The sequence below is a fragment of the Otolemur garnettii genome, unplaced genomic scaffold, assembly GCF_000181295.1.
Source record: "Otolemur garnettii isolate 467f Iridium unplaced genomic scaffold, OtoGar3 scaffold00221, whole genome shotgun sequence".
Taxonomy (NCBI): Eukaryota; Metazoa; Chordata; class Mammalia; order Primates; family Galagidae; genus Otolemur; species Otolemur garnettii.
This window is the reverse complement of record NW_003852616.1, coordinates 2,126,956-2,199,044: the sequence shown is the minus strand read 5'-3', so window position 1 is coordinate 2,199,044 and position 72,089 is coordinate 2,126,956. Positions and strand designations below refer to the sequence as shown.

At 43.2% G+C, this 72,089-nt stretch overlaps 1 protein-coding gene across 1 annotated transcript; it reads left to right on the top strand.

The window, feature by feature from the left end:
* Positions 1-33,563: 33,563 nt before the first annotated feature.
* CYSLTR2 (cysteinyl leukotriene receptor 2) lies at positions 33,564-63,199 on the top strand. Its single transcript, XM_012812746.2, has 2 exons — positions 33,564-33,668; positions 62,139-63,199. The coding sequence occupies exon 2, from the start codon at positions 62,154-62,156 to the stop codon at positions 63,195-63,197; it is 1,044 nt and encodes a 347-aa protein (XP_012668200.1). The 5' UTR covers positions 33,564-33,668; positions 62,139-62,153; the 3' UTR covers positions 63,198-63,199.
* Positions 63,200-72,089: the final 8,890 nt, after the last annotated feature.

Below are 72,089 nucleotides of genomic sequence, written 5' to 3'. Positions count from 1 at the left end.
CTCAAGGAGCACCTGTGGATGAATTGCCCGAGGGTCCACCCCCCAGCTGCAAATCATCTTGCTCAGAGGTCCTCTGGCTCTTGGTGTCCTCTACAAGGGATGATCAGCATTTTTTCATATGTTTGTTAGCCATTCATCTGTCTTCTTTAGAAAAGGTTCTATTCATGTCTCTTGCCCGGTGATATGTGGGCTTGCTGGGTGCTTTTCAGTTGATAATTTTGAGTTCTCTATAGATCCTAGTTATCAAGCTTTTGTCCAATTCATAATATGCAAATATCTTTTCCCATTCTGAAGATTGTTTGCTTTGGTTGTTCTCTCCTTAGCTGTACAGAAGCTTTTCAGTTGAATTAAGTCCCACTTGTTTATTCTTGTTGTTTGTGGGTTGTCACCCACAACCATGTCACCTCTTGCGGAGTGCTTGTAGGAACAGACAAAATTGGGCCATTCACGTATGCCTCCCCTAACTATTCCATTATACTCACCAGGTGCCAGACATCAAGTCCAAGAGAAGAACACAGCAGCTGCCTCCCGACAGGAGCCCCAGTCTGCAGATAAGGGGATGTAGTAGAGAGCTCTCTTGTAGAACAGAGTGGAATTCTAGTCCTGAACCTGCTACTAATTTCAGGGGGAGGCCTCTGCCTCCCGGGCCATCATGACTTCTTCATCTGCAATTAAGAAACTGGTATAGCTGATCTCCTAGCTTCCTGGTTTAATTATTTCTGTATCAGGAAAGTATGTGGTGGACCTCTTGGCAGAGTGACAAGGAAGAGAAGCAATCTGGCAGAGAAGGGAGAACAGGAAGGGAGTGTGGGGTTCACCATAGAGTGCCATCCCCCTTTGCCAAGCATGGACCTGGGGAATGATAGATACACCTAAGATAAACCGAGACAGACTTCCAAACCTTGGCAGCTCTTTCCCAAGGAACACTGTGAGCTCAGCCAAGGACCCTGGGCAGAGACAAAAACAACTCCCTGTACAAGTGCTGTCCTTCCTGAGGCTGGAATTGCAACTTTAGCATCCAGGTCAAGAAGAACAGCCTCTTCACAAATAACACTTTTAGGCCTCTCGTTTGCTGCTCCTCCTAAGTTCCATTTTCTTAAAAGGTGGGAGGGGGTCCTTTTTCTTGAAAGGAAACCTCCCAAGAATTAGACCTATGCCTGTACTCTGGCTTCCTCCTTGTATTGTAGCAAAATGAAGTGTTTTGTTTATTCATTTGTTATTTATTTTTTATTCAATAATTTTTTTTCAATGATTATTTTTTAAGACCCTATGAAGAGCAGGCCCCATTCTAGATCCTGGGGATTCTGTGGTGAAGAAAAGAAAACAAGCCCTGCCTTCATGGAGGTTTTTGGTTTTGTTTTTGGTAGGGAGAAAGGCCAAAAACAAATACACACAATTATAATACCCACTTACTATACCTGCTGTGAAACAAAAGCAAGCAGGCAGGAGGCCAGGCAACAGACACTTGGGGGGCTACCTTCCGCTCCCAGAGGATGTGTCTATGAATGAATTTTTTCTGATTTCCAAACCTTATCTCTTCAAATGCCAAAGCAATTGTATTCTAATTTTGAATAAAATTACTTCAAATTCCTTGTACACAGGAATGGAGAATAAGATAATCTTTGTTTTCTTGAAGAGTCAGGGTCATTACTGGAAAAACCTGCCAGTGCCTGGCTGTGACACACCAGGGATTCTCTATGTGCTGTCCTCTAGACCAGCAGCCTCAGCATCCCTTGGGAACTTGTTAGAAATGCAAATTCTCAGGCCTCTCCAGAGATCTACAAATCTGAAACTCAAGGGGTAGAGCGAAGTGGGCTATGCTTTAATAAGCCTTCCTGGTGATTCTCACGAGACTGCAAGCCGACCCAGGCCACCCTGGGCTGTGGAGGTGGGTGACATCTTTGCCCTGCCCAGCAGGCTGCTTTGCTTCCAGAGTTCCTGTGTCCCATCTGTAGGTTCTGTCTCACTGTGGCTGTCAGTGTCAATACCTCTTGGCTGTCATCAGTATGTCTGTGTCTAATTTGTATTTCCTGTTAATTTGCTGCTTCTAATCTGCTCTGAGAAACCAGATCACCAGCCGTAACTTCATTATGGAGAAAGTACGAATAAATTCCAGGGCTGCTAGGACCCATTGTTGGTACTTTGGTCTTTTGCCCTTCAGACGTTGAGCACAGTGTAAAAAGCACAGGCTCTGGAGTCAGACGGACTTGCTTCACTCCAGAATCCCACATGTGGGGATTCTGCCAGCAGCTGAGTATGTCTATTCTGATTACACATTCTAGAAATGGGGTGTGCTCGGGGGCCCACTGTGAGGTGGTCCTCAGCTAAATTTCTATTTATCAACTGTATCAGTCAGGGACTTGCAGAGAAGCAAACCAATAGGATACACACACACACACAAATAAAGTGGGGGTGAGGAGTCAGCTCACACAGTTATGGAGGCTGAGGAGCCTCACGACCCGCTGCCTATAAGTTGACACCAGGAGAGCTGTTGAAATTGAGTCCGAGTCTGAAGTTCTGAGTCAGGGGTGTCAATAACGAAATCCCAGTTCAGGGGTAGGAGACGAGATAAAATGTCCTAGCTCAAGCAGTGATGCAGAAAAAAGAGGGAGGGCAAATTTCTCTTTTCTGTGCCTTTGATCTGTTTAGGCCCTCAGCAGATTGAATGGTGCCCACCCACGTTGGGGAGGGTGATATGCCCCATTGAGTCTACCCATCTGAATGCCAATCTCATCCTCTCATCTGAGAACAATTTCACAGAAACACCAAGACATAATATTTATTCTGCTCACCCTGTATCCTGGTCAAGTTGGCACATAAAAACAGCCAGCACGCCACCTGACTGCCATGATTCCCTACGCTAACTGGTGGACCTCAGGGATATTTTTCATGTCCTAGAATTAGGGTCAGTTCAAAGCTAGTGCTTAGTAATCCCTGAAAAGTCCAATTATTTCCTTTCCTCTAGTGCACAGTTGCTCTGGTAAAAGGCTATGGGTCTTTTTAGGGAAGGCTGGCAGAAAGGTTAACAGTAAATTTTCAGTGGTGCAGCAGGGTCCTTCCTCAAAGACTCCTGACTTCCCCTTAACGCTGGCTGGGTGACGTTGGCAGAGGCAGAACCAGGATTGCCTGATGTTCTGAGAGCCTCAACAAGTGTGGGTTCCTTTCTTTTGGTGTAATGGGAGATAAAGGAATTAATCTATAGGATTGTGTTTGGGTTGGCACATGATTGCCTTTTAGAAAAATCTGCTAATCTTTATTCTTTTTTTAAAAAGAGAGAGATGAAAAAGATATTCAGATGTAATCACATACCATAATATTTCTCCATTTAAAGTGTACAATTGAATGACCACACGATGATTAATTTTAGAACATTTTTATTACCCTAAAAAAGAAACCTCATACTTATCCATTACCCCCCACTAATCTTTACAATTCCCCCAGTCCTAATCAACTGCTGATCTATGTTCTCTCTGTACAGATTTGTCCATAACCTCATATAGGACATTTCATATAAATGGAGTCATGTGTAGTATAATATGTGATCCCCTATGATTCATTTTTTTCACCTAGCATAATGTCTTTGAGGGTTGTATAGCATTAGTACTTTATTTCTTTTTATTGCCAAAATAATTTCATTTTGTGCATATTTATATATCACGTTTTATTTATCCCAGCATCAGCTGATGGACATTTGAGTTGCTTCCACTATAAGGGCCAAGGCAAAACTTCCCCTTTGCCCCCAAAAGTTTTGCTGAAAATCCCTGGGAAAAAGACAAATAGGAGAATAAAGTTTTAAATGACATGAGAGCCTTCAGAATGATGACCCAAAGACACAGGGGAAGCTATTTATTTTTATACCTAGGTTCAAAGACCTATTTTTACACTTAGGTTAGGGACAGCTATGTAGAAATATGACTGGACAAAAGGGGTGTGATCTAATACTAACAGGCTACATGGGGAAACCCAGCAAGACCGGTCTTTCTGGATTCTTCCTGGCCTCAGAATTCCTTGTACTCTCTGAGCATGCATTCCTTTCTTCTGGATATGAGCAGGACCCTCTCTGGAAAGGGGGCCTTGTGACTTACAGTACAGAGGTAGGTCAGAATATCTCTTGAAGGCCAGTTTTTACACAGAGAGGTAGGGACTGTGGGAAGATAGGGTAAAATTTTTATCTTTTATGGCTGGCTTTTGGCTTCTTATGGGGAAAAGAGTTCTGATTTCTATGGCCTGCCTTGGGGAAGAGGGATTCTAATTCCTAAGACTAGCTTCCAGGGAGAATGAAGGGCCAGAGACAGGAGGGTAGAGAGCTGTTTCTGAGGCCTTGATTTTGGGGTATCATTTTCTAGATAGAAATTATATCCACATCTTGGCCATTATGCATAAGGCTGTTATGAACGTTTGCGTACAAGGCTTTGTATGAACAGATGTTTTCATTTCTCTTTGGCTTATAACTGGAAATGGAGTTACTTGGTTGTGCAGTGATTTTATGTTTAACCGTCTGAGGAAATGCCAGCCTTTTCCCCAAAGTGGCTGTGCTGTTCATTTATATTCTCTTCTGGGGGAGATGAAGGAAGGTTTCAATTGCTCCACATGCCCACCAGCCCTTACTCATTTATTTCACTTTTTGATTCTAGCCATCCTAGTGGTTGTGAAGTACTGTCTCACTGTGATTTTGATTTGCATTTCCCTGATGGCTGATGATGGTGAACATCTTTTTAAATATTTGCTGGCCCTTTGTGTATCTTGGGAGAAATGTCTATTTCAAAGGTCCTTTGCTCATATTAAAATAGGTTTGTCTTTTTATTACTGAGTTATAAGATAGAAGTCCCTTATCGGATGTGTGACTTGCAAATATTTTTCCCCATCCCATGAGTTCCCATTCACTTTTTTGAGTGGTATTCTTTGATATGCAGAAGTTTTAAATTTCCTTATTTTTTAATCTACTCTTTCTTCTGTTGCTTTTCCCTTTGGTGTCAAATTTATCAACTATTACCTAATCCAAGGTCATGAAGATAAGCACTTATTTTTCTTCTAAGAGTTCTATAGCTTTAAATCTTACTTCTAGGTCTTTAGTCTTTTGAGTGATTTTTTGCTACTTGTGGTGGGAAGTAGGGGTACAACTTCTTTTGCCTATAGATAGCCAGTTGTCCCAGAAGCATTTGTTGAAAAGACCATTCTTTTCCTCCATTTGCTTGTCTCAGTATTCTTGCTGAAAATCAACTGACCTACCCATTTTGTTTTGTTTTTTACCCAAACAAGTTTCCTGGTAAAGATATTCAAATGGAAAACATAAACAATCAAACTGACATATTGAACAAAAAAGCAGTGTAAAATATTCAGCTATTTCTGGATGGCAATAGGGTATAGCCTCCACGCTATGTTCAGTGCTTACATTGTCTATTTTAGTGTACACTGGTCAATTTGTTAGATTATCGCTTGGCATCGTGCACTGAAAAGATTTAATTCTATCTCAAAGCAAACAAAATAGAGCCCCCTGAGCAGTGTACTAGCTCTGGACAACTGGACAGACCCTAATATTTGCCACAACTTAACCACTCACCAGCTTTGTTTCTTCTAAGACTAAGACTTTGGCAAACCTGGAGGAGTCCATAAAAATTCTAGTTGTAACACAATAATCTGTTGAGGACACCACTGCTTTTTTGCAGGGTCCTGGCATCTGTTTTGAGGCTGCAACTTAAGGAGCTACTCGGTTCTTAAACTTCTCAGTTCATGGAGAATGTCCATTCCCAGGTGTCTTCTCCCAGTGAGGCCAGATGGCCAATGCTTAATTCTCCCAGCAGCAATGTGTGATAATATACACACACAAAGTATTGGCTATAAGGAGAGGTCTCCTCACCTTGGTGTCTGGCGTCTATCTGGGGGTGACTTGGTGGGGTTGTCATTTAGGCATCAAGCACCACCTATGTGGGGCTGACCTTACTGTAGTCCCTCCAGAGACCAAGTTGATACCATCTGGCCCAAGGCCCCCATCACAACAACATTATTAGCATATAGAATCTGGTGTGGCCAACGCTCCCAGGTGGCAATCATCAGGCAGATATTCCAAGGGCTAAGTGTAGTGTTTTTAATCTCATGGCACACTTGAACCTATAGTTAAACTTCCAATACACTTAAATTATGTTTATCAAAAAAGAGAGTTAAAAAAGAATACATTTACTGTGCTTTGAACATAAATTATTTCTAAAATAATTTAATTAATGATCTTAAACCTTTCTTTGCATAGGGTTTGGACAACCCAGACTTACTAATAAAATATTTACTATATATAGTACCCCAAAGTGTTCTTATTTTTAAAATCTTTCAGACATTATTGATAGGTCTAAAGCATCACCGCGCATGTCAGCAGTATCTTTATAAAGGGAATGCTCACCTGAGTGCGATTGCTGGAAGTGCTTTGCAGAGTGCAAGTGGCTCTCTTAGAACAGCTTCAACTTAGCCTCCCCCACATGGCCCAGGGAATTCTCAGAGTTTACACAGGTCAGTCCCATTTCATTGGAATCCAGCTACATTATGGAAAAAGTTAAAAATAAAATTTTCTCAGGAAAACAGGCAACTGAAGAAGCATTTGTTCTCAATTACATATCCTGAATTGCTTGGGCTAGTTCTCCTGGGGTGACCAGAGAAAGCTGCATGGATTTAGAATGCCAAAATCAGAATTGGGTTGGAGTCCTGGATTTGCCACTTCTTAGGAATTATAGTGGGTGAAACGAAATATGTCCAACTCCTAATTCAAGTACCTGTGAGTGTGACATTATTGGGAAATAGGGTCTAAGTTAAGGACCTAGAGATGAGGTCATCCTGGTCTTAGGATGGGCCCTAACGCCAATGACTGGTGTCTTTAAAAGGGAGAGGAAGATGTGACACAGAGCTATGAGAAGGGGAAGACCATGGGAAGATGGTGGCTGAGATTGGAGTAATGTGTCTACACACATTGTTTGATGTGCCAAGCAATACCAGGGTGGCCTAGAAGCTAGAAGGGATGCAAGGAAGGACTCCTCCCAATGGACTCCATAAGCTGCCGACCCTGCTGACAGCTTGATTTCAGGCTTATAATTTCCAAAACCTGTTGTTTTAAGCTGCCAAATGTGTGGTGATTTGTAATGTTAGAAAGTAATACAGTGACCCTGTGGCATTTCCTGAGCTTGTGTCATTCAGTTTTCTCATCTAGAAAATGGTCAGTGATGTCCGACTCCTGAGAGAATTAGATGAGGTTATGTGAACTTAAATGCAAGAAGCCTTTCTCATGTGAAATTTCTGTTTCCTTAGAAATTCCAAATGCTAGGTCAAGATGTTTTTTTTCAGGGATTCCAGGGCATGGCTTATATTATATTGACATTATGACCTCGAAGTCAATGGAGGATGAACTTTGCAGAAAGATTTTATGAAATCTTATCTGATTTCAATATAAGAGAGTAAGAAAAGAGAAATATGAACTGGGTCAAGTGCCAGCTACCTGGACTTTCTTTTAGGTGATATGAGGTCTGACAATGAAGTTCATGAACTCATCTTAGAAAAAGTGCTATATCCCTCTTTGCTGTATATCATTATAGTCACCTCCAAATTACTCCCTTGAGAAGTTGTGCACTGACACCAGTGCCTAGTCCACCCTTCAAAGCTGTTGTCACAGGAGATATGACAATGAAGTTGGCGAACTCATCCTAGAAAAATGCTACAGAGCTCTTTGCTGCATATCAATAGATGGCCAGTCACCAGATTGGAGTGCTTCAAAAGTGACCACCGCGATTTCAGCACTGAAGTATGTCGCACTTTTTCTAGAATGAGTTCATGAACTTAGTTGTCCAATCTCATGTGTGCCTCCTTACACTGAAGAGAGCCATCACCAAGTGACTTCTCTGAGGAAGGTAGATCTCAAAGGCTGGAGTTCCCAGAATGGGACTGTCAACCTGCATCTCACTGTGCCAACACAGGGTGGTGAACATGACAACTTCTGGTCCCTCTGATGTTGGTACTGTGTTTTGACCCAAAATTCCAGAGATCACTGAGAACAAAGACAAGGTCTTCAAGAACAATGTCTGGCACATTAGCTGGCTCCTCACACAGACTCATGGGCCAGGTATTATTAGACCTATTTTCAGATGAGAAAACTAAACCACTAAGAGTTTAGGAAACTTGCCTAAGGAAATGTTGGAAACTCAAAAAGTGGCCTAGAGCCCACTACGCAAAACTTGAAAATAAATATCAAAATGTTATAAAGATTGCCCTCCCAAACCAGGAAACAGACTAGAGACGGTCCCTGGTGTGCCCTCGTCACAGTGGCCCTGACTGAAGCCTTTCTGGACCTGTTGCTGCCACTGGCCGGGACTTAAGGCAGGAGGTCCCTTGGAGTCTTGTAGGGACTCAGTCCTTTTTCTGCAGCAGGATTCAGGCAGAGCCCCAGAGGTAGTGGAACCCACACCCTTTCATCTGGGGGAAGCAAATCTTGCTACATAAGGTGGTGCATGCAGCAGAGCGCCTCCACCCAGGAAAGGTGAGAGAATCACTTGGGGTACAGCTGGGTGGGGATAGAGCTTGACAACCTGAAATTCTAATGGACCCCTGGTGACCCTGCCACCAGCCTACTGGAGTGAGAAACAAGGACCTAGAAAACCTGCTTTCTTGATTGTACTTGTTGGCTTCCGTGTTTCAGGTGCAAGAAACTTTTTACTAGAGTTAAGCATTCTGTATTTGAGCACATATTCTACCTTGTTCCTCTTATGGTCTGTTTTAATTACTGAGTTAGGCATTTTCCATTCAGGAGGGTGTTATGGGTTAAAGCCCTGACCCTCAGTAACTCAGAATGTGACTGCATTTGGAGATAGGACCTTGAGAGAAACAATTAAGTTAAAATGAGGTTAAATGGCTGGGCCCTAGTTCAATCCGACTGGAGTCCTTATAAGAGAAAATTTGGACATACAGAGACACCATAAGTGTGCACGCACAGAGGGACAACTTTGTGAAGACACAAGGAGAAGGTTGGCACCAACAAGTGTGGGATAAACCAGCCCTGTAGACAACTTAGTCTTGTATTTCCAGCCTCCAAAAGTGTGAGGAATGAATTTCTATTATTCAAGCCAACCAGCCTGTGTACTTTAGTGATGGCAGTCAGCACAGACAAAGGCAGAGGGCACCATCATCTGAATCCCATCTGTGTCTACTGAGCCTGCCCCTTGTAAGCATTGCCTGGCGGCAGGGCCCCACTTCCACTGGGAAAGCTGATGGGTGGCTGTTTTCCTGCCTGTCAGCAGCTACAGAGGGAGAAGGTGGCTGAAGCTTGGCCCACATGGGCCCCTCCCAGTACTCAGAGTTGGAGAGAGGTGCATAAACAAGACAGTGCATCTCAAATCTGTCTGGTGGCAACAGTGGCTCCCTGGGTCTAGGGGTGGCAGTGGAGAAGGCCAGTGTCAGATGTCCCAGGGCAGCAGCAGCAGCATCAGTGCCCCAGCTGGGCTGTCTTGAGGCACGACCCCATGGCCTGGCTCCCTGAGTCCCTTCCTTGTCTCTCAGGCCTGCCCCTCTAGCCTTCCTGATGAGTCTCCCTGCTCCTTGATGGCTTGCCAGTAGATTCCCCACCTGCTTAAGCTGGCTCGAACTGATTTCTATTTTTTGCAAGGAAAACCTTTGACTTGTGTGGTCACAAATATTTTGGATACTTGACCTTGCTTTCTATCAGAAGCATTCTTCATCTGTTTAATTGCTATCCCATCTGAAACAGAGCAATGAGGTTTTCTCTGTTTTCCTTCTTTATTATATTCAAAAAGAATCTGGAACTGCAGACTGCCTTGGCTCTCACAGGCTGCCTGAGATTAATCGTGTCCACCATCCTCTCCAGATGTGGTGAGGTTTGCTTAGATAGGAAGTCTACATCATAGTCTTCAGCCTTGAATTAAATGTCTCTCTGTTGTCCCTTACAGAAGTGTGTTCAGAGTGAAAATGAAGAGAAAAGGGGACCAGATTGCTTCAGCAGAGTTATGCAGAGCTTTATATCTCTGGGCATGATGGAGGGCTATACCCAGGGAGCCCAAGAAGTATGCCTGAGTGAAAACGGGAATGTGGAATTAAAGCAGATCTTCCCAATTATTTCAGCACCCAGACCTTCTTTGCTAATTCTCACTTCTTACTCCAATGCCTGAGTCACCAGTTTTGAAATCTTTTATTACAAACTGTGTTCATTAATTAACAAATTTATCTTGAAAACTCATCAAGGCATTGCTATGGAGTTTTGAGCAAATCTCTTAATCTCCCTAAGCCCCAGTTTCATAATTTATAAGAAGAAAGTAATAGGACCTTCCATACAGGGTGATTTAGATTTAGCAGAATCCCAAGTCCTGTCCATGCCTGGGGGCCAGAAAATGCTGAGTAGGTTTGGAGGCCCCACAGGACAGGCCCACTGCCAGTGTGGCTGGTCTGCATGGAGCTTGACACACCTCCTTGGCTAGAAACATCCCCTACCCCAGCCCCAAACCTCACAACTAGGTAAGGCAGGACCTACTGACTTGGTCCCTGGGAAAGAGGCGTGATTCCCAGGGCAGTGAGTGTCAGTGACTTTTCTTTCCATGGCCAGGTCTGATGGAGTGATGAGAACTGGACTCTTGGCACTAACAGAAAGAACAGTTTACTGAAAACTCTCAGGTACTAGGCCATGAACAGCACTGTCGGGTATCCCTGCTGTTGAGCGCAGAGACAGATGCATTTTCCACATCTTTGCCAAAGCCTACCAACCTGCTGAGCGCTTCCCAGCCTCAGCGCCAAGTGCTGTTCCTGACGGGAGGTGGAAAGTAGCAGCTGTACCCTGGAGCCATTGGCCCTGAGCACAGGGCAGCAGAGGAAGCCAGAGCACATGGAGAGACTAGAAATGGCAGAGCTAATGAAACCTCCAACTCCCCACACACCATGGGACTCCCAGAAGCATTGGGGGAACCTTTACTCAGCAGTGTGTCCTGCATTAGTAGGTGGGAGTCAAGGGAAATTTAGGTCAATGATTAGGATTAGGAGCAATATAGGAAAAACTCCCAGCACCATGCAGGCCACAGTGTTGGTGCTCAATTTATGGAAGCTGCCAGCTCAAGAGAATATCCACAGAAGTAGTGACTAACTATTAACTTTACTTGTTTAATGAGATGACCTTAAAAGATCCAGTGGAATGTTGAGTTTCCATTAGTTTTTTGGAAATATCAAATATCATTCCAGGACCCTTATTCTACTCCCAGTGGCTTCCTGAGGGGAGTCCAGGGGCCCAGACTGGGTCCAGGTAGGGTGTGAGAGGCAATGTGCTGTCCTCCATGTCCTATGCTGCAGGCCAGCCAGTGGTTCCTGGGATAGGCCAAACCCAGCATGAAAGCCACAGGAATTCTGAAGTGGTTTATTTGCTTTGTGGTAGAGCTAGAGACCCTGTGAGGCCTAAGAGATCTTGGAAGAAATAAAAATGACTAAGAACTACTAGACTGGGAAGATAAAATTGAGAAAAGAAAATAATATTGAATGTTGAAAACATATCTTGAGGCTGTAGGTGCTATTCTCAGGTTCCTGAAAAAAGACTGAAATGCCACAATTTGAAGTATTTACTACTAGATTGATCAACAAATGCGAGGGTGTATTAAAGGAAATAATCTTGCCAAGAAGGTGAGACAGCCTGTAATTTTCTTTCTATCAACTTTCTATAATCATGATAATTTGTGTTGCCTTAGTGTTCAGAAAAATCTCTCTGAAGGTTTTGGTCCTCAAACCCAATCTGTGGTTTGATATGCTGTTAAGAATCCTCTAAGAGACCTCTATATACATTACCCACCACTGAGGAATTCACCTAGGGTAAAGCAATAGTGGAAGTAAGGAGGGTTGAGAAGAGCAGGAGACAGGAAAGGCTAGAGCTGGAAAAGGCAGGTTCAATCTCTGTTGGCAGGATACAGTGTAGTAGAACTTCTATAAAGTCACCACCCAAGGAACTGGTCAACATAAAGAACTAGGCCTCTTGTACCAATACACACATGTGATGTATTTCTAGTCTATGAAAATTAGGTCAACCTAAAGAGGTGGTCAGCTGTGGTAGTTCTACTATATATCAGTGAATTTCAGGGCTTGATGAAAGTGGTGGAGATCATTTTTTTATTTTTAACCCTGTACCATACTCTTTCTTGTCTTGTTCCTCAACATATAACTTAATTTTTTTAAAGAGAAATTAACCCTTTACATTTTAATCAGAGATTATTGGACATTTCGCCTCTTAATGGTTTCATGCAATTTTATAATTTGGGAAAGTAGGTGTCCCATTGTCAGATTGTCAAGTTTATTTAAGTCCACAATTGATTCATTAATTTTGCCAAAGTACCAAAGTAATAAGAGTAACAGTAACATCTGACTTGAGTTTGTTACGTGGCATAGATTGTGCTAAGAACTTTATCAATATTATTTAACCTAATATTTGGAACAATTTCATAAATAGATAGTAATATGCCCATTTTATGGATGAGGCAACAAACCTATCTTTCAGATAGAATGCTTTCGTTTCAACTAGCAGAAAACCCAGCTTAAAGTGGCTTGAACAAATTGCTAGGTCATGGAAGAAGCCCAAGTGCCCATCTATCCACAAATGGATCAATAAATTGTGGCATATGTACACCATGGAATATCATGCAGCCCTAAAGAAAGATGAAGACTTTACCTCCTTCGTGTTTACATGGATGGAGCTGGAGAATGTTCTTCTTAGCAAAGTATCTCAAGAATGGAGGAAAAAGTATCCAATGTACACGGCCCTATTTTGAAACTAATTTATAGCTTTCATAAGAATGTTATAACCTAATTATAGCCTTAGAATATGGGGAGGGGGAGGGGAGGAAGGTGGATGGGTGGATGGGTGGAGGGAGGGTGATTGGTGGGGTCACTTCTATGGTTTATCTTACAAGGGTACAAGTGAATCTTTCTAAAAGCAGAGTATGAATGTCTTAACCCAATAACTAAGAAAATGACATGAAGGCTATGTTAACCAGTTTGATGAGAGTATTTCAAAATGTATATGAAAATCACCACACTGTACCCCATAATTGCATTAATGTACACATTTATGATTTAATTAAAAAAATAATAAGAAAGTGGCTTGAACAATATAGAGACTTAGTAACTCATGCTATTAAAGAAAAGTCCAGAGGTTACTAAGGAGCAGGCACGATTCAGTCAGAACTCATTTCATCTCTGATATTTCTGGCTTTGCCCTCTTCCCTATCTCAGATTCGTTCTCAAGGTGAATGGCAGCTGTGAAGACAGCTACAAGAACTATGTCCCTCACAGCCACATAGGATGATATCCAATATCTTTCCCTGCTGCTCTCTGTGAAGAATGAGGAAATGATCCTGATCCCTTAACACACTTCCTCTCACACCTCCTTGGCCGGAGATGTTGTCCCTGCCCATGTGGGAGCCGGCAGCTAGAGGAATTCAATGCCTTGTGCTGACTGCCAAGGGCCCTAGTTTCTGAACCAATCTCTAGAAAGGAGCATGGAATTATTTTTAGACCAATTAGAGCCTTGGTTGTGTAAAATTGCATTCGGTGATTTCAAAGGCTCTTCCTCGAAGGGCAGTGTGAGTGAGATGCAGGCTCAGGCTCTTGGTTCTGCCCCCTTGCATGGGCTCCTGAGCCAACCTAAGTGACATTTTTCTCAGCTGTCAAATGATTACATTTCTCCACCAGAGGACCTCCAGGCCCCTTCTAGCTCTAAGCACCTGAGGGCTGATTACACCTGCAGTGCCCTCCCTCTCCTCATCCCCCACGACCCTCACAGTCAGTACAGGAGCACTGCCTCTCTATTCTGCAGCACCACCCATTTCACAAAGTGGGAGCAGCAGAATGGCCCTCATGGTTGCATCAGACAGAGCAAATCTCCTCGGCACAATCTAACACTGAGTAATACATTTTCTCCCACTGGGGTAGTACTTATCTCAGTGCTGTAGATTATTTTATTTTTATTTTTTTTTCAAACTTGAAACTGCTTATTTAATTCATTGTCAAAATAAATTGCTGTAGATTATTACATTGTAACTTACTCATTTCTTTTATTAACTCAACAAGTATTTATTGAGCACTTACAATGAACCAATGTATTAGGTGCAGAGTGATGACACAAAGGTTTGCCCTCGTAGAGCTTTTATATCTAACTCAGTGCCTTGCACAAAAGCCAATGCACAGGTACATGTAAAAACTCAGCAGACTGGTCATACAGACTGGAAAGTGGTGTGAAGAACAATCAATGTAGGTCAGGGTAGGTGGGAAGGCTGGGGGCTCCAGGGAGCCTTTCCAGGGTAGTAGCAGGTGAATGAAGATGGACAATGTGGGAGAAGAGCCTCCAGCTAGTGTGAAAGGCAGTAGCAAAGGTCTAGGGATAGGAAAAGACTTGGTAAATTCACAGACCACCAAGGAGACTGGAACGGCAGGGGTGCCAAGGGGGAGACGTGTTCAAGGAGCTAGTCTGAAGCCGGGTCACGACGGGCCTTGTGAGCCTTGGTGAGGACTCCGGATTCTATCCTGAGTGTGTTGGGTAGTCAGGTTATTGTTGTTGTTGCTGTAGTGCACACTTATAAGCTTTTATTATGTACTGAACAATTATGCTAAATGCTTTCCATGTGCCATCTTCTCAGCTGCTCCAGGCTGCTCCATTGCCCTTTGGAATCAGGTGGATCAGGGCTTAAAACTCATCCCTTCCACTTTCCAGCTGTGTGACTTTGGCCAAGATGCTGAACATCTGTGTGTCTCAGTTTCTTAATTGTAAAATGGGAACCAAAATACCCTTCTCACAGTGCTATTGGCAAGGATTGAGAGAGTGTTTGTTAAGCAGCCATCCAGACTCCTGCAAGGATTGAGAGAGTGTTTGTTAAGCAGCCATCAAGACTCCTGCACTTAGTAGGCACTGTCGGTAGTTTTTGCTCCTTCCTCTTTCCTCTTTGATGTCCTTTCCTTAAGGTCAGTGGCCAGGTCTCAACTCATTGTCATAGCTGTTTATTATCTAGCTCAGTGCCTTGTATACGGCCATGACCGGTGAGGTTCATTTGCATGAATAAATGAATAAATAAATCTCCTTACTGCACACACATAACTGGGGCCAGTCATTCCACGGAGGTGAGGTATTGCACCAAGGCTGTGGGCTGGGGTAGGGAAAGAAGGGAGCTGGGAGGTAGGAGACACTGGTGCAGGGAAGAGCAAGGCGCATTATAGGAGCAAGGGGGCCAGTTTGGCTGGGTTGTGAGGGAGGGCTATGCCGATGGCCTTGAATACCAAAGACTTTATGTTCTTCAGCAGGAAAAATAGGTGCCCACATAAGTTTTATTTGTAGGGGGCACAGAGTGCAACTCTAGCTGAGTGATTTTCAACTTGTGTGCTGGGAAAATTTTTGAAGATCATTAATTAAATTATTTTCAAAAGACATTCAAATCATAGAAGTATATTATTTTTTTAATCAACATAATTTAAGTGTGCCACGGAAGTTTGACTATAGGTTCAAGTGTTCCCTGAGATAAAAGTGGTTGAAAAACACTGCTGTAAGCTGGATTGCTATTGCTGCTACCTAGCATAGCAAATGTTCTTTAGTCATTTCATGTCTGCTGCCTCTACTACATGGCAAAGTTTCTTATCAAGAACAGGGGTTTAATGACCGAGAGTAAGATCCTGCCTCTACAAAAACTAGAGAAATTAGCCAGGTTTGGTCGCATGTGCCTGTAGGCCCTGCTCCTTGGAATTTGGTTGAGACTGGAGGATGTCTTGAGCCCAGGAGTCTGAGGTTGCTGTTAGCTAGGCTGATGCCACTGCACTTAAGCCTGGGCAACAGAGCATGACTCTGTCTCCAGCAAAAAAGAGCAATTCAATTAACTTATTCAACAAATACTTATTAAACCCCATTTTTCCCCCAGGCACTCTCTAGGGATACAGTAGTGTGAATAAGATAAAGAAAATCTCTACCCTGTTGAAGTTTACATAACTGTGGAGGAAGACAGACTCATATGAACAAATAAACATCATTTAAGATTAAGGCCAAAACAGGGTAGTAAAAGATGTGAGAGTATCTGCAGATTGTTACTAAAGTTAGAGTGGTCCAGGAAGGCTTCTCTGTGGAGGTAACACCTGAGTGCTGAGAGAGAGAGACAAGCACACGAAAATCCAGGGAAACGATTCCAGGCAGGGAGGCCTTGAAGTATTCAAGGGCCAGAAATAATCCAGTGGGACTGGAGGTTAGGGTGACAAGTGGAGGGTTGAAAGGGGCAGACATGGAGAGGCAAACACAGGTTGGATTGTGTAGGGCCTTAAAAGACTTTGGATTTCATTCCAATCATAATGTAAGATAATCATAACATAGTTCTAATTATAATGTTTGGAAGGTTTATGTGAGAAAGTAGGCCAGATTTAGGCAATATAAAGGTGACTCTGGCTGCCAGGTAGAGAATGGATTGTGGGGAGCAGGGGGGAGGCTGGAACCAGACACAGTTGCAATTGCCCAGCTGCTATGGTTTAAGTGTACGTGTCTCTCCCAAGTTCAGGGTGAAACTGAGTCCCAGTACAACAGCATCCAGAGGAGCAGCCTTTAGGAGGGGATTAGGCCATGAGAGCACCTTACACAAGGGCCTGAGTGAGCATGTTGGGCCCTCTCCTGCCCTTCTGCCTCACATCCTTCTGTGAGGATGTAATGTTATTTCTTCTACCACATGAGGACACAGCAACAAGGCACCATCTTACAGTCCCTCCCCAGACACTGAATCTGTTGGCATCTTGATCTTAGACTTTCCAACCTCCAGAGCTATAAGAAATAAATTTCTTACAAATTACCCAGTCTAAGGAATTCTATTAGAGCAAGAGGAATAGACTAAGACACTGCTGCAGTTCATTTTGTGGTACTAGAAAGGAACACCCAAGGCTGACACTTTATGAAAAAAGAGGTTTACTTAGCTCGGAGTTCTGCAGGCTAAGAAACCTGGTGCAAACATCTGTGCTGCTTCTGGTGAAGGCTTTTCTGCTGAGTCAAAACAAGATGAAGAAAGTCAAAGGGGAAGCAGATACATAGGAAGAGGGACCAAACCCAGGGCATCTTGGATTTATATTCTAATAACTCACTCTTGTGGGAACTAATCCATTCCCCTGAGAACCAATGCAGTCTCATGAGAGTAAGAACTCACTGCATGGGAGAATGGAAGAGCAGGAGAAAGGCACCAAGCCAGTCTTGATGGATCTGCCCCCATGAACCAAACACCTCCCGCCAAGCCCCACCTCCCAACACCACCACACTGGGGATCAGATTTCAGCGTGAGAGTTGGTGGAGTCAAATGAGCCATATCCAAACCACAGCAGGCACCAACTGAGAGATGGTGGGATCTCAGACCAGAGTTACAGCAGTGATGATGGCAAGAAGGGGTCATTATGTGGGTTACAGTTCAGAGGTAGAACCACAAAATTTGCTGGTCAATGGTATGTGTAGTTTGGTTTAGTTAGAATTATATCTGGCTGTACCCAAATTAATAAGGTAGAAGTTTATTTTTCTCTTAGATCAAAGGTCCCGGGCTGATGAGGAGTGCTATACTAGCCACCAATTTTGTCTTTCTTCTCTACAATTTCTCTCTTTTACAATAGGAATGTATCCTATTCTACCATTGCATTTTGGAAGCACAGAACTTGTCTGGTTTCACAGGTTCCAAGCTAGAGAGGAATTTTGCCTCAAGATAAACCATACCTTGCGTGTCACCTGATTTAGAACATATTTAGATGAGACGTGAGACTTAGAGCAGACCTCTGGAATGGGTTAAGATTTGGGGACTGTTGAGATGGAGTAAGTTTATTTTGCATATAAAAAAGATATGAATTTTGGGGCGGTGCCTGTGGCTCAGTGAGGAGGGTGCTGGCCCTATATACTGAGGGTGGAGGGTTTAAACCCCGCTCCGGCCAAACTGCAAAAAAATAGCCTGGCGTTTTTATATACAGGCAATTCTCTTGCCTCAGCCTCCCAAGTAGCTGGGACTACAGGACATCCGCCACAAGACCTAAGGCCAAGAGCTGGAGGTTACTGTGAGCTGTGACACCACAGCACTCTACCAAGGACAACAAAATGAGACTCTATCTCTAAAACAAAAAACAAAAATAAAGACATGAATTTTGAAAGTCTAGAGGTTAAAATGTTATGAACTAAGTTGTGTTCCCCCAAATTCTTATGTTGAAGCCTCAACCCCCTACTGTAATTGTATTTGGAGACAGGAACTTTAAAGAGGTAATTGACGTTATATGAGGTCAGATGTGTGGGCTCTAAGCCAAAATCACTGGTGTCCTTATAAGGAGAGGGAGGGGCACTATGGGAGACACATGGGTGGAGAGGAAAGGCTGAGCGAGGACACAGCAAAAAGGTGACCATCTGCAAACCAAGGAGAGAAGCCTTGGGAGCAGCTAAACCTGGTGACACCCATCTTGATCTTAAATTTCCAACCTCTAGAACTATGAGAGAATAAATTTCTTACATTTCTGGTGTTTGAGCCTTCCTGTCTGTGGCATCTTGTTAAGGCAGCCCAAGGAGACTAACATGCATTTCGCCTGTCGCCTCCAAATCTACCCTTTATTGCTGGTTGTGCCGCTGGAACTGGACCCTATTAGCATTTTCCCTTTGCAGGTCAGCATGGGTGTTAGTCTTGTCAGCAGATGGCACGGGGTTGGGGGTGCTGTGGGAGTGAGGAGTTTCTCTTCTTGCTCATGATGCTCTTTCTTTCCTCCTGCTCCTGCAAGGTGACTGCCACTGGCATGGGTGTGGGCTACCTGTTGAGCCACCTGCCTTGCTCCACCAGCTGTAGATCAGCTCAAAGGGAAGGACAGACTGAGGTGACCCAATGATCTTTTCTGCCTCAGTGGGCTGCAACCAGCCCCTCTCCAGTGAGTTCTGGAACTTCTCCCTTCAAATTTCTTCCTTTTCTTGGGAATCCTAGCTCAGCCATAAGATATTCTTTAGAGTTCTCTTTTATCCTCTCTTAGTGCCTAATGCCCTATAAATAATGAATAATACTTTATATTAAACTTTGTCTGTTCAAATTCTATCTCCTGACCGGAGCCTGAGTGATATGCATGCTGATAGATCACTACTGTGCCAGCCATCAGAGCATGTGACTCTCTTCATGTGGTCCAAGACAGTATCTGCATTCCAGACATCAAGATAGAGAAAGGAATGAAGAAGTGACCAACCATAGTCCCTTAACACTTATGTTTACATCCAGTTGACTAGGACCAAGTCACAGGGAAGCTGAGAAAGGTAGTCTTCATTCTGAGTGTACATATACCCTGCAAACTTATTTTATTATGGAAGGAGGGGGCAATGAGCACTGGAGATAAATCGCTGCCTCTACCATGTGAGTCAGAAGCAATGAAGGAATCAAGGACAACTGCCAGATTTTTGCATAAGCAAAAAGTATAGATGGTGGTGCCATTTACTATGATGGGCAGGACTGGGATTGGAGCAGGTTTGGGGGTAGGGGTGGGTGGGGAAAAGACCACGGGTTTTATTTTGCCAAGTCAAAATTGATATTCTTTCATTAGAAATTTGAGCTAAGCCATTGATGACAGAACACTGGAGCTCAGTGGAGTCATCAGCATATAGATGGCATTTAGAGCTCTATAATCAGATGAGACCACCTAGGGCAAGAGTATAAGAAGAGAGCAGAATACACAGCCTGTGGCTGCAACATCTGGAGGCCAGATGGAGGTGGGGACCCAGCAAAGAGGGCTAAGAGGTATCTGATGATATTAAGAATTGTTAGTATTTTTTCAATTGTGATATGATGGCCTAGTTATCTTTCTTATAATAGAGTCCAAATATAGAGATACTACCTACTACATACTAAAATATTATAGATGAAATAATGTGTCTGAACATACAAAAAATTTGGGAGGGGAAGTAGGTGGGGGTAGAAAAACAAAACTGGTCATGAGTTGAATTGGTCATGGGAACAAGGAAGTTCCCTTGTGTGCTTTTGTATGTATTTATAACTTTCCATAATGAAACAGTAAAAAAATGAGTAGCTACTCAAGTAGGATGACCAGCAGGGTACTGTAATGTCATGAAGCCTAGGGAAAGATACATTTCATGAAGGAAGCAGTGGTCACTGTCCACTGCTGCTGCGGGAAAGGAGGACGGGGACCGAGAGCGGACTGTTGGATCAGACAACATAGCTGTCATTGATGATCTTGTAGACTCATCAATGGGCTGGTGCAGGCAAAGCCTGGTGGGAGAGGGTTGTGCAGAGAATGGAGGGGAGTGGAAAGAGAAAGACCAACAACATGACTCTAGAGAAGAACAGAGAAATGGGGGAACAGCAAGAGAGGGGAGTGGGGTCAAGGAACTTATTTAAATAGGGCACATTAGAACTTATGAATATGTTGATTGGAAGTCCATCAAGGACAAAATTGATGGTGTGGGAGAGGTGGCTGGATGGAGAACATGAGGACAAGGGCTGGCCTTGCATGGGGGGCAGGGGTTCTTCTTCCTCTGTCCCAGCTGATAAGATAAAGTATGTGGGTCTAGACACAGGTTTCCGGGTTGGTGGTGGGAAGATAAGGAAGTTCTCATGTAATCATAAGTATCATCTCACTGAAATACAAAATGAAGTCACAAGCTGAGAAAGCAAGGTTTGAGGTGGGAAGAGAAGGGGCCAAAAAATCTTCTGGAAGAGGTAATGTGGAGTCTGTTAGAAACTGTCATGAATTTAAAGTAAAAATATAAGCAGTAGGATGGTGTGAAGGGCTCCACTCAGTCTCAGCTGCTGCAGGGATGAAGGAGGCAGGTAGCTGGGTGTGGCCAGGGGAGGATCTTTACCAAGGGAATCCAGTAGTGGGAGAAAAGTACAGAGGCCCGCCTCAGCGCCTGTGGCTCAAGTGGCTAAGGCACCAGCCACATACACCCAAGGTGGCAGGTTCGAATCCAGCCCAGGCCCACCAAACAATAATGGCTGCAACCAAAAAATAGCCGAGTGTTGTGGCGGGTGCCTGTGGTCCCAGCTACTTGGGAGGCAGAGGCAGGAGACTCGCTTGAGCCTAGGAGTTGGAGGTTGCTGTGAGCAGTGAAGCCACAGCACTCTACCCAGGGGACAGCTTGAGGCTCTGTCTCAAAAAAAAAAAAAGTACAGAGGCCTGTGGGGAAGAGGCTGAATTAATGGACCAGAGGCTGTAGGCCTGGGAAGGAGGGAATTGAGTGAGCAGCTCGGTATATGGGCTGGTGTATGTGTACATGCATGTACTGGGGATGAGAGGGCCTTATTAGTTTGCAGTGTAGACGGGAGGGGAACTGAGTGAGAGAGTCAGGAAGTGAGGAGGAGTGGCCAGGAATGAATCGGTGTTTGAAGTACACAATGAAGGTGGGGTGGGTTACTGGTGAAGACAGATTCTAGCTGTGCCTGTGTGGACAGATGACTGAGGTGGGCAGAGAAAGTGACCACTAGGGTCAGAGAATAAGAAGCTAAGAGACTGGGTTCTGCTCCCTTCCTTCCCATCCAGGGTCAAGCATGGGGCTTGTTGACTAAATGTTAGGCAGGAGGCTGAGTACAGCGAGGACAGGGAGCAGGCTTGGGATTTAGAAATGGGGGTAGGAGAGTAAAAGAGGCAAGAGCTGTCTCTAATGGTGTCCCAGACCTTTGGTTCTGCCTAGAATGCTGCCATTTGTGAGAAATCTCCACACTCTAATGGAGCAATCTGAGAAAGGCACATCCGACCAATTCCATTTGACTGTGTATGAGAACTCGCCATGTGTACAGCAGGCTGGGTGTGAAGAGTCCCTGAGGAAGCTAGTAGTCTAGTTGGACAAAGAGCTTAACGTGTGCGTAAAACTGTCAGGCAGCCCATGCTAAGTACCAAACAGTGAATAATTAGCTTTGGTGAAGTGAATTCTGGGAGAGGTTTGGGGGGAACTAGGGTCTCAGGAAGGCCTACTTTAATTTGGTGTGTAACTCAGACTGAGGAAGCCACAAATCAGAAACTTGCCAACTGAGAGACCTGGATTGTTTATTTGGTAATTATCCTCCACACCCTCCTCCCATCCCTTTCCTGAAATATTCCCCGAACCATGAAGTATTAGGGTTTTCTAGGGAAATCAAATCAGGATACACACACACACACACACCCCATGGATATGGGGCTGATTGCTGTATTTTAAGGCCTTACTCATTGGATGTGCAGACTGGCAAATTTAAAAGCCACAGGGTAGGCCAGCAGACTGTTAATTTCAGTATGAGTTGCTGTTGTCTTGAGTCCAAATTCTGCAGCCAGCAGATGGGAAGCTCGGGTAGACTTTCTGTGCTGAAGATTTGAGAATTTCTTCTACTTTGAGGAGCCTCAGTCATTGCTTTTAAGGCTTTCACCTGACTGAGTGGGGCCCACACCCCTTATGGAGAATCATCTGCCTTACTCAAAGTCTACATATTAAATCTCAGTTTCATCTTAAAAATACTTTCATTGGAACATCTCTACTGGTATCTGACCAAACAACTAGGCATGATGGACACACAAAATTAACCCAGTGGACTAGCCAAGTGGACACATAAAATTAATCTATAAGGTAATCAACATTAAAGGAGTCTAAACCCATTTTACTCCATGTAGAATTTAATTCATTTCTTATGGAACTCCTAGCCTGTAGGTCCTGGCTGGTAGGCCTGGGAGTGAGAAGTAGACAGAACAGAAGTAGCAGGACTACCCCAGAAGCAGGGATTCCTTAAGTCAAAGTCATTTTAAGCTGTTAGTTGAGTGTTCCAGCCCTGTTTCCTCAAATATAAAATAAATGTAAAATGAGAACAATTGTGCTGTTTTTTATTTTCTTTGAGGATCTTAGGTTTGTTGGGAGGGGAGGCTCTATTTTGACTCTTTTTTTACCTACCCCAAACTTACCAGAAATTGCTGTATCATCAGGACCTTTGCTACACACTTCATGTGCATTACTGTTATTATCTTTTTGGAAGCAAAGGGGATTGGGAGTCTCCTAGTGTGCAGGGTTGCTTTAACAAAATCCCATAGACTGGGTAGAACATAAACAAGAGGCATTTGTTTCTTCCTGTTGTGGTAGTGGAAGTTTGAAACCCCAGGGGAGCTCTCTGGAGTCTCTATAACTGGCACTGATCTCACGACAAGTCCTCCACTCTCATGACCTAATTACCTGCCAAAACCCTACTTCTTAAGACTATATCTTGGGGGTGAGATTTTCAACATATGAATTCTGGGGAAACACAAACCCTCAGTCTACAGCAGAGAAGGTAAGTCACTCACACATGGACCCAGCTGGAAAGGGTGATGTGGGATTTGAGCCCTGGTTGGCCTGCTGCTCAGGCCCACATGTATGTCCTCCCTTCAGAATGTTCTGGCATTTCTTTTGTGATTCTCTCTGCCATAAAGGCTCTCCCTCTACCTGGAATTCCTGCTTCTTTCCCAGAGCCAGCTCCTGCCCCAGTGCTTCTAAAAATCTGATGCGCTCTCCCCCAGGGAGGGCTGTCCTAGGCTGGCCAGGACAGTGGTGAAGGCTGTGTTCTGGATCCAGAAAAGGGTGGGATGGAAATTTAGCCACTATTTCCTAGAATTTGGTGAGCCCTAGCTTATGGAAGGGACACCTTATTGTGATCTCAACACCCAGAGGGGCTTATTCTTCACACAGAGGTACCTAGAGTGGCCATTTCTTCCTCCAAACCTCACCAGCACAAGTGCTCAGGAATGTCCACCTCTGTCTACCAGTAGTGGCCCTCTGGAGGTCATGATCCATTTCTTTGGTTGCCTTGTGTAAACTCTGTCCAGCACAGGGACTGGCACATCCTGTTTAAAGTTTGTTGAGCACAGGGACAGAAGGAAGAGTAAAGGAAGGGAGGAGCCCAGTTGTATTTCTTAGAGTTGGCAAGATTATTTCACCCTTTTCTTCATCCCTACAACAAATATTTATTAAGTACCTATGACACAGCAGTCATAGTGTATGCAGTGGAGATACATAGACACTTAAGATGTCCTGGTTCTGGTCAACAAGGAGAAAATCATTTATTATTTTCTACCACTTTGTATCAGAGAGGGAAAACAGCAGTACCCCTAAGGTACTTTGTATCTGAGGGGAAAACAACATACCCTCCTAAGTTTCCTGGAGTTTCATGCTTGCAGGCTCCTGATTACTTAACATGGTCTGAACAGAAGCCTTGTTGTTTTTTTAATTAAATCATAGCTGTGTACATTAATACAGTCATGGGGTACAGTGTACTATTTTTATATACAATTTGAAAGATTTTCATCAAACTGGTTAACATGGCCTTCATGTCATTTTCTTAGTTATTGTGTAAGACATTTATATTCTACATTTAGAAAGATTCCCACGTACCCTTATTAGATGAACCATAGGCGTGATCCCACTAATCACCCTCTCTCCACCCATCCTTCCTCCTCCCCTCCCCTCCCTCTCCCCTTTCCCGTATTCTTGGGCTATAATTGTGTTATAGCTTTCCTATGAAAGCTATAAGTTAGTTTCATAGTAGGGCTAAGTACATTGGATACTTTTTCTTCCATTCTTGAGATACTTTGCTAAGAATATTTTCTAAGCTCCATCTATGTAAACATGAAGGAGATAAAGTCTTCATCCTTCTTAGGGCTGCATGGTATTCCATGGTGTACATATACCACAATTTATTGATCCATTTGTGGGTCGATGGGCACTTGGCCATGACCAACAATTGTGAATTGGGCTACAGTAAACATTATGGTACAAATATCTTCATTGTAGTGTGATTTTTGGTCTTCTGGATATATACCTAGTAGAGGAATTATAGGATCAAATGGCAGGTTCATTTTTAGTTCTCTAAGTGTTCTCCGGACATCTTTCCAAAAGGAATGTATTAGTTTGCAATCCCACCAGCAGGGTAGAAGTGTTCCCTTTTCTCCACATCCACGCCAGCATCTGTGATTTTGGGATTTTGTGATATGGGCTAATCAAAGTGGTTTTGATTTGCATTTCTCTGATGATTAAGGATAATGAACATTTTTTTCATATATCTATAGGCCATGCACCTATCTTTTTCAGAGAAGTTTCTCTTCAAGTCCCTTGCCCACCCTAAGATGGGATCACAAGAATAAACAGAAGAGTCTTTTTATGTGCACCAGGAGAAGAAATTAAAAAATACTGACATCTCTGGGACACAGGAAGTCCAGATTTCAGATGCCTTCCCCTCTGTGTGCTTCCCCCTGCTTGTTTCTTCACAGTACCCACCACCCCCCACCAGGACACAGTCCAGAGCTCTCCTCTCCCCAGAGCATCTGTCGGCCACCCCCAGAGCTGAGAGCAGCACTAATTTCATTCCCGAGTGTCAAGAGGAGCTTTGTGGCTCATCTGTGAGAAGCAAAGTGAATTGGCTGGCCTGGGCAGCTCCTAAATGGATTGGTGCTGGGGACCTTCTCATTGATTTGGATAAAATAATGCAATTGCCTCGGCTTTGTGGAATACTTAAGTCTCCAGCTATTAAAACCACTGCAAAATTCTCTTTAGAAGCTAAATACATGATACCTCTCCTAATGCTGTTTTCTCAGGCCGGCAGCTTGCTGCATTCCACTGCACACACCCACTTTAGGAGGCACCCACTGCCCCCATCTTCAGAGCTGGTAAGGGAAGAGAAGCCAGTCGAACTAAGGAAACAGTGGCACCAACTTAAGGTGGGAGTCAAGTAAGTGCTCACCAATGCCAGGGGAGCCCATAGTTTCTGCTCGTAAGTAGAAATTGAAATTTCCTAATACAGCTGAGGTTGGCTTGTAATGTCAAAGGGATGAATGGTTTGCATCCCCGGCATTCGCTAGCGGTGAGGGGGTGCAAAACTACTCAGCATTCCAGAAATGCGGGTTCCTCGTCATTTCAATACTGTCAAATGGAATGAGAGCTCCAGCCAAGGGGTCACCTCCAGCCATGAGGTGTGTGTGAAGTGCCCAGCATGGGTCTAGCACTTGAATTTCAACTGAGTATCTGAATATTGGCAACGTGTGTCCCTCCCAGAGCAAGAGCTCATCAGAGTAATCCATCCCTCAGGTCACAGGGCCTGGGAATCCATTCTGAATCATTCGGACTGGGAAGTTTACACAGGCAATGGAAGAGCTGGAGAGACCCAGCAAGGAACTGGGGTAAAGCAAGGGTCCGCACGCAGCAAGACGCTACTGCTGGGACTGGGCTGCCGGGACACGCGGGACACAGGAAGGGGACGGAGTTCCCAAAGCCCAGAGGTCACACAGCCGAAGCTGAGGACACAGAGAACACACTGCCACCATCAGAAATGCCACCTGCCGAGCCCTGGCTTTTCTTCCATCTTCCCACCCCCCACCAGTGCCAGATGCAGCCCGCAGGCAGGCTGGCATTGGAGTCTGAGCTTTAGGGCTGACTCACCCCGAGGGCAGAGCGGGTGCAGAAGGGACAGAGGGTGAATAAACTCAGGCCCCAGCCGGTGTACAGTGGCCTTTGGAGCTTTGGTGGTTGAGGTACCGCGAAAGCAGTGGTCTAGTTTGGGGGTCTTCCCCTGGGGTGATACTTTATTCCAACATCCTCCTCCCCTTCTGGCCCTGTCCCCAACCTTCCCCATGCCTCTCTGTTTTCCAGGTGTTCCTGAGTTTTCTGCTCAAGGTGGGTCATTAGCTTGTCTACAGGAGGTAAAGGAGCAAGGGCTGGCTGCTTTTCGGAGTCTGAGCTTGAGCACTCAGGGCCCGGGCAGCGCAGAGCCTGGAGAGGATTCTGGCGAATCGCCCCTGCCACGCATGCGCCCTGCCCTAGATGGGCAGAGACCTCGGCTGGTCTGCTCCTGGTGCTCTGGCCCTGAACCTGGACCCCCGGGGGTGTCGGCAGGGGTGGCCCCTGTCCTGGAGTCACCTAAGGCAATACTTAAGGCTCTCCTTTCAAACCTATTCACAACCCAGGGAGGGTAGAGATTAGAACATTCTTTAGGAGTTTTTGGTAGCTCATTTGCTATTTTTCTCTGGAGCCTTTCATTGTCCAGCTCTGTTAAACTTATTGTTGCAGACTCCCCCTTGCATTCTGTTATTGAAACTAATTTCAGAGCCTAATTTCCTAAATACGGAAAAAGACTCATGCATGAAGGGAAACCATAACCACAAAGTAGTTTATTATCCCAATTGTGGTGCATCCTGTTGACGGACAATAATTCAATCATTAAAATATTTATGCTGACATGGAAAGATGTTTGTGTTATAGTGTAAATGGGGGGGGGAGCAGGATACAAATGTACATCAAAACAAAGGAAGTGACAAATGAGCAAACAGCAGCCTAGAAAACTATCTGGAAGGGAATTTACTAAAATGTTGCTTTAGGAGGACGATAGTATGGTTGATTTTCAGGCAAAGAAACCAAGTTTACTCCAGAAATTCCTTGAGTTCAGATACTGGTGTTGTCTTTGTATCCTTCCTAATTAACCCCCAGAGCCTGTAGCCACTCAGTGTGCAAGAGGCACATGAGGGACCCGTGGTGTGTTTCCAAAACTACACCCAGCCAGGCTCAGACAGGAACAGGTCATCTCTTGAATCTCCATCTGGTCTTCCTACCTGGCCACCTACAGCCTGGGCTAGTCTACAGAGAAGGGAATGTAGAAGGAATCTCCTGCCCAGACTAAATCACCTGCCTCCTCCTCTGTGTGGGTCTTGGACTGTCCTTTCTCTCTCTTACCAAGATACAGACTAAAACCTCAGAATCCAGAATCCCTGGAGCAAGCCTCAAGGTCCACCAGCAGGGCTCATGACACCACCATTGGGATTTGGAAGAGATCCTAAGGCCATGCTGAGAAATTTCAGATTTGAAACTAAGCTGACAAATTTAGCATCTCTTCTATATCATGCATTTCTTAGGGCTTTAATTCCATGGTCCTTTTCCAGAATGCTACATTCTTAGTCATTAATTTGGCCTACCTGACTTGACAGATTTGCATGCTCAGGACAGGAAGGGCCTTGGGTGGGCTCCAGAAGATGGTAGGGATCTGAGAAAAGATAGCCTGAGATGGAGGGGAGAGTCTGACAATGGGAGTGCAGTATGAATATAACGTTGGCTTCTTTCTTAATGTTTTAGCCTCCACAGAATCCCCTGTCTAAACCCTATTATATAAATTATGCCATGGGACATGGCCTACTCCTTCACAAGGGCTGTTGGCTTGATCTTTTAGGGTCCAGACCTGGAATCTCCCAACTTTCATTCTCAGGCAATATTCAGCAAGGAAAAACTCACTCGTATTGGAATTCTTAATTTGACAATTCTGCACCAATTTGCTTAATAAACAAAAGGTGCCCCCCCAAAATACACTTTTTAAGAAAGAAAAAAATTGCATTAAAATTATGATACTCAGTATACACTCATAACATTTGTATATTGTATCTTATACCTCTTGTAATTGCAGAAGTCAAACATGACTTGAGTATTACAATTTTGACATAATTTTTTTCCTTCCTTAAAATGTGTATACTTTATTGGCATGCTCTGTATTTAATACTAAAAAAATTACACTTGACAAAGAGCTAAGTGTGTGTGTGGGAGATATCCTGTGACCTACACATGGCACCATTCTCTACATGCCCCTTCCCAATCTGTTTGGACTAGAGGGGCCATCGACACTCATCCCAGCATCAGCACCTTTCCAGAAAGCTGACTGCTTAGAAAGCTAAATTGTTCTTTTTTAAAGGAGAATTAAATGGAAAGATTGAAAAATCAAAACAAACTAAAATGAAAGGATGCAAGCTCGATTTGAATCAGTTAAACTTATTGAATATCTTATAGCAAGTGTATCACTTTCTTCCCAAATTTTTAGGTCCCATGGTTGGACAAGGTAGATGTGTATGAATCCACGTATAGCCTATGGATGCTATAACAATAACTGTCAACTCAGTGGCCTAAATTAAAGCAAAAGAAATTCATTCTTACACAGTTTTGCAGAGCAAAAATCCAAAATCAAGCACAGCCACACTCCTCCCAGAGGCTCCAGTCTGGTGGAACCTCCATTGCCTTTCTCAGCTCTAGTACTCTGGGTTTTCCTTGGCTTGTGGCCACATTACATTTCACATAGCCTCCTCCTCTGTGTGGGTCTTGGACTATCCTCTCTCTCTCTTACAAAGATACATGTGATAGCATTTGGGGCTCATCTGGATAATACCAAATAAACTCCCCCCCTCAAGATCCTTAAATAATCACAGCTTTTGCCAAATCAGGTGATATTTTCAGAATCCAGGATTAGGATATGGGTGTATCTTTGGTGCCACTCTTCACCCCACTAGTAGATCATTCTCTTTACTTTTTTATCTCTTTACTTTTTTATCCTTCCTGCACCTAAAGTTTGCTGCTTTCTAAATTCCATGACTTTTCAAGTTTCACTTCCATTCTTCCCCCTTTCTGAATGACCTAAATAGAAATGTGACTCACATTGACTTCTTCCTTTGTATTTTATCTCATGTTATGAAAACAGGCTACTCTCTGATGCTCTAGAAATTTAACAGTGTTTCTGATCTTTTAAGAAACCACAGGTTTGTGTTTACAAGAATATACCCTCCAGAGTCAAGCTTACCTCTCTAAAAGTCTAAGTAAATGACTCTGTGGTAGGTACAATCATGTAGTCAGCAAGAAGTTGGCCCCAATTCTCCTAAACTCACTTGGTCATCCAGGAACAAACTTTGAGATTTCCTGCAAAGTCTCTCACGGGCTGCTGCAAGCCCTCAGAGGCCCAGAGAAGTTCTCTGTGCCATACAGACAGTGAAGGTGTCACCATGCTTTTCTCAAAGTTTCTAGGAGCAAAAAATCGCATGCTGTGTTTTCTTTCTCTGCACCCTTATAATTATCTTTTTTTTGGAAGTCACTGATATTTTCTCTCTCTACTCTAAATGATCAACTTTACTCTTCATCCTGGAAAATCTGTCTAAAATGCGTTTCTTCATAGCATCTGGCTAAGAGCGTCTAATGGGTGCTCCTTAGTAAAGTCACCACCTATAGAGAGCTTAGAGATCCCAGGCTGTCTTAAAAATAAAAGAAAGCCTAGGAAGTTTCTCTTTTCCTGAGGTTTATCGATTCAGAGGGGGCGGGGGTGAGAGGAGACGTTTCCCAGGTTGTTTCTGACACTCTTAGAACATGTCATATTCTGTCCCCTGACAACCTAATATTTGAGCATTAGTTCTGGGAGTACAAGGTTGATTTCCTTTTACTTTATTTATTTTAATGAGATGGACATTGGTCAATTTATTGAACTTTTATTGGAAGAGAATGAAAATCTCTAATGAGTGATTATAGAGTTAAATATTTTCTCTAGCCATTTTTTCCCTAAAGATGAGAATGGCAATATGATATTTGTACCCTCTGAATTTAGATTAATAAAATATTAAAAATAGTGTCCCCAAGCCAGGAAGAAACTAGTACTCAGAGCAGCAACCTTGGCCCTAACCCCTTCTCCACAGCTGAGTGCAGATGATGGAGACCCACACACCCTCACTCCCAGTTCTAGAAAGTGAAGGGGAGAGGATCGCATTGTGCTGGTGATGGCCGTTGCTGGGCAGCTTGGGGACACACATGTAATGGCTCCAGAAGCCTCCTCCCTCTTGTCACAGTAGTGACAGTGCATAGTGACAAGCATATCTGGGCTTTTGAGGAAGACCTACTTTTCATTCCCTCCAAGTTTTAAGATTTGGAGCACTTGTGGGAGCTACTGATGGGGTGAAGTTTAGTTCTTGGCACAAGCCAGAGTCAAGGCTCAGATGGGATGGGGCAGGGTGCTAGAAGCCGTGGTTTCCAGGATTGGAGGAGACCTTAAGTGTGTGCTCAGTGAGGGCCAGAACTTTCTATCCCAAGACCTTTGGAGTAGCAGAGGCCAGGAGCACAGTGAGAAGGTAGGTGGTGTTGGCAATGTTAGGAAGCTTTCTGAGCTCTAGCCTAGGCTCCAGGCTGGGTGTGACATTGACTGTCTGTGTGCCATGACTGAGCTGCTTACAGGTCTGAGCCTCTGTTTCCTTACAGGCACCATGAAGGGATTGAACGCAGGGATTGCTAAAGTCTGTTCCAGTTCCAACAAACAACCAACAGTGAAACAAACAAAGCCTTCCTTGTTTATTTTAAGAAAGCATTTTGTGACTTCTATCCAATAAAAATAAATTTCTCATTGTTTACCATTTTGTGCTTCTCTTGGATCTCAAAATAGTGCTTTTTATTTTTGGAAAGAAACAAATAGCACAGCTGGTTGGCGAGTGGAGGAGGCAGAAGGGCAACCAAGGGGAAAGGAACCCCAAAGGGAGCCTGGGTCTGGACCATGAAGGCAGAACTACTCATAGACTTGGTCATGAGGAACTGCCACCCTGTGGCCATGCTTTGTAGGACCCCTCTGTGGTCCTTGACCATCCTCTTCCTGTCCCATGGGTTCTGGGAGTCTGTGGGACTAGGTGGCATGCACCTGCCTTCTCTGGCTGTACTGTGCTCTGGAGACCTGACAATGCCCCAACCAAGTGTCCCCAGGTCCTGTGGCTTCTTCCCAAGGTGAATTGCAGCTTGTAATTTATGTAGCCCTACCTTCTAGAGATGGCCAAGAGCCAGCCCTTATGTCTAGTCTCCATAAAAATCAGCTGCCTCAGTGAGAGGCTCCTGAGAGTGTGTGAGGGACTGGGAATGTGGGGTGTGGGAAGACCAGAGAAGCTACAGGCTTTGCCAACTATCCCTACCTGGCCACATTCTATCCTAGACCCTAAGGAGTCTGAGAAGTTGATACAAAAGTATAACATAGGGGTTCAACAATTTACAAACAAACATATACTATTACAAGAAGTAGCGACAGTGGTCAGCACTATAAAACAAAATAGAGCAGGGCAGGTGGTGGAGGGTGTGTGAGAGGGATCTCTTTTGGAAAGGGAGCCCAGGAAAGTTGAGTCTGAGGATGTGGCACTTCACTAGGGAGGCAGGGGGTGAAGATATTGGGCAGAGGGACCAGGAATAGCAGTGAGGTGTCCTTGTCTATTGGAAGAGTTAATCACACTGGGCCTTTGTAGACCAGGATGAAGATTTTTATTCCAAGAATGTTGGGGAGCCATTGCAGGGATTTGAGTAGAGGGATGACAGGAACTGATTTACTCTTTAAAAAGATGATTATAGAATAGCAAGAGCAGAAACGTAAAGACAATTAGGATGTTACTGAGCATTCTCTTTCCTTTTTTCAGACTTCTCTTAATTAATTTTTCTAAATTATTTTTAAAAATTGGAGTTAAATATGCATGACATAAAATTCATGTTACATATGACTTAACTGTTTTTAAGTGTACTGGGCAGTGGCATTGATTATATTCACAGTGCTGTGCTACCACCACCATCATCCAGCTCCAGAAGTCTTATCATCTTGCAAACCTAAAACATTAATTAAACAACAGCTTTTATTTCCCCACTACATGATAAACTTAGACATATTAAGGTTTTAAAGAATTTATTTCAGTGGTGCTGAAGGAATTGGGGGGAAGGCTGGTATTGATATCTTAACGATATTAAGTCTTCTAATCCATGAATAGGGGATAGCTCTCCATTTATTTTTGTCCTCCTTGGTTTCTTTTAGCAACATTTTGTAGTTTTCAGTTTACATGTCTTTCACCTTCCTGGCAAAGGTAACTCCTAAGTATTTTATTCCTTTTTTCAATTTTCCAATATTTTATTTTTTATTGAAATTTTTTTTATTTGACACATAATAATTACACATGTTTATGGGGTACAGTGTAACATTTCAATACATGTATACAATGTGCGAAGATCAAATCAGGGCATTTAGCATGTCCGTCACCTCAGGCATTTACCATTTCTGTATGTTGAGAACATTCAAAATTCACTCTTCTAGCTATTTGAAACTATACAGTAAATTGTTATTCGTCATAGTCACCCTAAAGTGCTATGGAACACCAGAACTTACTACTCCTATGTAGCTGTAATTTTGTATTTGTTAACTAACCTCTGGCTATCTCCCCCTGACCCCAACCCTTCCCAGCCTCTAGTAACCACTCTTCTAGTCTCTACTTCTACGAAATACTCTTTCAGCTTCCAAATGACTGAGAACATGAGAACATGGCATATTTAACCGTGCATACAAGGGCAGGGGGAAGACGAGGACTGAGAAAGGAGTGGCAAGGAGGCTGTGGTGACTTTGACAGAGCATTTCCAGCAGCACGGAGGAGCTTCTACCAGAGAGCAGAAGCAAGCTGGAGAGCCAGTGGGTGATGGACGTGCTCTCAGCAGCTCCGAAGTGCTGCATCAGGCAGTGTTGCTCTTGCTGCTGCCATGGAAACGAAACCATTTGGGAGAACTAAAAGCCACATAAAACCCCTAACCCATCCTGTTCACTTCATCTCTTTTGGAAGACGCTGCCAAAAATCAGTGTTTAGAAGGGCAGGGCAATTTCAAGTTTCTTCCTTTTTGAGGTAGTCTCTAGCAGGAAATCTGCCCCCTCCTCCTTCAGAAGGAAGCCAGCCTCCACATCGAGGCCACTTCTGCAGAGCGCCGGTGACCTGCTGACACTCTGTGACCGTCTGGGTACTGGCTGACGCTGTTCACAAAACACAATTTACTGTTTCACTTATTATTTTAAATGATCAATCTGAGTTACTTGGAGGAGAAACACAGGAAAGAGAGGAGCAGAAGCCCAGGCAGCTGAGAGACAGACGTTCAGGTGAGGATTTTCACCTTTCCTTTGTTAATTTGTTACTGTGAGCTGTGCCTTGATTACCACTTCATGGTCAGAGGTGTAATTTTCGAAAAGTAAATTTATTTTGTTCTATTGTAGATGTTTTTTCTATCATGATATGAGAGGTTTTAAAAATGCCAAGAAAGTATCCAAAAAAGTTGAAGAAAGCAAAAACCACCACCCAAATAACCTCTACTGACATTTTTGGAAGGATTTTTCCATTCCATTTTTTGTGAAATACTGTGTTTGTACTTATAATTTTCATAGTTATGTTCAGGTACTATGGACAAGTTTATCCATTGCTTTTATTACAGCCTACTTTTTGTTCACATTGCTATAGATTCTTCATAATAACCATTTAAATTTGCTACATGATATTGCATTGAACAGATTTACCATACTTTACTGGAGAATTCCTCCATTAGGGAGCATATAGCATCTCTCCTGTTTTCCTGGAGATAGGTTCCTTTTATTATATTTTTTCCATTCAAGGTCTTGTTTGGGGGGAAGAGGAGGTTAAAGGCGTACATTTCAGTGGTTTTGGTCAGAGGCAAAATGAGAGTAGAAGACCATGTGAATTGTGAGCATGTTAGCTCTTCATGAGCCCCTTGGGGCCCCGATCAGTGTTTCTTGACTCTGGCTACATATTTTGCCAGAATCACCTGATTCTGAGGCGTTTAAAAATTATCCCTAAAATAACTGAAACTTAACTTTGGGGGATTAGCCAGTCATTTGTAGTGTTTTGTTTTGTTTTCCAAAATCTTCCCAGGTGGTTGTAATGAATGGTGAGCATAAAACAGCCGACCTAGTCACTGGGAATATTTTCTTGCCCCTGACATATACTTGAAAGTGGTCTGTATCGAGAGAAAGAGAAGTACAATTTCAGACAAGCCACCCAAACCTCCCTTCTATCACTGTATAAATAATGCAAATGATAGAGTAATTTGTGGGAAACATAAGATTGTAGAAATTTCTGGGATCTATCTCAGCTCCATAAATGAGATGAGCTTCTACTTCAGAGTTTCAATTTACTAATGTTTTAAAGAGAAGGATTTGTTTCCAGTGCTTTGGTGGTTAGAAGTTAGAGAAGTGGAGGCTTTGGCATGTTCTAAAAGTATCAAAACTAAGCCTGTTAGTATCTTCCAAGCCAGCTAGACTTCCTTTCTTTAGCAAACTCTTCAAGATCAAACACAAGGTGGGCATTTAATAGCTGACTGGTCATGAACACATTATAAAGTATTGCAAAGATGGATCGACTTGGATTTGGAGGCAGGAAGGGGCCTATCCCCAGCATCAGAGACGTGGCACTTACCTCTTCTGGACATTTGTTCTCATAAAGAAAGTGGACAGAGTTTATACCAGGGCTGCCGTCTGGTTTTTCCCATCAGGAATTGAGAACAGACCCAAAGCAGCTAACTCACCTTTCATGCCTGCCTCAAGAATGTGCTTTTCATTTAACCCAATTTGATCAATACCATGATAATCACACTTCTTGTTTTGACTCAGTGGAGGAAAATGACTGTTTAGCATCTGCTCATCCAATAAGCTGCTTATTGGATGAACATAAATATTCACATAGCATTTTACTATTTAAGAAACACATTTATATCAATTCATTTAATGTAGAGTAGTCTTGAGCATTGGAGGGCATAATTCTTATTTTAAAGATGATAAAGACGAAGTCCAGAGAACATAGGATCTTTCTGAGATGGAACCATAACGGCCCAATCAGGTTGAGCCTGAGGCCCATGGCCCCTTCCTCACAACTTGAATAATGGCTATAGTAAGAAATTGGTTCAACAAATTTTGTTACATCTGCATTATTGAATTACTCTTTAACCAGTTAAATGATGACAGTAATGTTTATTAGTTGGTATAGAAAGGTAACCACCATAAAGCAATAAAAAAAGGATACAAAACAGCATTACAATATACATCCATTTTTGTTTAAAAATATTTGTGTATATGTGAAGAATGATCAAAGAAAGTATATTCACAAAAATTGAGCTATATCTGATTGGTGCTAAGTTTCATAATTTATGTTTATTTCAGCTTATATTACTTTCTTACTTTTTTTTTTTTTTACCATGAACATTCATTACTTTTATGTACAAGTGTTAAGTTAAAGGGAATTGTTCATGTCTTTCTTCTCCAAATGAAATGGTCCTGATTCCTTTCATATGGCCACAGAAAGCCTCCTGTTTCATTCTCTGAGTCTTGTGTGTCCTTGTCACAGCCCTTACTATGGCTGTTAGCTGGGACTGACACCTGAGCACTTAAACCTGTGCCACACACCAAGTTAGTCACTTCACATCCATTTTCTTTATCAGTACTTACTCTGGTCCTCCCTTGGCAGATGAGTTTTTTGAAGTTCAGCAGGATGAAGTGATAAAAGTGACCAAAAGCCAGAGCTGAGACATGAACCCAGGTCCTTTTGAACTCAGAAGGACATGCCTTCATACACTTTACGATCCTGCCTCCCCATCCAGTTGGGATTATAAGAGGAACCCCCATCACTAAGCAACCCTTGTTTTAGAGGAAAGATGACATATTTTTGCAATGTACTCATGACCACAGGCTTGAGCACAGGAAGACTACCTTGGGCATTATTAGTGTGTTCCAAACTCAGGGACCCCTCCTACTTCTCTCGTTTTCCCTGTGCACCACTCATCATGTTCATTTCCCAAGGCTAAGCCTTTAAGATAAAAGCTTCAAAAGGGCTTGCACTGTTACTCAGTGAACTCTGGTTAATGAGGCCCCTGGATAATGCAAAGGAAAGCAAGTATTTTGCTACAATTGCTCTGCTTTGCAACAGAGGCCTTTCAAGCCCATGTCAGAAGCTCCTAGCCCTGTGTTCATTTATTTCTTAGGCACCTATCACTGCCTTCTTTGTATTGAAAGCACTTAGGTGCAGGTCTCAGCCCTCCTATTAGAGTCCCTGAGGATGAAGTCTTTGCAAAATGCACATATGGAGAATATATACAAATGTGTAAATAAATGAATTCACCAATGAAGTGGACTTCAGTTACAGCTTATGTGTATTTCTGTTGAACTTTAGTAACTTCTTTAAGTTAATTGACCCTTGGGAGAAAAGGTAATCTTTGACGATATTTAAAGGAAAATCTCTCCCACTGAAGGGATGACTTCCTTTGACAAAGAAGTCTGGACATTAATTGCAGGTCTGAACAGCAAGCCAGCCCAAGTCTGTTAGTACCTTCCAAACTAGCCAGACTTGGAAGAACTCAAAGTCCATAAAACAATTTAAAGAGGTTTATTCTGAGCCAAATATGTATGACCATGGCCTGGAGAGCCACACCCACGAAGCCTTGAGCAAGTGGTCTCTTGGGTGGAGTTACAGTTTGATTGTACATATGATAGGGAGGCAGGAATGACATTAAAGTCATAAATCAATACATGATGTACACTGGTTTGTCCCGAAAAAGCAAGACAGCTCACAGTGGGGAATTACAGGTTACAGATAGGTTTAAAGATTCTTCGATTTGTAATTGGTTAAAGAAATGAAGCTTTGTCTAAAGGTGTGGGATGTTTTAAGGTTTGTGTGTTAATCAGAGACACATCACCAAATGTTCACTCAACATACATGATCTGTTAAGTAAACCAGTGAGCTGCAGGTGTGGTTGGAGCTTTGCTGTTTGTTAATAGGTTGCAAAGGACGTGTCCAAGAAGGAAGGGACACAACAAGGCATGCAGCGTGTGTGTCTGACGGCCCTGCTAACGGCCAGCCTAAGCTTTAGGCTATTTCCGGGATCACCTGGGCCAAGAGGGGTACATTTAGCCAGCTGGGTGGGGGCTTAACATTTTATTTTAGTTCACAGTTGCCAGAGTCCATAGGAAGAGCTGGGGCAGACACAGAGTTTTATGCATCTTTAGTGTGAAGTCTTCAAGAGAGAGGTTTCAAACGAGGGGGGAAAGCAGATTTGGGGACAAATAAGAAAGAAGGAGAGAAGAGAGGTCAGGGAAGGAGGGAGCAGGGGGCAGGAGGAGGGGAGGGGAGGTGGCCAGTTTATTCTGGAAGTTTAAAGATTAATCTGGGAGAATTTAAAAGAATTCACTGCATCATTATCACCTCTATTGTACATTATAGAAACAAAAATGTTTTAATCATGGAGAAAAGATTATTTCCCATGTAAATTTCCTCCCATGAGACTGGAGAAACAGTATTTTACCTCATCACAACTCTAGGACAGAAAAGCAATAATCTAAAGAGTATTTAAAGGCTCTGCAGGTTCTTTAAAGTAAGTTGAATTCTTTTTGAGTCTTAACAATACTATTCTCTAGTTAGTTATCTGAGCAATTTGAAGGTGGCTCCCTTTCTCAGTCAGAGCAGGCACACATCCCTGCTGGGAACTCGGCATAGAGTTGAGAGCCAGCTTGCTGCCCTCTGAGGTAGAGAGTGCCGATTCCTATGAAGTTTAGCACAGAGCACCACTTGGGTGCTATTCTGCCTTTAACCTTCTATTCCTATCTCCAGACCTTAGATTTGAACTTCAGAGACAGAAAGTTTGCAAGGAAAACACATAAACATCATTTTATGGCAAAAGCCCATTGTGATTCTTCCCCACCCCACCCAAAACTTAGTCCTTGTGGGACACAGAGGCAGGGGTTGGAGAATAGCTTCATTAGCTCCTGCACTGCCAGTGTGCTTCTGAGAACATTTACATGTTCCTTGCTGTGCTGGGGTCTGGGGGCTGCAGCAGACTAGTGAGACCTGCTGCTTGACCTCAGTGGGTGAGCGGTCTGGTGGTGGGGTGCTGCCCTGGGAGGTAAGTGCTGGGGCAGGAAGCCCATGGCCAGCCAGGACCTGGAGACCAGAGAAGACTTTTCTGGGAGAAGCGATGTTTAGAAAGATCCTGAGATTGGGTGAACAATAGCCAGGTGGTGACTGGGAACTCAGAATGAATAGCCAAGAGCGAGGCTGCTATGTTGAAGGCATAGATGTAACTTCCATGAGGCTGAATGTCCTTTGCTGAGAAAGTGCTGAGGAGAGGAGATGCTGGATAACAAGACCCATACTGTGAAGAACCTGAACGTGAACTTTATGCTGCGGTGATGGGTTGTAAGCAGAAGAGTGACATGCTCACAGGCGCATTTTGGGAAGACCAGTCTGGCCCCTGTGTGAAGACTGATTTGAGAACAGCAAAAGTGTGGCAGGATTCATGTGGAGGCTGTGCCTATGGCCCAGGTGTCCTGTACTAGCTCTGTCTTGAGCTGACCCCTGAGGCGGAAGGATGGAGCTGACGGAGGCTGTTGGGTAATGAGACCAGGGACCAGGTCTGTCACGGAGGAAACCCAGGACCGCAGGATGATTTGGAGAAGGAGGTGAGCCCGTGCTTGCCTTTGCTTCCTGCCCACTTTGTTCTAGCCAGACACCCACTGTCCCTGTGCTGCTGGCAGCAGAAGTGGCAGCTCAAGGAATATGTACCATGTGCACACAGTGTAGCTGTGCTCCAGGCTATAGGCAGTGCCACTGCCCTGGGTCCACTCAGTAACACCAGGTGCTTGGTTACTTGCTGACAGACACACAGTCAGCCAGGGTAAAGCTAGAATTTGGATCCAGTTGGGATTTCTTCCAAAGGTTTTCTGTGATATTACAGTGCCTCTCTATCATTTCAGGAAACACAGATGGTTGACAAGCTACCTGTGCATGTCTTTTCTTGCTCTGAGAAGTGAATAGTGGAATGTGGAATGCCTGGGTAGAGAAAAGAGAAAGAGGGAATTTTAATTTGAATAACTGGGCTACTGTGGAGCCCCTGACTAGTGTCATTTAGTCACCTTGATGATGGACAGGAAGGTTCCTGACCCTGACCAGTAAGTAGGAATATATGGGATGAGGAGGACAATGTCTCTGGAACGACACTTGTTGACCCTCTGTCTTGGAAATCAGATTTGGAAATTGGAGACTCAGATACAGAAAAGTTCTGTGCCTTACTCAGGTCACACACCAGGTTAATAACAGACCACTTCCAATTGTCCTTAATACACTGGTGAAGTACATTAGAAAAGGACAAAAATGTTAAGATTTTTCGATAAAATTAAATCCATAATCAGCATTATAGACTCATGTTATATTAATTAAGGCTAAGGAAAGTTTAAAGAACCAAGGAGAAGAAAATATTTCATCAAAATAATGCTTTTACTGGGGAGGCTGAGGCTATAGTGAGCTATGATCTTACTATTGCAGTCTAACCAGGGCGACAGAGCAATACCTTGTGTCTTAAAATATATAGTGCATTGTTTTGTCTAGAACCAGAAGAAAACCCCATGCAGCCAAGGCTATTCTTAATAATAAAAGCAAAACCAGAGGTATCACTCTACCAGACTTTAAGTTATATTACAAGTCCACAGTAATCAAAACAGCATGGTCTTGGCACAAAAATAGAGACATAGACATATGGAATAGAATATAAAACCTGAGATAAAACTAGTCTCTTATTGCCATCTGATCTTCAATAAACCAAACAAAAGCATACATGGGGAAAGGAATCTCTATTCAATAAATGGTGATGGGAGAACTGGACAATCACATGAAAAACACTGCTTCTCACCACTTATAAGAATTTACTCCAAATGGATTAAAATATTTAAACCTAAGACATTAAATGACAAAAATCCTAAAATAAAATACTTCGTGGGCAATCACAACAACAAAAATAAACAAATGGGACTTAATTAAGCTGAAAAGCTTCTGCACAGCTAAAGACAGAACAATTAAAGCAAACAGACAACCTTCAAAACAGGAAAAGATATATGCATGTCACAAATCTGACAAAAGGTTGATAACTAGAATCTACAGAGAACTCTAATTAATTAGTAAAAAAGACCAAACAATCCAATCTATCACTGAGCAAGAGACGTGAACAGACCTTCTCTGAGGAAGATAGATGAAGGACTAACAAACACATGAAAAAACTTTCATCCCTAATCATCAGAGAAATGCAAATCAAAACCACTATGAGATATTACCCAACCTCATGAGAATGGCCCACATCACAAAGTCCCAAAGCTACACACAGATATGGAGAAAAGGGAAGACTTTTACACTATTGGTGGGACCTCAAACTAATACAGCCTCTTTGGAGAGAAGTATGGAGAATCCTCAAAGAACTCAAAAAAGACCTTCCATTTGATCCCTCAATCCCATTATTAGGCATCTACCCAGAAGAAAAAAAGTCATTTTATCATAAGGATGTTTGCACTAGATTGTTCATCTCAGCTCAATTTACAATCACTACAGAAGTGCCCACCAACCCATGAATGGATTCACAAGCTGTGGTGTATGTATCCCATGGAAAACTATTCAGACATAAAAAGATGGAGACTTTACATCTTTTACATTAACTGTGATAGAGTTGAAACACATTCTTCTTAGTAAAGCATCACAAGAAAGGAAGAGCAATTACCCAATGTACTCAATACTAATATGAAGCCAGTAGATGAACTAATACACACCCACATTAGAAAAGAACTCAATTCAATTCAAGTTGGGAGGAGGGAGGGGGAAGATTTGAGGGAGAGGGACTGTTGTGCTCCCACCTAATGGGCACAATATAAGGGTATATGGCATTCCTCCCGGGTGGGGGACACAACCACAGTTGGGATCTTACCTAACAAATGCAAACATTGTAACCTGATCATTTGTATCCTCATCTTGATCTGAAATAAAAAATAATAAGATGAAATAAATATTAAGAGCTATAAAAAAGTAATAATAGTAATGTTTTCAAGCTGGGTATAGTGGCATGTAGTCCTTGCTACAGGCAAGAGGATCACTTCAGCCCAGGATTTCAGGGCCAGCCTGGCCAACATAGCAAGACCCCATCTCTAAAATAATAATAATTCTTTCAAACAAAAATTAAGTCATATCTCCAAGCACTTCAGAGCCCCCCAAACATGTTTTCTTTGTGTTGAATTTCTGTTGGTTTATTGTTAGGGCTGAACGTTAATGTGGATGGATATGAAAGAGAAGCTAGCTTTTAGAGACTATTAGAGAAAGAAACAAAAGGAGATTTAACAAAGACAGAGGGAGGAAAAAGGGTGTTTGAGATAATACCATGTACTTGTTCTTGGAGGCAGAGGCATCCGCTCCCGTGCTTGGACTCTAACCTTCTGTTGGGCTTCAGCCCTGCTATAACCCAGGGGATAAGTAGTTCTTCTAGGAGCATTTGTCACCTCCAAACAATGCAAGAAAGAATGAAGTGGTGAAAGGTCTCCAGTGTTAAGGGGGTGGTTGATAGTAAATGTGTCCGTCATCCACAGGCACCTTTTGGCACAGGAAAATTCTCAATAAATTTCAATGGACAATGTGCAAACAGACTAATCAAGACAAGAAAAGATAGAAAAAAGGCAGCTGTTGCTAAACCCTCAGTCCAGTGCTGGCAGTGGCGGAGTCTGACGTGCTGGCCACACAGACACTTTCCCAGCTGTCATTTTTTCACCCATGCAGGTCTTTGCCCTGACTGTGGCTCTGCCAATACATATCTTCTTGGGGAGTCCCTTTTCCGTCTGTCCCTGTACATGTGGTAGAAGATGTCACATCCTGTGGTCTGGACATAGTTCTTTTTTCAGTGGAAAAAGGCCGCAGTCATTGCATGCTGCACATCCCGCCCCACCCCCGCTGGCCTAACGGTGGATGGTTCAAGAAGGCCCAGCAGCCTTAGGCAAGTGGTTCCCATGAGTTTTCAGGAGCCAGAGAAAGTTCCAGAAAAAGGAGATGGCAGATACAAAGTAAAGGGTGTAAATCGGTAGCTGGGAGAAATTACTGAAAAGTTGGCAACCCAATTACTATGTTCTAATTAGACAACTTAATATTATGCAATATGGCATGTCTGGACTTTGGAACTAAAACAGGAAATGAAGATAATAAAGTTCAGGAGTCATTTTGAGTATTTCTGAACTTTTTCCAACCATTCTGGGATTTAGTCAGCAGGCAGGTCAGAGAGATCAACTCATGGCCAAAATCCCCAACATCCCGACTTCCCCAACACCCCCTCTCCCCAATCCGGGTGGGTTTCTGAGGAATCTGAGGAGAGATGGAGAAGAGAGGTAGAAAAATCTGCTTATAAAAGAAGCCAACTATTTACTATTACAGTCGCAGACCAAGGGGGAGGGTTCAGGAAATGGCCCCACAGAAGCAGTTTTTGAACATCTGGTTAAGCTGGGCAAGTGTACATGCAAAAATAAACCACAGGTGGGGCCAGTCCCAGAGCCCCCACTGGTATGCAACCAGTGTGCTCAGTTGCCATAGCCGGCGCACAGAGCAGTCTCTGCCTTGTAATGCCCGGTCTATTAATAAATCAGTCACATGCCAGTGGGGGGTATTCAGAGACTAACCCTACCCGTGGTTTGTTTTCCCATGGGTGGTTGTCTGCCTTGACCAGATGCAAAAACAGCTCTGGGAAAGTCAGCTCCTGATCTCCACTTTTGTATGGGACTGGAGTTAAAGCCACCTCACCCTTACCGTGAGGGTTATACAGATCTTCTCCCTGCGAGAAAACAGCACTTTCAGAGACGGGTCCTCAGAGCTCCAGCACACCCAGAAATCTGAGTCCCGTGAGCTTCAGAGCCAGTCAGCCTCTATTTTGTTGGGATCCAAGAGGAGAAGAACTTACAAGCTCTGAGACTTTCAAATTGGCATCTTAAAAGAACTCTTAAGAGGAGGGCAAAAATGAAAAAATAAAACCCCTCCAGCCTCAGTTCAGTGTCCCTGCAGGGAGAACTGTCAGGTCCCTCCCTGTCCTGCACCTGTTGGAGAGAATCTCTGCAGGGGATTTCCAGTGCCATAGATGCCTATTAACAGTTACTCACTCAGAGCAGATTGCCAGCAAACATTTCACTGGTGGGCCAAGCTGTTGACTCCCCAGTTAGGCCATGTGTGGCAGTGAGTGGCATTCAGAAAGCAAAGGGTCATCAGCCTGGTGGTCCAAGAAGTGACTTGCACTTTGGGGCTTTCTAAGGCTTTGGGGGTGACAGGGTGCAGGAAGAATCAGCACACATGGAATTCTCCGAGGTGCTGAGCACATGGAAACAGTCCTGTGAGGCTCGCGCCCTCCACCCCACTTAGAGATCAGCTCAGTTCTCTTCCACCCGGAAGCTTAGAGATCAGCTCAGTTCCTTGTTCAGAAAACATTGTCAGCTTGGTTATTTTTATCCGTATTTCTGTTTTGATTTGCAAGAACTTACTGCTCTTTATCCCTTTAAAAAAAAAATTCTGAAAGCCTAACACTGTTCCTGAGAGCCAAAAAGATCTAGGAAGCTTTACATTTCTATGTGACTCTGGAGGGTTACAGCTAAGCTCTGAGGTAGCAGCTCAGACTTTAAGAACAGACCCTCAAGATACTCCTCTGTTTTGAGGGGCTATATTAGTTTAGCACTTCAGAGCCTCTGGGCTATGTGCTCTGCAAATATGTCGTAGAATCCTTTCTGGACAACTTTAGGGAACGAACTCTGTGAGCCCTTGAGTGACAGTAGCCAACCCACACCCACACAGACATAGAAACATACACACACATATACACACATACATAGAAACATACACACACATACATAGAAACATACACACACATACACATACACATACATAGACACACACACATACACACACATACATAGACACACCACATACACACACATATACACACATACATAGACACACACATACACACACATATACACACATACATAGAAACATACACACACACACACACACATACATACATAGAAACATACACACACACACACATGCATAGTGCCTTCTCTGGTCCGGGCCCTGTCCTGGTGCCATTCACACCTCATCTCACTTTGTCCTCACAACAGCCCTGCAGAACAAGGACTATCACTAGCATTATCCCCACTTCACTGACAAGGAGCTAAGGCACGGGGTGTTAAAGTCACCTGCCCAGAGTCTCAGATCTAGTCCATAAGCCGGTCAGATGCTGAGTCCTGAGCTTCGTTCTCTGTGGCCTGCAGCTGCTTTCCCGCAGCCGAGAGCAGCCCCTCTCAGGCCTCTCATCATTATTTTGATGATTAAATCATCTCTGAACCCTTGTTTTTATTAATTCCCTGAGAAAATTTTGCCTCTTTCATACTGTTTCTAAGTCTCAGATTTGTGGTTTGCTAGTAATAGTTCCATCACTGAGCGCTCCTCCTGTGGGACATCCCTCCCATTCATCATGCCATTTCTAGGTGAGGAAACTGGGGTTCAAAGGGGGTGAGTCACTTCCCCAAGCCTCACAGCTTCTTAGTGGCAGACTTGACCCTATTACCTTACACTTACTCTGTCCTGGGAATGATTCTGTGAACCACCAAGGAATTCCCGGTGGCTGCAAGTGTGCAGTGGCTCTGGGAGCTAAAATGCAGTTATGCTCTGAAGCACTTAGCTGAAATGAGGAGCCAGACAGCTGCAAACTGCAGGGGGGATACTAAGGCCTCTGACTATGGAGAATTCAAACCTATAAGACAAGGTGGTTAGACAAAGGCAAGAAGAAGGAGAAGCCTAATGAAACCTCACATTCAGCTGGACCATCAAATCCCACAGCTCCATGTCCCACATACGCCATAAGAGTATATATATCAGAGCAACTCTCACTGTGTACTGATGAGTAGACAAGTCTCATCAAATATGCACTCAGCAGAATAGGATATGCAGAGTCGGTAGAAGATCGTTCCTCCTGCAGCAAACCTGATGATCTAGAGAACCCCACATGACGTGCCCGTCCCAGTATCACCCACAGCATGTGAAGAGCCAGCGTGAGGCTGCAGCAGTGCACCCACGAGTGCCGAAGGAGTGGCAGGGGAGAGAGGCTGTGAGAAGTTCTGGCTGGTGAGGTGACGCGCAGGAGGCGATGCACATGCTGGACAATAAGAGGGCTTGGCTTGGTGAGAGTCAGCACCTAGCAGGTGGGGAAGCAGCTAGCACCACCCTAGCAGGTGGGGAAGAGGGGAAAAGGAGGTGAGAGGGTCAGAGGCCAGAAAGAGTTTCTGTTCTGTGGAAGGCACAGAAACGTGCTTGGAAAAGCACAAATCCAGGCCTGGGTTGCCTGGGCTTGAAGAGCCGTAAAAACAGTAACAGTGGTAATGGTGGAATCACAGTCTTCCGGGTGCCTTTATGTGTAGTGTTACATTTGGTCCTTCAAAAATGGGATCAAGGGGCATCATTATCCCCATCTTACAGATGAGCTTCCCCAGAGGCTGAGGGATATGTCTACCGAGTTAGAAAATGGCAGCCCAGGACCCAAACCTGTGCGTCCTTCCCACCACCTGCCACCTTGCTGCAGGCTCCACTAACTGCTGCTGACTCTCACGTGGGGACACACACGGGCCCAGTTGTAGAAAGTCTTACATTTCTGGTTGAGGAATTTGCATTTGGTCTGATAGGCTCACAGTGAAACAGAGATGGCATTTTAATTGGTTAAATCTAGCAACAGAGTATGGTTTAACTAGGGAAATCTCTGTAAGCAAAAGATGCTATGGTTTCTGGCATCAGCCAATAAAGTCTGAGGTGACCAGGGTGATAATTTACACATAGAATAAGGATAAAATACAAAAAACATCATGTAAAAACATCAGAGATAACTCTGCCATTTGTTTGGGTATGAGGTATAAAAGAAGGAACTAGAGAAATCACCCCAGTTGTGGTCAGCAGCTAAGTGGGATCAGTTTGAGGAGCTGGATAAATTCAGGTAAGGTCTGAGGCAGAGGCAAAATCTCCAAGTCAGACCATCTTGTGGACCACTAAAAGTGTGTGAATATAGATCAGGAAAAGCCACTTCAGTTCTCTCAGTTTCTCATGTTTTATTTATTTGTAAACCTGAGATTAATAATGCCAAGTTAGCCTATTGTGACAGACAAGTAGAGTAAATGAGATAACTGAGAAAAAAATTACTTGCACATTACGAGATGAAAATGAGATGCATCAAAAGGCATATCTTGGAGGCAGCGAGATGGAGCAGAGTCCCCAGGGAGGGTGACCCTGTAAGGGGATCTGGGGAGCATGAGCTGGGGCTTCAGTAGGGTGGCTCCAGTGGGGTGGCCATGGTAGGGTAAAGATGAGCTGACGCTAGAGCTCCAGAGCTGCAGGAGACAGAGGAGTGGCAGTTTCACAGGTGTGAGGATCACATTCTACAGAGCCACCCAGAAGGAAGTTTAAGCCAAGACCAGTGGAACAGGCTGGTGCAGAACAGGTGACCTCATGGTCTTAGTCTGTGAGATCAGCAGGTCTCATCAGGGGTGAACAGACTGGGGCAGGGTGGCCAGACTGCTGGAGATTAGGAAAAGGAAGAAGAGAGAGGGAAATGGCAACAAGGAGCCCACTGGTTTAGGGTGTTTGGTGTCCAGTGACAAGGAGAAATGGGATGGCCTTTCAGAGGCCACAGAGTTAGGAAGGAGAGGAGGACACTAACATGTGGCCACCTGTGTGCAGAGGGTGTGCAACAGCCAACACACGTGCTTGTTCCAAACTCAAAAGGTTTAAACACTTATGTGGGCAAGAGAGACTTGAATAGAAACTTATCTAAAGACAGCAGTTGAATGACCAAGAAACACATGAAAAAATGCTCATCATCTTTAATCATCAGAGAAATGCAAATCAAAACCACTCTGAGATATCGCCTATCGCCAGTGAGAATACCCCCACCACCACCAAATCTGCAGATGTTGCTGTGCATATGGAGAGAAGGGAACACTTCCACGCCGCTGGTGGGATTGTAAGCTCTAATACCACCTTTATGGAAAGAAGTATGGAGAATTCCTAAAAACTAAAAGTTGACCTTCCATTTGATCCTGCAATCCCATTACTAAGCATCTACCCAAAAAAACAAAAATTATTTTACCACAAAGACATTTGCACCAGAATGATTACGGCAGCTCAATTCACAATTACCAAGTCGTGGAAGCAACCCAAATGCCCATCAACCCATGAATAGATTAACAAATTGTGGTATATGTATACCATGAAATACTATGCAGCCATAGAAAAGATGGAGACTTTACATCTTTTGTGTTTACCTGGATGGAGTTGAAACACATTCTTCTAAGTAAGGTATCTCAAGAATGGGAAAAAAAATCCAATATACTCAATACTAATGTGAAGCCAATATATAAACAACTACACAATGATAAAAACATAAATATAATCTAGCAGGGGGGAGGGGAGAGGAGGAAGGGGAAGAGTGGCTGGATTCCCCTAATGTGCACAATGTGAGGGCGTTCAGCAGCCTCTCAGGCAAAGGGCTCAACTACTACTTGAACTTTACCTTAGAAGTGAAAACAATGTAACCTAAAAATTTGTACCCTCATATTAATTTGAAATTTAAAAAAAGAAAAAATAGATTTAAAAAAAAAAAGCAAGCCAGGGGTGGTGGCTCACACCTATAATCCTAGCACTGTGGAAGGCCAAGGTGGGAGAATCATTTGAGCTCAGGAGCTGGAGACCAGCCTGAGCAAGAGCAAGACCCCTATCTCTACTAAAATAGAAAGACTAGCCATCGTGGCGGGTGCCTGTAGTCCCAGCTACTTGGGAGGCTGAGGCCAGAGGATCACTTGAGCCCAAGTTTGAAGTTGCTGTGAGTGTGTGAATGATACCATGGCACCCTGCCCAGGGTGCAGAGTAAGACTCTTTCTCAAAATAAATAAATAAGACTTAGAAGAGTGCTAAGGTACTGGCTTCATTAGACTTGACCTAAAGATAAGGAAGCTAAGAGAGCAGAGGATACACAGCTAGAAAGCAGGAGGTTTGGAGTCCAACCAGGCCTCCGGGTATAACCATGGCCCAGGAACATGATGTTTTAAGGGAGAGGGGGAGAGAGGAGCAGGGTAAAGGCTGAAGTCATGTAAGGGAAAGGCTGAGTGTAGGACGCCAGGTGACCCAGGGAGAAGAGGGCACATCTTCCCTCCCGGACTCACCCCCTCCAGCAGCAGGTCCTTCACAGCTTTTGCCCAGCTGGAGGGCAGCCCTCCCCTGCTGCTGCTGTCTCAGCTCCCTGCCCCCACATTCCACATCACCCTGCAATCTCCAACGCCCTTTTACTGCCCACTTCCCTGGTACCTTTTCATCCCATTGACCTCTCTGTAAGGCAGCTCCCTCTTCATCCCCTCAGCACCAAGCCTGTCCGGTCCCCTTCTCCTCCCTCAGCCAGCGTTCTCACCATCTCTCCAAACCCGGTCCTCTCTGCCTGTCCTCCAGTAGTCCACATCCCTGTGGCATCCTGACGTCCTCACCTGCTCCACTGTCACACTCCCACGTAATATTCCCCTCCCCTGGCTTCTGTCGCTGTCAGGAGCAGACGGTCCCAGGCACTCAGGCTGTCCCAGCTTCTCCACCCAGCTCCCCAGGGCAGTGGGCAGTTCTGTCTCCCTTTTTCCTAAAACCCTGCTGTTAAGATCTCCACATTTCTTCCCCCATACAGCATCTTCTTCTGTGTCCCTTTTATTAGTGAAAGGCACCACTCCCCTCCCAAAATTCTTGGTGGACGCTTGACCCCCTGTTCCCTGACCTTCCACATCCAGGCCTCCCACTGTCCCGACAGCGCTGCCCAGGTCTGTCTGCCTGCTCTGCCCTGGATCACAAGAGCTCCACTACCCATCTGGCTGCTCATACTCAGGGTGCTGCTCACCTTTAGGGGCGTCTCACCGCCCTCAGGATGAAACCCCAACCCCTTAGTGTGGAGAGAGGCCCCCTCACAGGGCCTCTGCCAGCCCATCCTCCTTGCCACATATCGCCTAGACCGTCTGGTATGACTGCACTCGCCCAAACTCGCCATGTGCTCCCCTGGCAGCCTCATACATCCAGTCCGCTGTCTGAAACCTCTGACTCTCTCCTTAGATCTTTAAGAAGCTCCCCTGTCCCTCCAGGCCGGCTGCCGTCCCTCCTGTGCGCTGTTCCCAGGCCCCGTTTACATTTCTTTCTGTTGGTCCTTCTCCTCTCACAGGGCTTTGTCCTGTTAGCTTGTCTGACTCACCCTGGAGGTGCCTTTAGATCATGGTGTTTTCTCCACCATTGTGTACATGGGAGGCTCAAAGGAGCAGGACTGTGTTGTGACTGGGAACTGACAGCTGAAGTCAGGCCTCTTCCCACCACTAAACTGATGAGGGAACTTGGGCACACAGAGGTCCCGTGTCTCTGCACTTTGGTCTTCTCATTTATCATATGAGCAAATCAGGGAACCCGAGCTGTTAGCGAGTGAGCGCACCAAGGGCTTGTGTGCATTAAAGGAGTTGATGCCTGTACCCTGTACGGGAGGAGCGCTAGGTGGGAGGAGGAGGCTGGAGGGTGCGCAGCACCGCAAGTGGCTGCCCTGGAGAGTGAGCGCGCAGGCTCCACAGAGCCCTCGGGAGGGTGCAGCAGGACAGGAGGGTGGGAAGCAAGGAACAATGGGGACGGCAGATGTCATCCAGCAACCAAGGGCCTGATGCCATTTCCACAAGAGTTTGCAACATGGAGGTCCAAGTCCCAGATTCAGTGGCCAAGCCGGAGCTCCGAATGCCAAATAGCAGCAAGCGGGGAGGTGCCATCCCCCTCCCCTTGGCCAGGCCAGGTGCTGCATCTGCCTCAGGGCTGCTCTGCCCAAAATCCGTCCGCAGATCTTTGTAAAGGGGATACATACTGTGCCATCCCCTAGTCTTGGAGATGATTTGCTCTGCAGTAACTCAGCGCAGCGTCAGGGCAGCAGGACTTCTGATTACACAGGCTCACTGCATTGCCGGTGTGTCTGAAGCCCTGTGTCTGAGGGCCTTGGGCTTTGGGTCCTGCCTCTAAGAACTGGAGGTGGCACACCTGTGGGCTGGGCCGTGGTTGGTATCAACGGTGGGGTGCAGGGAAGGAGTTCAGGGCCCCACAAGGTTAATGTCTAATGACCCATGAGAATTTCTCAGAGATTTTTTTTTCCAAGTATTAATGAAATTAACTTCTGTGAGGTTTTAAACAGTTGCTATGACATTCAAAGTGTCAACATAAGCCATTCATTCTCATGCGATTTTAACTGGTCTCACAGAGTGTGTTTGCTTTTGGTCTAACTCAAACATGGGATCCCTATCTGCTTGCTCTCTGTTCCTTCATTGTTGTTTAATTACCAGGAAAGCTAGGAGATGAAGTTGTAATCTCTTCCTTTGTCTGGCGCCCCCTTTCAGACATAAACTGTGCTCACTGCTCTCCCATCAAGGCAGTGGAAATTATGCTGTCAAATTATTTCCCGGTTTCCCTTGAATTTACCTCTTCCTATATTTCTCTGCTTCCTGTCATGAATGTAAGTGGTCTGGCTGAATTTTGCAGTCATCTAGCAAGAGATTTCTTTTTTCCCTTTCTTCCTTTTTTTTTTCTTTCTTTTTTCCTCCTCCTAATTTTTTTTTTTTTTTAACAGTCCAGGGAAAAAGGTGCAGTGTGGTGTAGATGAATGATTTATATGGGCAGGAAGGAACAATCAAAATATTTTAAAGGTTTCTCAGGCAAAATTGTTGAACTTAATGGAATTGTAGATCTGGGCTGGTCCTGCATTTTGCTAGTGGCTCTTAGCTATGTGAGGTTTCTAGAAAAGGTGTTTATGTATTTTCTTTCTTTTGCCTTCTAGGGAATAAGATGCTCAAGTTATCAAAGCCCCCCAGCTTCTGTGGTTATTTTCTCCCTACAGCTGGGTCTTCTTGACAACCATGGACCACTTCCACCCCCCCCTTCCCCTAGCAAGCCCCTTGTGGGCCTTGAACCAACCCCAACTTCAGGCAAAGGAACTGAACCAACTGTGGGATTCAGGGTCACCCTTGGTGTTGATCTGATCCTGATCTTGTGCCCTGATTCTAAAATTAGGCTTCTCTCTTGTTCCTGAGATTTAGTTCCCAGCTCATTAGGGGAAATAGACCCCTGTCTTGGCATCCTCAGTAGGAGTCTCTGTGCCTAAGGCTGTGCCCAGTACCCAGGCTCTCTTGGACTCAGTGGCCAGACCTCCTCCTAAGTTCAAAGTCCCCCCTCGAGCAGTGGCTGGCAGTAAGGGCCTTGCTGCATGCAGACTGACTTGCCGGGAGATTCTGCCTCCCCAGTTGCTCAAGGACTCCTTCATGCTAGGGTCTGTTTGTTGATTCACTTCTCAAATCCTTGGAGGACCACCTCTTACCATCTTTTTTGATGGCCTCTTGTCTGTGGTCATGCCTGCTGGATACCATGTCCTGCCAGTGGTACGAGACACTCCCCCAGCATCTGTAGCTGACAGTTTCCCTGAAGGCTTGCCACACCCCAGCAAGGGAGGAATCCAGGCTGGGCCCCATCCCCACCAGGCTGTCCTTCTCACTACAGTCCACTGTCTCCTACTGGTCTTGATATGGAACAAGTGGTCATATTCACAGTAAGAGTTTAAGGACTTGATCGTTTTCAGGTCTATTTCTACTTTTTTAGGCCCTTCTCTGGTCTCTTACGTAGAATCTTGGCTCCAAAGTCAGGTTCTTTAAGACCAATATGGGTTCTGCACGGCCATGTGAATGGACAGGACCCTGTCTTTGCCAAAAAAAGACCATGTGTAATAGAACATTCCCATGAAAATTCCTCTGTCTGGTGCCATCCCAGTCTTATTTCCCTTGCCTTGCCTCATAGGCCTGTAGACTCTGTGTATTAACTCTGGTTCTAGTGTCCCTCCCATCCAGAGCTGACACAGAATTGTGACATTAATCCAACTCCACATTTGTGACATGACTTCGCTAAGGCATGCTGCTTGTATGCCCTCCGGGCATTCCAGCTGAGTTCCTTATGTTTCTGCCCTTAGTCCTCCTGTGCTGGCCCTGCCAACTGACAGAAATTTTAGTTCACCGTAACACTGAGATGAGACACTGTCTCCAAACTTCTCTCTTTGTTGTATTCCCATTTCTGAGTAAGGCTTGCAGAAATCCAGCCTCTGTGTGACTGTTTCCCTTACCTGTAGCTGCAGCCCTGACCTGCCTTCTGAGCTCTGAAGTGCACACTCCCCTCTATAGCTGATGGCCTTGCCATTCTCCTGAAAGCCTAAGCTGGAAACCTCAGATGTGCTGCTGAGATAGATGAGAAGGAGAGAACCATTATCCATGTGATCAGAACCAAGGCCCCAGGGGGTCATCTCAGACATAGGCTTAAACTCTCAGCTTTACATATGAGAAATTTCATCCTAGCAGTTGTCAAGAAATAAAATTATGCCCACGAAACTCACAGGGGACAAAATGTTAACCACAAATTCTGATTTATAAGTTTATAATGGAGATTATAATGGGGGATTCTACTTTCACTTTACTGGATTCTTCCGGTTCATAATTTGCAGCCCATTTTCCCAGAAAGACTTGGCTAAGCACATAGGTTATCAGAGGGCTCCCTGGAAGGAAAGAATGGGTCACAGCAAAGGAGCAAAGCAGTCTCGAGAGCTTTTGATAAGAAATATCTCAGGGCAATCTGAGAGTAAGCAGGGTTTCTGAAGGGTGAGCCTTTCTAGGGAGCATCAAGGAGTCTACTTCTCACAGCCTGGGAATGCAAGAGTTGATGTCATCAACTCATCCCTGATGGCCAATGGGATGTCAAGTGTTGAAGCTGGATCATTCCTACATTCATCCACGAGGCCAGAGCAGCTGGGGAGCACTCACTCCGTGCCCAGTACACTGTGAAGTTCACACTCTTTCTGCTTCTCATGTAATCCTTACAACAACCCTATGAGACAGATATTACATATTTCCACTGTAGTTCAGTACATCTGGGTCCTAACCTCACATACTTGTGAATTTGACTTTATTTAGAAGTAGGGTTTCTGCAGATGTAATGTTAACATGAGGTCAGACTGGAATGTGGGCGCTAAGCCCAGTAGGACTGGTGTCCTTATAAGACAAAAAGAAGACATAGAGGGACAGTGCCATGTCACGAGAGAGTCAAGAGATTTAAGTGAGGTGTCTACAAGCCAAAAATTGCTGGTGACCACCAGAGACCAGAAGACACAAGGGAGGGTTCTTTCCCAGAGCCTTGGCAGGAGGTACAGCCCTGCTGACAGCTGGGTTTCAGACTTGCAGCCTCCAGAACTCCAAGAGGGAATACATTTCTGTTGTTTTAAGCCACCCAGTTTGTGGTACATGGTCAAGGTAGCCCTGGGAAACCAGTACAATCTCCATTTTGCAGATAAGGTAAGGGGTGCTCAGAGGTGCTAACTTACCCAGTAGTGTGGGCTTAGAGCTGCCTGGGTCCGAGCACCCGGACCCCACTCTGCCTTACTCCCTTGCTGGCAAATTTGAAGCATTAGGTAAAGAGTCCCTCTCTTTTCTGTCAAAAATCATATTCCAGGCAGACTGTATAATCACTTCAGCATTTTTCCAAGTAAGATTGTATAGAACATTACTTCTATAAGATGTTACCCTGTGTTCATGTGCAAAAAAGTTTTCAGGGTCAAAAGAAGGAAGAGAAATTCTGTATAAATTGGGCTTCTTTTTTTTTTTTTTCTACAGAACCGCATAGAGCCTTGAAGGCATCATGAATCTCCAAGACAGGGAAACTGAAGCTTGCTGTAATTCTTAGGCTGATTTTCCCCTTGGAGCCTTTGTTTATACAGAGGGTCTCATGGGATTCATGTTCTGTGGAAGACATTGTGGGAAGTGTTAGATTAAAGGAAAAAAAATCCTGTTTTGTTTTTTTTGTTTTGACATCCTTTTATGTGCCAATCATATTTTTAGTTAACATCCTCACATAGGTCTCTGAAGGAGAATTGAAAAACATCTTTGCTGCATCAGAAATAATGTTTATAAACCATCATCTCTTTGGATAGATTAAATTAACTCATGCTTTTCTTTACCATACCTCTTTTATTCTTTAGATCATTATGTGGGTTCTCAGGGTCAATGTCTTCTAGACTAAAGCCACTGGGAATATATCAGTAGGTAAAACAAAGTTGGGTTTATGGACTTCTTGTATCCAGGGAAAATATACACCATTGGAAACTGGATTGTCTCAGGAAGGAAGTGTTACAAAGGAATTGTAGGATGCTACTAGGTAATTTGAAGGTAGGATTCAAGGAATCAGGACTTTGTAGAAACAAACATGGTTATTGTATGACAGCCTCTGAAACAGGGACCCAGATTATCACACCCAGGTAATGAAAACATTGTCCCCCAAAATCTACCTCTTCTTTTCTAGGCATCCAGGAAGCTTTCCCCCATAGTCATGGGTTGTTCTGCAGTTTGCATGCAGGTACCACAAAATTGTTTACTTTAGCATAAATTTGCCTTTGAGTAGCTAAGAAGTTAGGTGTTATGTGATTATCCAAGACAACTCTGCCCCATGAATTTCCAGAGCAAACGGTGTAGAGTTAACTTTACCAGCATCAGGGACGTGTTTTGGAGGATCCTTTCCAGTTGCGCTATCCTAGCCATGGTAGACGTTGTGCACATGGTGTGATGATTCATTTTAGGTGTGGACTAGACTGGCTTCAGGAATACCTGTTGCTTCTGTGAACATCTGCGAGGTGTTTCCAGAGCAGATTATCGTGCAAGTTGGTGGTCAGGGTGGGGAAAATCACCACAGTGTGGGTGGGCAGCATCCGGTTAGCTGGGGGCCCAAACAGAGCAGGCAAGAAAAGGATTTGCTCTCTCTCCTGACACAGGGACACTCCTTGTCCTACTCTGGGGCATTAGAACTCCAGGCTCTCCCAGGGCCTCAGTTTCTCATGCTTTCAGCCTCAGACTGTCAATTACACCATCAGCTTTCCTCGTTCCAAGGCCTTTGAACTCAGACTGAGCCACACTATCAGCATCCCAGAGATGCTCCAGCTTATGTATAGCCTGTCATGAGACCTCTCAGCCTCCATAATTGCATAAACCAGTTCCCCTAATAAATCTCCTGTTGTATATCTCCATCTGTCTGTCTGTCTGCCTATCTATCTATCTCCTATCTATCACATCCTATTGATTCTGCCTATCTGGACAACCCTTGACTATGACAAACACAGCATATAACAGAGGGAGTCAGTTGTCTAATGCAATCTATGCTTACCTCTTTTGGAAGTTTCTTTGTATTCACTTTAGGGAAAGATGATTCATTAGAGTGGTAGTTTTAAGCACTTGAAATTCTCTATTCATTTTCCTGAATACACAGGATGAGTCAGTGTGTGGCAGGTGGGTCCAAATAAGAAGCATTGTCCTAGTAGGGCAGACTGTACTGACACTGGGAATTTAAGAATCATTGATCACAAGAGGAATGAACCTTTTCCTTTCTGTGGTGTGGATGTGTCACTGAAGGGGGGTGGATGCCTTCAGAAGAGTCAAATAGGTCCTACAAAGCAGACTGGAGTGTCTCTCAAGGAATAAAGCATTTTTATCCAAGATATGCTGGATCTTTGTTCTGACTCCTGAAGGGCTACGTATCACCAACAGGGTTGTAAGGACCTCATCGGAAGTGTTTTGTTGACACAAGGTCAATGTACAATTTTTTAAGACCAAAATTTAGAATTCATTATGTGAGGGAAGCAAATATCAAAAGGGATAGGTAGAAGAAAATTTATTTTTGAAATTTTTTTTAAAACTAATTAGTAACCAGCCAGACACAGTGGCTCATGCCTGTAATTTTAGCATGCTGAGGGGCCAAGGTGGGAGGATGGCCTGAGCTCAGGAGTTCCAGACCAGCCTGAGCATCTCTATGAAAATAGAAGAAACTAGCCATGTATTGTGATGGGTGCCTGTAGTCCAAGCTACTCAGGAAGCTGAGGCAGGAGGATCACTTGAGTACAGGTTGTTGCGAGCTATGATGATGCCACGGCACTCAATCCCAGGGTGACCAAGTGAGACTCTGCCCCACACACACACAAAATAAAAGAAAAAGAAAGAATAGTAGCTATAGTCTGAGGGCTTGAGAGGGAGTTTTGTTTTTTCTTAAGTAGGAGAGGACCATAGTGGGCCAAAAATAATTGGATGAAGACTAGGGAAGTCATGTAAGGTAGTAGAGATGGCCAACGTACAATAACAGCCAAGACGGCTGGCTGAGGAAAGGGAGAGAAAAGGAATGCTGAAAAATCAGAAAATTAATTTTGCTCTGTCTTGTGTGAAAGCTGTGTCTTTTGTCAGTGGTTTGTCCCATTGTTCTGGACAGAAGCTGTCCATTTATGTAACTCTTCTGGTGAATTTCTGAGGTCTCCCAAAGGAACGGGCTTCCTGTATTTGGGAATATACGTCATTTTAGTTGAGAAACGTGAATCCAGGGTGCATGTGAAGATTCCAATCCAAGATTAGGACTGGAGACTTAATTCTGTGTCAGTTGTTAACAGTACTTAATAAAGTCCTTCCCACAAAGTTTCTAGAGAAGTTTTTCCCTGATGTCTTCTGTGAAAGACTAAATATCTAGGTTTCAGAGCACACAGAGGCTGCTTGTGTGGGTGTTTTGGAAATGCTACTTTCCTACAGTCATCACACTAGGTTGTAACAGGGTAGAATCAAAGACTGAAAGTAACTCCCAAATACATGAGGTAGCCTCTTAGAAACTCAGACGGAGATGAGTTGTGAGTCCTGAAGGAGACTGATCTTATCAAGATGGAATACTTAGGCCACTGAAAAAATTGAGAGTTCTAGAATTCCTTCAATTCTCGATACTTTCACTGATGTTTGTGAACAGCAAAGTTTTTAAGTAAAAGTTAGACTCTGGAGTTCTTTATTAATTGGAAGAGTAAAATGTGTGGTTCTATTACTAGAAAGGCAAGTTGGGATTTCCAAATTGGTAACTCACATACAGAATTAATCAATTTTTTTCTACCATCACAGACATAGCTACTCAGCAAAGAAAAGTCTTAACACACCCTGTGAGTAAACAATGCCAGGACATATTAACAGACCTGCTGGGAAATGTTCAGAGAAGCCTTGAGGCTTTGGTTGTCTGTGTTCTACCTGGGATTGTATTGACATGAACAGGGCGCCTATTCGGACATCCTTGGCAATAGCCTTGTAATCACACCAGAAATGCTGGTTTAATATCATTGCTAGTTTATCTCTGCTATTGTAGAAATATCACGAAGCAGTTGTGCTAAATTCTGCTTTTACTGTAGGTGTCTCCTTAGGCAACAGCAAAGCATCTCAAGGTTCTTTAATTTTGTCTATTTTATAGGCATTCTTATAGTGTCAAGAGATCTCTTTATTTCTAAAGCATTTTGAATTCATGGACTAATCTAAAATCATATTCTTTATATCATTGTGTAAGTATTTGTTCTTTAATCTTTTTCTAGCAGACAGGTCTAAATGAAGGCAATTAATTCAGCCATTTGAACTTATATTATTTCTTGAAAAGCTTATATTTTAGGATAAATTCAAGTCACTGAAGCATAGCCTACTTGGAAACTTTGAGTATTTCTCTTTTAGTATGAACCAACAACAAGCAAAATTAAATTGGGGATATCCAAGAGACACTCTAGAAGGCCCATGCAAGGGGAAGAAATAACCAATGGTGGGCTTCTTTTTCTATAGATGAAGGAAGGACGGGAGCTAGGTTTAGTGTGTTACTATAATGTTTGATGATATTTGAAGGGAAACCAACACAATTTCATAAGAGATAAGGTGACTAGCTGGAAAATTCCAAGTTTTTTCTATCGATTAAAAACAGCAGGAAAATTATTAAGTTTGGTGGAGACCATAGAACTAGTGGTCCACACGCCTCACTGTATGTGCTATAGTTCTTACACAGGACAGCCATGTCATGGTGCAGCTGCTAAGTCTAAGGAAAGACTGAAATAAACAATAAATCTCTGATGATGCCCATGTGATTGAGCCTCAACTGGTTGTATGACAAAAAGGGAAAGAGGGAAAAAGGTTTGTGATTTTAGAATGCTGGGGGAAAAAGCTATTTGAGACATAGTTATTATAGTACTGTATACTTAAATGTGAACACGGTTGTTTTAACTCAAAAAAGTATATAATCCTTGAAAACTTAAAAGCTTAACTTGGAAAAAATCAACTTTTTATTTATCAGCTTTTTATCACTCTTTGGATAAACAAAAGAGCTCTCATAGTCATTTTAAATTAATTAAACTTCAAAGGATATTTTGAAATCTAATTATTCCCATTGTCCCTCTATCCATAAGATGAAAAAACAAATTTTGTGTTATCCGATAACTACTATTGTAAACTTAAAGATAGTTTAGACACAAAAATAAATATTAATAGTTTGATTATTACAAATTTGAGGCCTAAATTTGGAAAGGGAAAGCCAAAAATTGTTGTTTAAGGAGATAAAATATAAGTCATAATTGTCTACAGTTGAGAAATAATTTAGGCGACACTGTAAGAACACACCACAATAGTTTTTAAGAAATTTTTTTCAAACAAGAAATTTTTCAAAAAATTATTTTAAAGTGCCAAAAGCACTAAAAGTTAAAGGAATATTTTATTGACAAAAAGAAATTTTTACTAATATGGACATAAAATAACTTATTATATTATGTTAAGAAGACCTGAATTCTAATTTTACTTTTTTATGCACATTATTCATGTGACAGTCTGCAGTAAAGAATTTATTGATATGCCTTTACATGTATGCATTATGCATACCAGATATGTAAATACATAAATAGGTAATAAAATTAAAATATTAACTATAGCTTTAAAATTAAACCTACTGAATAAAATAATGTGTGTATCATAACAAATTTGCACTCTGAGAAAACTTCTCTAACTTTCTTAATAAATAAACAGAAACCAGTTTATTATTCTATATACATGCTTATATTTCTCTGTACTAACCATATATATTAATTATCATCTTTAATCAAAATAATCAACTTTCCCGTTCAGGCTTGAACGAAGAGAGAAAACCAAAGTTATTTAAATGTTTTCCTGTCTACTATGATTTATTTTGTACAATTTAAAGAAGTTTGATGTATAAGTAAATAATATTGCCATTTTTATGAAATAAATTAAAAATTTATATTTAACAACCAGTGTTTGTTCTTACTTAGAATTTATCTAGGCATCCAAAGATTATTTATTAGTGAATTATTTGCCTAAGATCTTAAAGTTACTTAAGAATCAGGAAATTGCAATTTCAGTTAACATGTTAAATCCTTATAATTTGTAGCATTGTAAAAATTAGAGAAAACTAAGCCTTTGAAAATCATTATTATCATTCATACAATACTCTGTGTACAATTTTAAATTGTAAAAAGTCATGGAGATCCTGGAATTTTGTTTAACTCGTACAACCAATGTAGAAAATCTAATTTAATTAACAACAACAAAAAAATCTAGGCTTTTATATATCAAAATATTATGTTGATGCTAGTTTTCACATTAAATTAGTTTTTTGAAGATTCTAATTCATGCCAAAAATTTAGTCTTCTTTTACCTTGAGGATAATCCCTTTTCTTCTTTCTTAATAATCATATTAAAGGCTATTATATAAATATACTTTTAGTGCCCACGAAAGGAAATATGATGTATTAACTTTTTCTTTCTTTCAGACATTTTCATTGTTTGTCAGTATTCCTAGAACATGCACATGGAAAGTAAAAGGCTTATTTCATAAGGTAATCATTAATTTCAAACGGAAGGGAGAAGAGAAGAGAGGGAATAGAGAAAAAAATGAGAGAGAAAGAGAAGGGAAGGGAGTCTACTTCAGATTAATAGGAAATTAGCACCGAAAAGGCTTGTTGTGTTCCCTCTGAAAAGAGAAGAAAGAAGGTTACGTGTAGAAAAACAGATTTTGAAATATAACATTAAAAATGTGATGTTAAAAACTGGCTTAAACCCTTAGAGATTTTATCAATTAATCTAACTTAAAAGACAGCACTTATTAAAAGCCAAATTATGGACATAGAGGAGGGGATATCTCCAACTTTAAACAAAAGAATCTCTCTTAGAAACACAAGGCAATAGCTTGCCTCTCTGGAAGTTTCTTCACTTTTTCTTCTAAAGTGATTCTCGGCTCGGCGCCTATAGCTCAACCGGCTAATGCGCCAGCCACGTACACCTAAGGTGGCAGGTTCGAATCCCCAGCCCGGACCTGCCAAACAACAATGACGGCTGCAACCAAAAAATAGCCGGGCGTTGTGGCGGGCGCCTGTGGTCCCAGCTACTTGGGAGGCGGAGGCAGGAGACTCGCTTGAGCCCAGGAGTTGGAGGTTGCTGTGAGCTGTAATGCCATAGCACTCTACCCAGGGGGACAGCTTGAGGCTCTGTCTCAAAAAAAATAAAAAAATAAAAAAATAAAGTGATTCTCAAGTAAACAATCTTGTTTATGTTGAAAGTTCCCCAAGGTGGCCATTGCAATTCCAGATCATCCCTGGTGAAATTGTGCCAGCTGTAGGGATAAGCATGCACATTTGTGTTTCAGTGAGGACAGGTGAAGCACACAGGTTCTGGCCTGGATGGTGTGCAGTTTTAGGTGGAGGGGAGCCCACGAGAGCTAGAGGGTGGGTGATGATGGCTCTGGTCTGATCTTGAGTCTCTGGAATTGACAAAGAGTAATTATCTACAGTCAGAGCTAAAATCAAAATAAAGCACTGGATTCTCTAAGTATCACATTATGTATATATTATTTATCACAGTCTGTTAGCATCATCATTTTGCCAGTTCAAGAGAAGTGTAGAAACTTTACCTCCCTTTATATCTCTTTATTTCCCCTCATTTATAATATAATAATCTTAAATAACTCCCTATATATATTTAGAACCACACCAGAGAGTATTATAGTTTCTGTTTCAACCATCCAGTAAAACTTAGACTCAAAAAGAGAAGGAAAAACTATTGTATTTATTTGTGTTTTTGCTTACCATTTTCTTTTTTCTTTTCTAATGTTTTGAGGTGCATTCTATTACTGATTCCTTTCTGTTTAAAAAGCTTCCTCTAAATAAATAAATAAATAAATAAAGCTTCCTCTAGTCATTCTTTTAAGATCTATCTGCTGGAAAGAAATTCTAAGTTTTCTATCATCTGAAAACATCTTAATTTCTCCTTCATATCTGAAGGATATTTTTGCTAGATATAAGATATTAGGTTGACAGGTCTTTTTTTTCAGCACTTGAGAAATGTGCCATTTCCTTCTGTCCTCAATACTTTCAAATGAGAAATCTGTTCTCCAGTATTTAGGCTAGAGTATCACAGGGAGGCACCCATGTGAATATGGGCACTAGGCCACAAATTCTCCAAGTTTGAGGCCCTGGCTTCACCAAACAAATCAGTGGTTACTCTACATTCTACAAAATAGGACATTTATTATTAAATGTAATGGCATATATAGTAAAACCTTAACTGGGGTGGCACCTGTGGCTCAAAGAAGTAGCCCCATATACCGGAGGTGGCGGGTTCAAACCCGGCCAAAAACTGCAAAAAATAAAATAAAATAAAATAAACTTAGCCAATATTTTCTTAACTCATCTTCAAAGAAAAACTAGTATTTCTCCTTATTTCATTAAAACTTAGGAAGATATAATCCGTGATAAACAACAAAAAAGGAAAGTAATTTTTTGTGTCTGTTTCTTTTTAACCCAGACCTGAAAGAAACTTATGTTTTTGCCTACACTCATCTCCACATCAGAAATGGAACCAAATAGCACCTTCAACAACAACAACAATGACAACAATAACAACAAGAACGAGAATTGCACAGTTGAAAACTTTAAAAGAGAGTTTTACCCAGTTATATACCTGATAATATTTGTTGGAGGAACCTTGGGAAATGGCCTCTCCATATATGTCTTCCTGCAGCCTTACAAGAAGACTACATCTGTGAATGTTTTCATGCTGAACCTGGCCATTTCGGATCTCTTGTTCATAAGCACGCTTCCCTTCAGGGTTGACTATTACCTTAGAGGCTCTAACTGGATATTTGGGGACCTGGCCTGCAGGATTATGTCTTACTCCTTGTATGTCAACATGTACAGCAGCATTTATTTCCTGACTGTGTTGAGTGTGGTGCGTTTCCTGGCAACTGTTCACCCTTTTCGGCTTCTCCACATCTCCAGCATCAGGAGCGCCTGGATCCTGTGTGGGATCATATGGATCTTCATGATGGCTTCCCCAACAGTGCTCCTGAAGAATGGCTCTGAGCAGAAGGGCAATGTTACATTATGCTTAGAGCTGAATGTCAGTAAAATCACTGAATTGCAGATCATGAACTATGTTGCCTTGGTGATGGGCTTCCTGCTTCCATTCTTCACACTCAGCATCTGTTACCTGATGATTATTCGAGCCCTATTAAAAGTGGAGGTCCCAGAAGCAGGGCTACGAGTTTCTCACAGGAAGGCTCTGACCACCATCATCATTGCCTTGATCATCTTCCTTCTGTGTTTCCTGCCCTACCACACGCTAAGGACCCTCCACCTGGTCTCATGGAAAGTGGGTATATGCAAAGAAGGGCTGCATAAAGCTGTGACTGTCACACTGGCCTTGGCAGCAGCCAATAGCTGCCTTAATCCTTTGCTCTATTACTTTGCTGGGGAGAATTTTAAGGACAGATTAAGAGCTGCACTTAGAAAACATTCACAGAAGGCAAAGATGAAGTGCAACTTTTCTGTCTGTGTGTGGTTGAAAAACGAAACAAGAGTGTAAGGTGATGCCTGTTTTTGTATCCTTGTGTCCACCTTCCATCACTCACAGTCTCCAAATAGTTTTCTATTTACATCATTCCCATTAAGTATCAATTCTCAACATTTAATTGACTGTGACTTTTGATAATAAGACCTACTTCAAAAATCTTATTAGGTGTATTTTCAGTGATTGAGTCTTGATGAGGAAGATATAAGGGAATGTCCCTACTCAAGTCTCACAGGCTAAAATGTCAGACTGGTTAGAAAATGCAGAGCATAATGATTCTGTGTTAGATCTGTGGCCCATCAGGCATCACAAATCCTTAACTTTAAGGCAGCCCCAAGTTCCCCCCAGCAAAGCTGCAGGAGGCCCCAGAGCAGATAAGAACAAGACTGTAAAGACAAAGGCTTGCCTCTGACAAAACAGAGCCATGGTCCCAAGTAGGAGCAGTGAGAGAAAAGACAGGGTATAATTTGAGGCCAGAGAGAGCTGGTTATAAATAGGGGAGAGGAGGAATTTTACTGTGAAGAGAGAAGACCTTTGCCTCTCTTTGCCAGAGGAGTGAGAAGGATGGGCAAAGTAGGAGGAAGCCGTGCAGCGTTTCCCTATAATCGAGGAATTTTACATAGAAGAGGGGAGAATTGGGGTTGTAGGGGCATGGACATTTATCTCAATTTTACTTTGAGACTGGGTTTGACTGATTTCACTGCAATTCTCATTCCTTCCCTTTAATCCATGGGATGGTAGCCAAAATCCAAGAAGTAGCTCTAAGGGTTTGGGTTGAGCACTCAAGGAAAAGGTGGAAGGCAAGTTGCAAAGGTTGGCGTACCTCTGAAACTCCATTAGCGGTTCAGCAGAATGTGAAGAAGGTGATGCTGCCTCCCCTTTGAGAGAGTATAGAAACACACTAGATAGATAGTTTATCCAAAGCCCCATTCTATCCACTGAGACAAGGCTAAGAACACTACCCACTGCTACCACCATGACACTGTACTGTCAACAAATAAGTGTCCTCCTCATGCTGGGAAGACTCTACGAGGCCCTGTGCACTTATTAATCCCATTTAACAATCACACCAAAGCTCTGAGTTCCCATTTTTCAGAGGAATAAACTGAAGTGCAGTGAAATTAAGACACTTGTTCAAGTTCACACATCTAGTAAGTCTTAAAAACCTCCATGCAGAAGTGTTGTCTGTGCTCTCCCCATTATTACCCTAGTAAACCTCCAGGAATATTGGCTGAAATTCTGAATATGGGGCCCTCTACCCCACTCTTGCAAGAAAAGTAAGGTTTTCTCTTTGGGGTTGTTTACCCAGGCCCAGTGGAGAGCAGAAAGGAAATGGTACTCTGAAGCTAGGAAGAGACTAAGCCCTTCTTCATACTAAAAAACCCCAGTGCCCTTCCCTTAGCTGCTAGAATGATGACAGACAGAATCATACCCTGTCACAACAGGACCCTAGGATCTTCCTATGGGGGACACTGCCCAGTGTGAGAAAAAAAGGCTAACAGATATACAATTGGGAATTTTCCAACACAAAATCTCGTTTCTGCCCTATTACCCATTTGACAGTGAAACCCTCAATGCAACTTAGCCCTTCCACTCCCAGAGAGCCCAGAGAGCATCTGATCAACCTGTTAGAGTCTCACTCTGAATTATAAATAGCTGTCAATCACCACTACACATTTGAAGAAAATGCCTTAACATGAAAGACACCAACAGATAAATGAGAGGGTAGATAGGGACATTTGATTCAGTACAAGAGGTCTCAACATTTTTATCACCTTTATACTTTTATTAGAAAGCTGCTGAAGGATGTGTTCCCTCAAAATAAAAGAGTAAACCAAAACAGAGGAACACACCGCAGCTAGGAATCTAGGAATCCATCACCGGAGAAAGGTGAAGAGGACTCTCAGGATGTTGGTATATAGTAGATTCAGAAAGCAATACATTCAGGTTGGGGCTACCTTTTAAAGGGCTCTGGGAGGGATGCGTAGAAAATAGGAAAAAGAAAATAAGCTAATGAAAAGGGAGTTATATTTCTCTTGGAGAGCTGGGGATGAACTAGTGACAAATACATAGAAAAATATACAATTGAAAAGACTGCTGATACTGAATGCTAAGGGAAAATAAATTGTCTTATAAGAGAGGGAATATAAAACCATAGTACACTACATGACTCAGTTGTAAATAATATTGACCTAGAGAATAATGTAAACACAGTAGTGTCTATCCCCATCTGCAGTTTCACTTTCCACAGGTTCAGTCACCCATGGTCAATCATGGCCCAAATATTAAATGGAAAATTCCAGAAAATAAACAATTCTTAGTTTTTAAATTGCGTGACATTCTGTGTAATGTGATAAAATCTCATGCCACCCCACTCTGTCCTGGCCAGGATGTGACTTGTCCCTTTGTCTGGCGTCTGCATGCAGCATTATACCCACCTGTGAGTTATTCCATAGCCATGTCTGGGATCAGACTGACTGTCCTGGTATTATGGTGCTTGTGTTCAAGTCACCTTTATCTTACTTAGTAATGCCTCCAAAACACAAGGGTACCAATATTGGCAACTCAGATATGCCAAAGAAAAGCTGTAAAGTGCTTCCTTTAAGTGAAAAGATGAAAGTTGTAGACTTAAAAGGGAAGAAAAAAGTTGTATTATGAAGTTACTAAGATCTACAGTGAGAATAAGTCTTCTAACCATAAAATTGTGAGGAAGGAAAAAGAAAGTTTTTCCTTAGTTTTGCAATTGTACTTCAAATTGCAATAGATACAGCCTGACCAGTGTATGATAAGTCCACAGAGGGCCTTGGAACATGCTCCCCTTGGAGGAGAGGGGCTACTATGGATAAATACTGTGATAAAATGTTTTTCAAGAAACAAGGGGAGAGGATGGGTGTACTCATGGGAGAGGCCTAAGAAATCTAAGTTTCCTTCTTCCATCACAGCAAATGCATAACAACTAAAGGTGAAAAATTATCAATATTGGGAGAAGCATATAATTTATCAATTGGGAAAATAATGGACAAGGATAACCTAGGGTGAGAAGTCGGGGCAGGAGGGTAGGATGGGAGCTTCTCATTTCAAGAACTGTTTAACTGTCTGGTTTGTGAATATGCATTGATGAAGTAAATTAAAATTTAAGTTAAAATTTTAAGAAATTCTGAAATTTTTGAAAAACAAGTCAAAAAAGGCCACTAGAAGTGGAAACTGAACACTGACAGGGGCAAGGGAAGCAGGGGAAGATGAGGTTTGGACTTGAGTTCTTGAGGAAAGCCTGCCCGGTCCTCCCGTGGGAGGTGAGTCTTCTCTTAGGGGTCAGAGGTGGTTTGATATGTCACTTAGGATATTTTCAGTTTCAAGAAAAGTTAACCCATTTCTAAGTGGCTTACACAATAAAGGCATTTCACTACCTTATTGAATTGAAATATACTAAGGGAAGTTGGACTTCTGGTTCCAGGCACACATGGCCCTGGGGGCTATTCTCTGCAGAGGTTGGCTTTACCACCTGGCTGAGTCCCCTCATGGTAATTGCAAGCGTCTAAGGCTACATGCTTCCTTATTTATTTCTAGGAAAATAAACAGGGCATCTCTCACCCAAATAATCTAGCTCAAGTCCTAGGCTTTACTTTGATAGGACCTGCTCCAATCACATACCCTCCATGCCCCACAAAGCAAGCTAGAGAGAGAAAAGGGTTCCTCTGACAGAGTGAGGATGCTCAGAACTCACGCTTAGAGTAGGGTGGGTGGTTAAACCCACTGAATCTCCGCTGGGAGGAGGGTGAAATGGGGCTTGCAGTGAGCACATTTGCCCTGCAGATGAGGCAGAGAGAGAGCTGCCAACCAGTCAGGTGTCTGTGCTGCCTGGGGCTCACACCTGAGCAGCAGGCCCCGTAATGTCAGAGGGTTGGCGAAGGGCTGGGCTCCAGGAAGAAGGGAGAAAGCTTCTATTGAGGATTTTCAAATGACAATTAGAAATCTCAACAACCTTTCAAAGGTAAAGTAGCCCAGACAAAACTGAGATTGAGAACAACCAAGGTCTCTTGGATGAGCAATACTGGATGGGATGTGAGTTATTACTGTCTTTTGGCCTGTGGTGTCGTGTGTGTGTGTGTGTGTGTGTGTGTGTGTGTGTGTGTGAGAGAGAGAGAGAGAGAGAAACAGAGAGACACAGATGGTGACAGAGACTTAAGGACTTATTTTTTCTTTTTCCAGCCAGGGTGAGTCCTCTTTTTGGTGAAAAATGTTTTCCTTGGGGAAGGAAACAAAATGGAAGTCTTTATCTACCAACGTGAAAGCCAGGAGTGTGCTGAGTTTTAGATAAAGGTCTTTTTATTTGAAAGATTAGGTATCTCCCCTCAAGCAAATGCGGACAGAGTTCAAGTTCAAATGGTAGAACAGATTTTTGCTGTGTAGACTTTGGTAGAATTATGATACTGAAATTGTGCTTTTTTCAGTAGAGACCTAAGAAACAAATGCCATTATATTTTGTAACGAGATTAAATGACCAATTCTCTGTTTTAGATTTAATTGAGCCAATTGACAATTTATTTGCAAATAAAGATGATGTTATACTGGCCAAAAATGGGTAAGGAGAGAAGATTCGCAAGGGACATGGATTTCTACAGAAAGTTCATTTTTCTTCTTGGAAAAGAGCTTGTAAAATAGACCTAGTCCAGGGAGAATGGTCAGGCAGTGGGGTAATCCTAGGGATATGGTGATGGGAAATCCTTAATCTGAAGACATTTCTCCCACAAGTAGATGGAGATAATTGCTTAACTTGAACAAAGACCAGCAGGAAAAAAAAAAAACCATAATGAGAAAACTTGTGAGAACGTTAATTACATATTTTAAAGCTCTAATAATTATTTTTAAAGCGTGGCACTGGCATGAGAATCCACAGAGAGATTAAATAAATAGAAACAGATAGCAATTTACATGGGGGGTAGGAATCGGAAGGGTTAGCTGCATGATGTAAGGAGACTGAATTCTGAGCGCAGGGACTTCCACACCCCACCCAGAGACCCCTGCATTCCAAATGTGGGGTGGGCACAGCCGGGCATGCTGGACAGAAAGAGAACATGCAGGCAGGGTCTGTGGAACCATGTGGACTGGTGGCTGTGGGCCTTCCTAAAGAGCTGGCTCACGCAGGACCTGGGGGCCTTGCACAACCCTCAAGTTAGGAAAAAAGCAACCTGTTGCATAACTATCAAGTTGAGCAACCCCTGTAACCACCAGAACTGAATTTCCCATTAGTCTGGTGGGATGAGAGTGTAAAGTCTGATGGAAACTAATATTCTTAAAATGACGTATGATGCTTTGAAGCCATTTTGACTAGAAGTTTCTATTTATTTATGTTCACAAATGAGGCTATTAATTAATCCAGCATCATTTGTTCTAACGCGTCTTGTCGCAGCTGCTGGCTGCTTGTGTTTTCCCCAGATCTGCCTCTGAGGTATGAGTTTGTGGCCCCATCTGGGCCCTTCCCCACTATTTTCAGTTACTCTGGGGTTTGGATGATTGAAGTAGCCACAATTTTTGGAGCCTCAGCTGAAACAGATGACTGTGACCCTCTTCCTCTGATGTCCCCAGTAGATCTGGGTGGGACCAACCACAGCCCTGCGCAGAAGGTGCAGGTGCCTCTCAGCGGAAGCCGCTCGCAGGCAGAACGGATTCTCAGTTCTCAGTGCAGGGTCCAGCCTGACCACATCTAGACAGTTGGGGACTGCCAGCTTCCTGGACTTCCTGCTGACCCACGCCTTTAACAGTAACTCCAAGCGTTGTGTGGCTCCACACTGCCAGCCAGGCAAGAGTTTCATTTATTAATCCACAAAATATTTCACACAAATGAAAATTTTAAAGTATAAATTAAAGAAAAGGAATAAAATTGTTTCCTCTGTCCCTACACCCTGGCTTAAGTAACAGTATTAGTAGTGCCATCTGCCAACTAAAGAAAACAATACTCAGGCCTGCAGAGAATTAAAGCCAGTTTTATTCAGGAGTCTCACTAGGGTGGTAGCATGCAGACTGCAGTCTGGGAGAAGTCATTCAGCGACACCCTGGCACACTGCACCAGCATGGTGTTTATACACGATTGTGGAGGTTTAGTTCATGCAAAATCACACCAAACTTGCTCAGAGTTACAGTAAAACAGATCACATCAATTTAGTTTGGATATAAGAGCACATCTGGTGATCGATTACAGTAATTCCTAATCCTGCCAGATGTTCTGACTTATATGAAAAGGGGACTGGGGTCATTTATCTTTTAAGGCTGTGGTCCCCAACCCTGTGGATCAAGGACCAGTACCATGGCCTGTTAGAAACCAGGCCATACTGGAGGTGATGAGTAGTGGGCAAATGCAGCTTCACCTGTATCTACTTCGCTCCCCAGCACTCCCATCACCACCTAAGCCCGGCCTCCTGTCCTGTCCAGGCAGTATTAGAGTCTCACAGGAGCACAAACCCTAATGTCCTCTTACCTTTTTGGTAATCCCCATTTTGGTAGCTCAATTCCACCTGATTTTAGTTTTATAGTATCCAGGGATCCTGGTGAGAGGAACAAATTTTCTCAGAGTTTTATCACTTGGTATCAAAAGTTGTGTCTCCCCTGCTGCCTCTTTCCTTGCCAAATTCAGCGGCCAGTTTCCCTAACTACCTAATAGTCACACCCCACCGCTGCCTATTCAGAAGTGGCATTTTGTTGTCTACAATGTAAAGAAACTGAAAAATTTTTCATATTCTCTCCAGTCAGACTTTTAAGAGAATTCTTTATAATTTTATTTGAAATGAACTTCTAAAATATGGGAAATACCATTCAATTTAATTTCACAAGTTATTTTATTGGGTGCCTGCTAATTATGTCAGGCATGGTGCTGGGCACCCCAGCGATGTAAAGATGAGTAAAATATGGTCTCACAAAGGACTTAAAACATGTCTACCAAACACCAAGATGTAACTGAGAAAGTGATGGGTGTCACAAGTGAGGTGGAGAGAAACCCCCAGCACAGCACAGAGGAAAAAGATTCTGATTCAAGCAATGGCTTCATGAAAAATGGGCTATTTGGCTTAATCCTTAATGAAAAGCCAGAATTTAGCAGGAAGAGATTGAGGGAGGGAAAAATAAAGAGAAAGACATTTCAGGTGAGGGACAAGGATAGAAACCGTAACAAAATCTAGTGCTGTTTGGAAATTGTGAGCACCCTGATGTGGACTGGTGGATATACGGGTGCCCAGAGGGCAGAGATGTTGTAAGAGCAGGTTGGCTGGCAGCACAGAGGATGCTCAGGGGCGGGCTGCTATTCAGGAGGTGAGGAGGAGCCTCAGGTGCCTCTGAGAGGAGCCGTGTCATTACTCTGGGAGGGACACATAGGCTGTATTTTCAATAAAAATATACAGCCATGCCTCGAAGCTAAACAATTTATTCTTGATTATCTCTAATTGCGCATAATTCATTCTCTCTTTTCTGCTAGAGAAGATAAGGACAAATTAATTTTATTAGTTTGCCTGCAAGGGAATGACACACATCTCTGAGCACAGAACACTTCACTTTGAAAACCCACAACTCTTCACTAGAGCAAAGGTTGCCTCGTTCTGGCCACATTGGGGCCTGTGTGTTTCAGTTTTGGCTGAATCAACTCTTTAGCTTAAAAAAAAAATCCAAACAACAAAATCTTAATGCAAAATCTTGTTGAATGCATTTATAACGGGGCATGATCCTTTTTTTTTTTTTTTTTAATGTGTGATGGTTAATTTTAGGTGTCAACTTAACTGGATCCTGGGCCACAGGATGTCCAAATATCTATGTGTGTGTGTGAGGGTATTTCTGGAACACATTAGCATTGGAATCAGGGAATCACCCTCCCCACAGTGGGTGGGCATAATTCAGTCCAGAGGGGGTCTAAACAGAACCAAAAGGCAGAGGGAGAATTCTCTCTCTCCTTTCCTGACTGCTTGAATTGGGACACTGGTCTTCTCCTGCTCTCACTGGGACTCACCATCAGTGCTCCTGTTCTCAGGCCCTCAGACTTGCTAAAATTACACCATCAGCTTCCCTGGGTCTCCAGCTTGGAGACAGCAGACTATGGGACTCCTCAGCCTCCCTAGTCACATGACCCAATTCCTCATAATAAATCTCTTTCTGTGTAAATATAGATACAGATACCGCTAGAGATATAAATATAGGCATATTCTCTTGGTTCTGCTTCCCTAGAGAATCCTGACTAATAGAAAAGCTTCCATGATGAGTCTGATGAAATATATACTTAGTCCTCCTTCTGGAAACTCACAGAGCTCCAACTACTCTTCCTTGGAAATCAGATGACCTTTTATAGACAGTACTCCAAAATAGGTTCTAAATATCTGAGTCATGTTTCAAGGGAAAATATAAATCTGAAGAAGTATGCTTAATCAAGAAAAATGGTTTTTGTTTTCTTTCGTTTTTCCAAACACAGTTTACTAATACGTCTTGAAACCATATATTATTCTGAATTTCAAACAGTTCAGTGTAGATTAGTTTTTGTCTGAATCATTTTAAATGATGATTTAGGGAAAACTCCAAATGAATGAGATACTCACTATAGATAAATATCCTGAAGGAGCTAAGAAACTTTTACCCCAAAATAGGATTTCTTGGTATAAAGAATATTTTAAATTAAAAGGCCATCTTTGATCAGAAAGCACTGGCCTCTCCACTATAAAACCTGAGTATCCTCCTAATCAAGGAAAGTGTTTTTTGAGGAGTCCAATGAGTTGAAGTCTAGCCTGGTCTCTGACACTTTGTAGCAATGTGACCTTGGACAAAGACCTTCTCTCTTAACTTGCCCTAGCTTTCTTATCCAAAACATGGGAATAACAATATATGCCCCATCTTGCAAAGTATTTATGAGGGCAGAATAAGTTACAAAACACATCC

Bases quoted from the DNA above. Each gene is read 5' to 3' on its own strand.
- CYSLTR2 (XM_012812746.2), top strand. From the start codon at position 62,154: ATGTTTTTGCCTACACTCATCTCCACATCAGAAATGGAACCAAATAGC.